The 72,089-nt window shown below is 35.3% G+C and overlaps 3 protein-coding genes and 1 long non-coding RNA gene across 4 annotated transcripts in view; all 4 read right to left on the bottom strand.

Moving 5' to 3' along the window:
* Window positions 1-35,709: 35,709 nt before the first annotated feature.
* Window positions 35,710-36,651, bottom strand: LOC110720551. The gene is made up of 2 exons (XM_021899588.1): window positions 36,637-36,651; window positions 35,710-36,555 (listed from the first exon to the last, which is right to left on the bottom strand). Exons 1-2 carry the CDS (start codon window positions 36,649-36,651, stop codon window positions 35,710-35,712), a joined length of 861 nt encoding a protein of 286 aa, XP_021755280.1.
* Window positions 36,652-53,052: 16,401 nt separating this feature from the next.
* LOC110720550 (probable LRR receptor-like serine/threonine-protein kinase At3g47570) lies at window positions 53,053-59,766 on the bottom strand. Its single transcript, XM_021899587.1, has 3 exons — window positions 59,574-59,766; window positions 53,564-56,206; window positions 53,053-53,465 (listed from the first exon to the last, which is right to left on the bottom strand). Exons 1-3 carry the CDS (start codon window positions 59,764-59,766, stop codon window positions 53,053-53,055), a joined length of 3,249 nt encoding a protein of 1,082 aa, XP_021755279.1.
* On the bottom strand, window positions 59,730-63,507 carry LOC110720582 (probable pectinesterase/pectinesterase inhibitor 51). Its single transcript, XM_021899624.1, has 3 exons — window positions 62,750-63,507; window positions 61,699-62,196; window positions 59,730-60,634 (listed from the first exon to the last, which is right to left on the bottom strand). The coding sequence occupies exons 1-3, from the start codon at window positions 63,318-63,320 to the stop codon at window positions 59,949-59,951; spliced, it is 1,755 nt and encodes a 584-aa protein (XP_021755316.1). The 5' UTR covers window positions 63,321-63,507; the 3' UTR covers window positions 59,730-59,948.
* An 8,393-nt stretch (window positions 63,508-71,900) lies between these two features.
* Window positions 71,901-72,089, bottom strand: part of LOC110720581 — a 3,519-nt gene continuing 3,330 nt past the window's right edge. Inside the window, exon 3 of the long non-coding RNA XR_002511341.1 lies at window positions 71,901-72,089. This exon is cut by the window's right edge and continues 222 nt beyond it. This is a non-coding gene — a long non-coding RNA (uncharacterized LOC110720581).

Raw genomic sequence — 72,089 nt, 5'->3', positions numbered from 1 at the left:
TATTAAACTGAGCCAAACCGAACCTAAGCCCACCTTACCGACGACCCAACGATCATGTGGAGGGTCCAAATTATTTAATCCAATTCCTAAACCAATTAGGATTAATTGGAAGCTTCTATAAGTTTCTAAAAGATCTTAATTATCCATTTTGAAAAGATAAGATTAAATAGTTTGAAATTGAATAAAACTCCTTTTTTGAAAATCCTATTTATATCCGAATTGAAAGACGTTCAAAGATAGAAAGATATTATTTTCTTGCATCATATTTTATATCTAAATTTTATATGGTTGGATATCCCTTGAAATTATCTTTCCAATGATATATTATAATAACAATTCCGAGCTATAACGGAAAAGATATGAATAAAATGTCAAACTCTATCCAAAACTTACACCGTCTCACTATTTCAGCCATATATTTTATTCTACAAAATATTTTAATATGATTCTAATTGGGTTAGAAATTAGACTTCAATAGCTTTCCAACTATATCTTATTCATCTTATTCCGATTTTTGGATCAAAAGATATGATAAAAACAAAAACTGCAAAAACTGCAGTCTGTCGAGTTTTATTCCGATTTAATTCGGATCTTATCTTAATTCTTCGACCCTTCTTTTTTTCTATATAATTAGAGGTCATATCACCCCTTTTCCAATCATCAAGAAGCTTGATCATAAAATAATTCTCTTCTCCCTCTTTAGCCTAAACACTAGCCTCCCTATTCTTTCACTATTTTTTCCTTTAAGCACTCCAAGGAGTCCATACAATACCTGAAGTTCTATACTTAAACCAAGTCGTGAAAGGTATAAACAACTGAGGGTTTGGACCAAATCAAATCTATATTTATTTAATTTAATGTTCATTTACTTTATATTTTTTATCGAAGTTACTAACAGTTTATTCATGATGTAGCAATTTAAAGGAACGCGCAGAATGTGAGTAATTAATTTATTTAATTACTCTTATTTTATTTTAATATTGCTAGTATCATGATTAGGGTTGTTATTATTATTATTTGATTTGGCTAACACTATTATTGTTAAATTGCTTCCAATATTAATGTTTATTCTATTATTGTTATGATCACCATATTGCATGTTTAAAGGGAATATGTAATTGAAAATCACGCCTAATAAGATAATTTGGACAACCGGCTTAGGTTCCTTTTTAATCTTATTGTTTAATCAAGTGGTCACAAATATTTTAGAATTATGTGTTGCATTAATATTAAACCAATTAGCTAAATAATAGTTTGGAGAAAATTGAATATTTTTTTTGTATGCCTTTGAGATCGCAGGAATCACTTTTCACTATAATAATCAAGTAGAGGCCAATACGGGCGAATGTGACTCCATGACTCACTTCGTACCATCATCCCCGATCCTCCTTTCGTGGTTCCGAACCATATGGATTTAGTAATCTCATGGATTATGAATGGGGTGTAACCTTCACGGGTCAATCGTTGTTGCCTTCGTTGTCCCTTAATCGTGGTTGCCTTAAATGATTCGTGAACGGTTTACAAGTTCCTTAAAAACTTGTTGGCGGCTCCCTACTTTCCTTGTCCCTAATCCTATATGTCAATTCCCACTTCCTATGAGTTCCAAGCTTATTCACCACATGCTTTTAACGTAGGCGCACTTCGAGCGACGCCTACAATTTTGCCGACTCCACTGGGGAGGATTCTTGGTTATTTATCGATTTGAGTGATCGGTATTTAATTGAGATGAGTGGATGAGACTTGAAAGATTCTTGAATTGTATTCCTGCGATTTAATTGGCATTGTCACATATGCATATGCTATTTAGGTTACCTATTTTTCCACAATAGTACGTGTTCTACGTATGTGGCTAGCCCGGGGGATTTAAGCTCTATCAACCCAAAAACGCTCATGGCAATAAGGGTTCATCCGAGTTTTTAAATCCACCCAAACCATGGAGTCGAGTTCGATTTCATCACGAACTAGCGGAGCCGCCCGTTGGCATACACCCTCAAGGGAGGCTGCCTTGCTAACGCGTCCAAACTCTTAACCATGGTACCCTTTGACACCCAAAAGCTTGACCATAGTGGAACTTAGATCTTGACTTTAGGTTGCGAACTTCATTGCATCATGCGTGACAATGTGCTTATATGTGCATTTTTTTTATTGATTTTTTTTATTATTTTTTTTATTAAACCTTTTTTTTTTTAGAGTCGAGTCATAGATTTTTTTTAAATTTGAGTCAACCCGGATTTTAATTCCCGTATCCTGCACAAGTGTCAACATATTTTGGTCATAGCCGGAGTTCTAGAAAGAGTTACGTGTTGTGCCACCTATGGATCTGTAGCCCTGAGTTTTATCTTTGATTTAGAGTTGGTTTCGTCCAAATAAGAGTCATAGATCAAAATTTATAACCGATATACTACAGCCTGTCCAGTTTAAGTGTCTTTTTAGCGTTACCTTTTTTATTTTATTTTTTAAAAAAAAAAATCGTGTCAAGCTAGTCTTAGCCAAGTCCTTTAATCTGTGTCAACTCATATAACATAGGATTATAGATTTTTATTTTTATTTAATTTTTTTTATATCCTTGAGTCCTAACTCTTCTGAATTCTAGTCCTCTTCCTAGTTTCTTGTGATCGATTTTTGTGCTAACCTTAACACGTGTTCTTTGTCTTTGATTGTGGTTGATCTTATTTATGACTAATGATTGCCAACGGACCATTTTCACCTAGTAAATAGCATTGGGTCCTTTGGTCATTGGGTCCTTTGTTTTTCACAACGTCCTCCGTTTTCACCTTAACACATTAAAATTGGACAAAATTAATCAAGTTAGTTTGTCTTTTAGTCTTCCGTGCTATTTGGTCATTGGGTCCTTTGTTTTTCACAACGTCCTCATGTCTAGTCATGTGATCATAACACGAGTCTTAATAAACTCACCTAATCACACATGTTGAGTGATTTCACACACTTTGTCTCCGAGTCATGCACTATATTGTTTATGATTGTATACTAGGACCATGCATGCATCGTTTTCTGTCGTAGTAAAAATGAGTGGAGATTTTTCTCACTTGTTTTCAAATGTCTATTTTTCCCTTCATTTCCTATCTTGATCAATGAGTCGAACAATTAAGTGAATTATTTTATTTCACAGTACTTGGTCAAGGAGCAGGGATAGATTAATACAGTTCGAGTCATTACCGCAACAATCTCTCAGATCTAATAGACGTTCAAAGAGAACTTTGCCATCTCCACATTACTTATCACCTTTCAATGGCCACTAAAGAAGATATTGAGAACATCAACAAATCCATCGAGGCACTGTCTTCCATGATGCAAACCCTTACCACTAGGGTCACTACCATGGAACAAAACAAGGTCATTGTTTCCACCCTTGACAATTTGAAGGAACAAATGAGTAAGATTTATGAGTATTTCACTTATGTGGGACATCCTCCTACTCCTTTGGATGTGAAAGACAGCCTCCCTATTTTTTCATTCCTTCCCTTAAGCACTCCAAGGAGTTCATACAATACCCAAAGTTTTATACTTAAAACCAAGGTGTGAAAATGTAGAATTAACTGAGGGTTTGGACCAAATCAAATCTTTTTATTTAATTTAATTTTCATTTGCTTTATATTTTTATTGAAGTTACTAACATTTTATTCATGATTTAGTAATTTAAAGGAAAGCGCGGAATGTGAGTAATTAATTAATTTAATTACTTATTTTATTTTTATATTGCTAGTATCATGATTAGATTTATTTATATTTGATTTGACTAACGCTATTATTATTGAATTGCTTCCAATATTAATGTTTATTTTATTATTTTTTATTGATCACCATATTGCATGTTTAGAGGGAATATGTAATTGAAAATCACGACTAATAAGATAATTTGGACAACCGGTTTAGGTTCCTTTTAATCTTGTTGCTCAATTCAAGTGATCACAATATTTTAGAATTATGTGTTGCATTAATATTTAACCAATTTAGCTTAATAATAATTTGGAGCAAATTAAATCTTTGTTTGTATGCCTTTGAGATTGTAGGAATAACTTTTCACTATAAGAATCGAGTAGAGGCCAATACGGGTGAATGTGACTCCATTACTCACTTCGTACCATCATCCCCGATCCTCCTTTTGAGGTTCCGAACCATATGGAGTTAGTAATCTCATGGATTATGAATGGGGTGTAACCTTCACGGGTCAATCGTTGTCCCTTTATCGTGGTTGCCTTTTATGATCCGTGAACGGTTTACAAGTTCCTTAAAAACTTGTTGGCGGCTCCCTACTTTCCTTGTCCCTAATAGTATATGTCAATTCCCACTTCCTAAGAGTGCCAAGCATATTCACACATGCTTTTACGTAGGCGCACTTTAAACGACGCCTACAATTTGGCAACTCCACTGGGGATATTCCAAAGTTCTCCACTGCTGATATTCCAAAGTTCAAGCCTATTGACAATCCAATATTCCATTTGAAGGCATTCTCTGCAACCATGGCTCTTAAGGGATTGGACGTAACACTCTTTCCTATGGTGTTCCCTCTCTCCTTAGAGCATGCTTGCCAACAATGGTTTCATTCTCTAGATGCCAAGCGTGTTGCGACTTGGCAAGATGTCACCGACAGTTTCATGAATCGTTACAAGTGTAACATTCAAACTAAAACTTCTGAACGTGAACTCTCCATTCTCAAACAGAAAGAGAATGAAGGCTTCACCGCTTATCTGAACAGGTGGAGGGAAACGACTTCACTCTTGGTAGATCCTCCTAAAGAAAGAGAGATGGTTCGCCTCTTTATTCAAAATCTGACTCACAAGTATAGGGAACAACTCAAATTTCTTCCACTGAACACTTTCGAAGCTGTATACGACATCGGCATCAATATCAAGGATGATCTTATAAATACTGCTGGTAGTAACAATAATAACACTTGGAAAAACAAGAAGAACGACCATCCTTCTTCTTCGTCTTCTAAGCACGAAAATACTACCAACAATATAAGCCAAATTGATCTCAATGAAGTGTTAGCTCTTGATGCTCCATTGCCCAAGAAGAAAAGAACTTACACTCCTTTAGGAATGACTTATGATGTGGCCTTTGATCGCCTCTACGGTCAAGGCTTGATCACACCTATTGGGCCATTTTCAGAGCCAAAACCTGAAGAAAGGAGCGCCAAATGGAATCCCAATGCCCATTGCAAGTACCATAAAGGAAGGGGCCACACTACTGAGCAATGTTAGAATTTGAAGGACGTCATTCAAGACTTGGTGGATGCAAACAAACTTCCTGTCCCTCCAGGCGGCAAGAAGTAATGAACACAAAGCGCACAACAGATCCTTTGTGCAAGATTTCATGATTTCTTTTTTGTCATTCATCTTCATTCCCCCATTCATGTCTAGCATAGGTTTTCCATTTCAAATTTTTATATGTCTCATGTATTTCGTTCACCTTTTCCATTAATAAAATGAGCAAATTTCCTTTACATCTCGATCATAGCATTTTTCATTCACTCATTCTCAAAAAAAAAAATTCACTAATTCTCAAAAAAAAAAAAAATCAATTACCGAACTAAACGCAAGGTACACCGATGACTTGAGGCACCTTTGCTACCCTGTCATTCCCCTTAAACCATTTTCAATCAAATATCCATTTCTTCATCAACCAATTTGAGCCTCGTCTAACGGTTGGCCTCATTTATTCAACCCACATTCATTTAACCCTGGGATTGGAAGATGTGTAATTGTATAACATTCAAAAGGCAAGTAAAAAAAAAAAGCAGAAAAGCAACAATAAAACAATGTCTAAGGGCAAGTGTTCCAATGTCTTTGATATGAACACGTCTCAAATTGCGTCTCTCATCGAGTGCTTGGTACCGTGCTTGAGAAACATGAATGCTAAGTGAGTGATGGACCGCATGATCTGAGATTGCCCACATTGATTCAAAAGAATGAAAAAAAAGCAAAAAAAAGAAGAAAAAATGAAAATAAACTTGCAAAATTCAAAACAAAAAAATAAATGAAAAATAAAACTTGCAAAGTCTAATACACAATTGCATATCTTAGGGGCTTCTCTCGGGTCTTGAGCCTTTTACCCCTTTCTTCCTTAAACCTTCAGCTTAACCACCTTACAACCCTTGAAAGACCTCTTTGAGGTGTACACACACTTGTGCAAAGTTCGGTTAGAGCTACGTTCGGCCTGATTCCTAACGGATACGTAGACAACCTCATATCAAGGTGCGGCCACATTCATATTCATATCCATGCATGATCGAGTCAAAGAATATCCAATGCTTACCCCAACCCATTTAGAGCTAGACTTAGGGGCTTGAACCCACATCATTTAGCCTACCCAGCCTAAAGAGTCATCATCTTTGACTCTTCTCACACATACATAGCCATATCATCTTTCCCTTAGGAACCCTTTATCATGAAATCTTGTTACACCACTGTGCATGCTTCATCATCTTTCAAGATAACATTCATTAGAAGAAACATTGTATACTTGCTTAGCTTCCTGACCTGAGCAATATTCATTGTTTCGTGCATTGCATAATGTGCTGAGAAACATTTATATATCAATGATTGTTAATCATACAAAGCATATCGTGCTTAGCTCCTTGACCTAAGCAACGTTCATTATGCAATAATCACTTCATCTGTATACGTGCTTAGCTTCCAAACCTAAGTGACGTTCAAGATCGGTTCTTTACACCATAAATGATTCTTAGCTCCATGACCTAAGTTCATTCATCTATCGTGTCACATGATGTAATTGTCCTTAGCCTCCTGGCCTAAGAACATGCATCATGCATACATTACTATCAAGAAAAGCAATTCAATCCATGCGATTCATTTTGTCCTACTCAACGAGGAAGTTCAAAACTTCTTTCCTTTTTTCGCGTCTTTTCTTTTGGGAAAGTTTTTTAAAAAAAAACTTTTTCAAAATTTTCTCATCGAGGGAAGTTCGAAAATAAAAGTCTAGTTTTCACATCTTTCTTTTTCGGGAGAAAGTCAGTACCCTCCACTCATGACAAAAATTGACGGAAAATTTTTGCTTTTGCATCTTCGTTTGCTTGTGTCTGCACACACACATATACACACACACACACTCACAAGTCATACACTTGTCATGTCACATCAAGTCAAACTTGGTCAAGTCAGTGGTCAAGTCAATCACAATATATACGAGTTCATTGGCAAATTTATTTTTGCAGGTCTCATCTACAGCCCACGTCCGGGGACAAGCGAACCAACTACAACCCACGTCCGGGGACAAGCTGACCATCTACAGCCCACGTTCGGGGACAAGCGGACCATCTACAACCCACGTCTGGGGACAAGCGGACCATCTACAGCCCACGTTCGGGGACAATCGAACCACCATCATTTCATGACGCAAGGTTCTCGATACACAGAGACTTGAAATCTCATCATCTGTCGACTTTCCTCAAGCATGGAAAGCATTATCGGTGGATTTCTTCAAGCATAGAAAAACGCCAAAATCATATGTCGACTTTTCTCAATCATGGAAAGTGTCATCCGGTAGGTTTCTTCAGGCTTAGAAAACTACCAAACTCATCTGTCGGCTTTCCTCAAGCATGGAAAGCGTTTCAACAAACGTCATCCGGTGGATTCCTTCAAGCATAGGAAGCTGCCAAATTCATTTGTCACCGATACACTGGTGCCAGATACGTATTCTATCCTTTTACTCTTTTATCTGTGGAATTAACATTTTTCTGCAGGTAGGCGTATACAGAGTGATTTAGGATTGCAGAACGTCTTAAATCATTCTCTCTCTATATCGAGTACTTTGACTATCGTTTTCGAAACTGACGTTTCTACAAACTCAGTCAAAGTGGGGGCTTCTGTAGACACCTAAAAATGTCTCCCCAAATCCAAACCCGATGATGAACAACCTTTCACCGCCATTATTGGTCGGGTTGAGTATTTAATCTTGGAGTTCTTAAATCCATATTTCCATTTCATAAACCAACCCAAATCCTAGTCCATTTCCCCAAACCATAATTTTTTTTTCCTTTTTTCGTGCCTTTAAACCCAAAATAATTCATTTCGTGTCCTTTAAAATCATTCATTTCGTATCCTTTTTATAAAAACGTTTAATGCAGTTTATTTTGGTCCATAATCTGGATCCAATGATTGAATATTTGGATGGGGATTGAAAAGATCTTTCCAACGATATATTATAATCCCAAATCCGAGTTATAACGAATAAGTTATGGCCAAAATATTAAACTGAGCCCAAACCGAACCTAAGCCCACCTTACCTACGACCCAATGATCATAAGGAGGGTCCAGATTTTTTAATCTAATTCCTAAACCAATTAGGATTAATTGGAAGCTTCTATAAGTTCCTAAAAGATCTTAATTATCCTTGTTGAAAAGATAAGATTAAATAGTTTGAAATTGAATAAAACTCCTTTTTTTTAAAATCTTATTTATATCCGAATTGAAAGACGTTCAAAGATAGACATATATTATTTTCGTTCATCATAGTTTTTATCTAAATTTTATATGGTTGGATATCCCTTGAAATTATCTTTCCAATGATATATTATTATATCAATTCCGAGCTATAACGGAAAAGATATGAATAATATGTCAAACTCTATCCAAAACTGACACCGTCTCACTATTTCACCTATATATTTTATTCTACAAAATATTTTAATCTTATTCTAATTGGATTAGAAATTAGACTTCAAGGTCTTTCCAACTATATCTTTTTCATCTTATTCCGATTTGTGGATCAAAAGATATGATAAAAATAAAAACTGCAGTCTATCGAGTTTTATTCCGATTTAATTCGGATCTTATCTTAATTCTTCGACCCTTCTTTTTTTCTCCATAAGTAGAGGTCATATCACCCCTTTTCCAATCATCAAGAATCTTGATCAAAAAATAATTCTCTTCTCCCTCTTTAGCCTAAACACTAGCCTCCCTATTCTTTCACTATTTCTTCCTTTAAGCACTCCAAGGAGTCCATACAATACCTGAAGTTCTATACTTAAACCAAGGCGTGAAAGGTATAAACAACTGAGGGTTTGGACCAAATCAAATCTATATTTATTTAATTTAATGTTCATTTACTTTATATTTTTTATTGAAGTTACTAACAGTTTATTCATGATGTAGCAATTTAAAGGAACGCGCAGAATGTGAGTAATTAATTAATTTAATTACTCTTATTTTATTTTAATATTGCTAGTATCATGAGTAGGGTTGTTATTATTATTATTTGATTTGGCTAACACTATTATTGTTAAATTGCTTCCAATATTAATGTTTATTCTATTATTGTTATGATCACCATATTGCATGTTTAAAGGGAATATGTAATTGAAAATCACGCCTAATAAGATAATTTGGACAACCGGCTTAGGTTCCTATTTAATCTTATTGTTTAATCAAGTGGTCACAAATATTTTAGAATTATGTGTTGCATTAATATTAAACCAATTTAGCTAAATAATAGTTTGGAGCAAATTGAATATTTTGTTTGTATGCCTTTGAGATCGCAGGAATCACTTTTTACTATAAGAATCAAGTAGAGGCCAATACGGGCGAATGCGACTCCATGACTCACTTCGTACCATCATCCCCGATCCTCCTTTTGTGGTTCCGAACCATATGGATTTAGTAATCTCATGGATTATGAATGGAAGGTAACATTCACGGGTCAATCGTTGTTTCCTTCGTTGTCCCTCAATCGTGGTTGCCTTAAATGATTCGTGAACGGTTTACAAGTTCCTTAAAAACTTGTTGGCGGCTCCCTACTTTCCTTGTCCCTAATCGTATATGTCAATTCCCACTTCCTATGAGTGCCAAGCATATTCACCACATGCTTTTAACGTAGACGCACTTCAAGCGACGCCTACACTATGGTACTGTTTTTTATGTTTAATAGGCGAAGGCTAAAGGAGGTGCCTTGCCACATGCGGGAGAACTTTTCTTGAGCACTCACTTCAAAGAAGTTCCTGGAAAAGAACAGTTCCTGCTAGTAAGAAGGCTTTGGAGATTACGGTAATTTCAAATTCTTTAATTTAAAAGTCATAAATTTTATTAATTAAGGTTTATGTGAAGTGTTAGAAAGTTGTAACAACATGTTTAAGACATGATTCAAATGTTTATTCAAGCATTTGCATTACTATGTAGATTATAGGAAAGCAAGTACCAAAATATGCCCATTTTAAACTATTTTCGTGCACATTGAACCTTAAAACTCTTAAATATGAAAAATAATGGTTATGTGAAGTGTTAGAAAGTTGTACCTACATGTTTAAGACATGATTCAAGTGTTTATTCAAGCATTTGCATGAGTATGTGGATTATAGGAAAGCAAGTACCAAAATATGCCCATTTTGAACTAGTTTTGTGCACATTGTACCTTAATACTCTTAAATATGCAAAATAATAGTTATATGAAGTGTTAGAAAGTTGTAACAACATGTTTAATACATGATTCAAGTGTTTATTCAAGCATTTGCATTAGTATGTGGATTATAGAAAAGCAAGTACCAAAATATGCCCATTTTGAACTATTTTCGTGCACATTGAACCTTAAAACTCTTAAATATGCAAAATAATGGTTATGTGAAGTGTTAGAAAGTTTTAACTACATGTTTAAGACATGATTCAAGTGTTTATTCAAGCATTTGCATGAGTATGTGGATTATAGGAAAGCAAGTACCAAAATATGCCCATTTTGAACTAGTTTTGTACACATTGTACCTTAAAACTCTTAAATATGAAAAATAATAGTTATATGAAGTGTTAGAAAGTTGTAACAACATGTTTAATACATGATTCAAGTGTTTATTCAAGCATTTGCATTAGTATGTGGATTATAGAAAAGCAAGTACCAAAATATGCCCATTTTGAACTATTTTCGTGCACATTGAACCTTAAAACTCTTAAATATGCAAAATAATGGTTATGTGAAGTGTTAGAAAGTTTTAACTACATTTTTAAGACATGATTCAAGTGTTTATTCAAGCATTTGCATGAGTATGTGGATTATAGGAAAGCAAGTACCAAAATATGCCCATTTTGAACTAGTTTTGTGCACATTGTACCTTAAAACTCTTAAATATGAAAAATAATAGTTATATGAAGTGTAAGGAAGTTGTAAAAACATGTTTAATACATGATTCAAGTGTTCATTCAAGCATTTGCATTAGTATGTGGATTATAAGAAAGCAAGTACCAAAATATGCCCATTTTGAACTATTTTCGTGCACATTGAACCTTAAAACTCTTAAATATGCAAAATAATGGTTATGTGAAGTGTTAGAAAGTTGTAACTACATGTTTAACTCATGATTTAAGTTTTTATTCAAGCATTTTCATTAGTATGAGGATTATAGGAAAGCAAGTACCAAAATATGCCCATTTTGAACTATTTTCGTTCAAATTGAACCTTAAAACTCTTATATATGAAAAATAATGGTTATGTGAAATGTTAGAAAGTTGTAACTACATGTTTAAGACATGATTCAAGTGTTTATTCTAGCATTTTCATTAGTATGTGGATTATAGGAAAACAAGTACCAAAATATGTCCATTTTGAACTATTTTCGTGCACATTGAACCTTAAAACTCTTAAATATGCAAAATAATGGTTATGTGAGGTGATAGAAAGTTGTAACTACATGTTTAATACATGATTCTAGTGTTTATTCAAGCATTTGCATTAGTATGTGGATTATAGGAAAGCAAGTACCAAAATATGCCCATTTTGAACTATTTTCGTGCACATTGAACCTTAAAACTCTTAAATATGAAAAATAATGGTTATGTGAAGTGTTATAAATTTGTAACTACATTTTTAAGACATGATTCAAATGTTTATTCAAGCATTTGCATTAGTATGTAGATTATAGGAAAGCAAGTACCAAAATATGCCCATTTTGAACTAGTTTTGTGCACATTGTACCTTAAAACTCTTAAATATGCAAAATAATGGTTATGTGAAGTGTTAGAAAGTTGTAACAACATGTTTAAGACATGATTCAAGTGTTTATTTAAGCATTTGCATTAGTATGTGGATTATAGGAAAGCAAGTACTAAAATATGCCATTTTGAACTATTTTCGTGCACATTGAACCTTAAAACTCTTAAATATGCAAAATAATGGTTATGTGAGGTGTTAGAAAGTTGTAACTACATGTTTAAGACATGATTCAAGTGTTTATTCAAGCATTTGCATGAATATGTGGATTATAGGAAAGCAAGTACCAAAATATGCCCATTTTGAACTAGTTTTGTGCACATTGTAGCTTAAAACTTTTAAATATGCAAAATAATGGTTATGTGAAGTGTTAGAAAGTTGTAACAACATGTTTAAGACATGATTCAAGTGTTTATTTAAGTATTTGCATTAGTATGTGGATTATACGAAAGAAAGTACCAAAATATGCCCATTTTGAACTATTTTCGTGCACATTGAACCTTAAAACTCTTAAATATGCAAAATAATGGTTATGTGAGGTGTTAGAAAATTGTAACTACATGTTTAAGACATGATTCAAGTGTTTATTCAAGCATTTGCATGAGTATGTGGATTATAGGAAAGCAAGTACCAAAATATGCCCATTTTGAACTAGTTTTGTGCACATTGTACCTTAAAACTCTTAAATATGAAAAATAATAGTTATATGAAGTGTAAGAAAGTTGTAAAAACATGTTTAATACATGATTCAAGTGTTTATTCAAGCATTTGCATTAGTATGTGGATTATAGGAAAGCAAGTACCAAAATATGCCCATTTTGAACTATTTTCGTGCACATTGAACCTTAAAACTCTTAAATATGCAAAATAATGGTTATGTGAAGTGTTAGAAAGTTGTAACTACATGTTTAAGTCATGAATTAAGTTTTTATTCAAGCATTTTCATTAGTATGAGGATTATAGGAAAGCAAGTACCAAAATATGCCCATTTTGAACTATTTTCGTTCAAATTGAACCTTAAAACTCTTATATATGAAAAATGATGGTTATGTGAAATGTTAGAAAGTTTTAACTACATGTTTAAGACATAATTCAAGTGTTTATTCTAGCATTTTCATTAGTATGTGGATTATAGGAAAGCAAGTACCAAAATATGCCCATTTTGAACTATTTTCGTGCACATTGAACCTTAAAACTCTTAAATATGCAAAATAATGGTTATGTGAGGTGATAGAAAGTTGTAACTACATGTTTAATACATGATTCTAGTGTTTATTCAAGCATTTGCATTAGTATGTGGATTATAGGAAAGCAAGTACCAAAATATGCCCATTTTGAACTATTTTCGTGCACATTGAACCTTAAAACTCTTAAATATGCAAAATAATGGTTATGTGAAGTGTTATAAATTTGTAACTACATTTTTAAGACATGATTCAAATGTTTATTCAAGCATTTGCATTAGTATGTAGATTATAGGAAAGCAAGTACCAAAATATGCCCATTTTGAACTAGTTTTGTGCACATTGTACCTTAAAACTCTTAAATATGCAAAATAATGGTTATGTGAAGTGTTAGAAAGTTGTAACAACATGTTTAAGACATGATTCAAGTGTTTATTTAAGCATTTGCATTAGTATGTGGATTATAGGAAAGCAAGTACTAAAATATGCCATTTTGAACTATTTTTGTGCACATTGAACCTTAAAACTCTTAAATATGCAAAATAATGGTTATGTGAGATTTTAGAAAGTTGTAACTACATGTTTAAGACATGATTCAAGTGTTTATTCAAGCATTTGCATGAGTATGTGGATTATAGGAAAGCAAGTACCAAAATATGCCCATTTTGAACTAGTTTTGTGCACATTGTAGCTTAAAACTTTTAAATATGCAAAATAATGGTTATGTGAAGTGTTATAAATTTGTAACAACATGTTTAAGACATGATTCAAGTGTTTATTTAAGTATTTGCATTAGTATGTGGATTATACGAAAGAAAGTACCAAAATATGCCCATTTTGAACTATTTTCGTGCACATTGAACCTTAAAACTCTTAAATATGCAAAATAATGGTTATGTGAGGTGTTAGAAAATTGTAACTACATGTTAAAGACATTATTCAAGTGTTTATTCAAGCATTTGCATGAGTATGTGGATTATAGGAAAGCAAGTACCAAAATATGCCCATTTTGAACTAGTTTTGTGCACATTGTAGCTTAAAACTTTTAAATATGTAAAATAATGGTTATGTGAAGTGTTATAAAGTTGTAACAACATGTTTATACCATGATTCAAGTGTTTATTTAAGTATTTGCATTAGTATGTGGATTATAGGAAAGAAAGTACCAAAATATGCCCATTTTGAACTATTTTCGTGCATATTGAACCTTAAAACTCTTAAATATGCAAAATAATGGTTATGTGAAGTTTTAGAAAGTTGTAATTACATGTTTAAGACATGATTCAAGTGTTTATTTAAGCATTTGTATGAGTATGTGAGTTATAGGAATGCAAGTACCAAAATATGCTCATTTTGAACTAGTTTTGTGCACATTGTACGTTAAAACTCTTAAATATGCAAAATAATGGTAATGTGAAGTGTTATAAAGTTTTAATTACATGATTAAGACTTGATTCAAGTGTTTGTTCAAGCATTTCCATGAATATGTGGATTACAGGAAAGCAAGTACTAAAATATGCCATTTTGAACTATTTTCGTGCACATTGAACCTTAAAACTCTTAAATATGCAAAATAATGGTTATGTGAGGTGTTAGAAAGTTGTAACTACATGTTTAAGACATGATTCAAGTGTTTATTCAAGCATTTGCATGAGTATGTGGATTATAGGAAAGCAAGTACCAAAATATGCCCATTTTGAACTAGTTTTGTGCACATTGTAGCTTAAAACTTTTAAATATGCAAAATAATGGTTATGTGAAGTGTTAGAAAGTTGTAACAACATGTTTAAGACATGATTCAAGTGTTTATTTAAGTATTTGCATTAGTATGTGGATTATAGGAAAGCAAGTACCAAAATATGCCCATTTTGAACTATTTTCGTGCACACTAAACCTTAAAACTCTTAAATATGCAAAATAATGGTTATGTGAGGTGATAGAAAGTTGTAACTACATGTTTAATACATGATTCTAGTGTTTATTCAAGCATTTTCATTAGTATGTGGATTATAGGAAAGCAAGTACCAAAATATGCCCATTTTGAACTATTTTCGTGCACATTGAACCTTAAAACTCTTAAATATGCAAAATAATGGTTATGTGAAGTGTTAGAAAGTTGTAACTACATGTTTAAGTCATGAATTAAGTTTTTATTCAAGCATTTTCATTAGTATGAGGATTATAGGAAAGCAAGTACCAAAATATGCCCATTTTGAACTATTTTCGTTCAAATTGAACCTTAAAACTCTTATATATGAAAAATAATGGTTATGTGAAATGTTAGAAAGTTTTAACTACATGTTTAAGACATGATTCAAGTGTTTATTCTAGCATTTTCATTAGTATGTGGATTATAGGAAAGCAAGTACCAAAATATGCCCATTTTGAACTATTTTCGTGCACATTGAACCTTAAAACTCTTAAATATGCAAAATAATGGTTATGTGAGGTGATAGAAAGTTGTAACTACATGTTTAATACATGATTCTAGTGTTTATTCAAGCATTTGCATTAGTATGTGGATTATAGGAAAGCAAGTACCAAAATATGCCCATTTTGAACTATTTTCGTGCACATTGAACCTTAAAACTCTTAAATATGCAAAATAATGGTTATGTGAAGTGTTATAAATTTGTAACTACATTTTTAAGATATGATTCAAATGTTTATTCAAGCATTTGCATTAGTATGTAGATTATAGGAAAGCAAGTACCAAAATATGCCCATTTTGAACTAGTTTTGTGCACATTGTACCTTAAAACTCTTAAATATGCAAAATAATGGTTATGTGAAGTGTTAGAAAGTTGTAACAACATGTTTAAGACATGATTCAAGTGTTTATTTAAGCATTTGCATTAGTATGTGGATTATAGGAAAGCAAGTACTAAAATATGCCATTTTGAACTATTTTCGTGCACATTGAACCTTAAAACTCTTAAATATGCAAAATAATGGTTATGTGAGGTGTTAGAAAGTTGTAACTACATGTTTAAGACATGATTCAAGTGTTTATTCTAGCATTTGCATTAGTATGTGGATTATAGTAAACCAAGTACCAAAATATGCCCATTTTGAACTATTTTCGTGCACATTGAACCTTAAAACTCTTAAATATGCAAAATAATGGTTATGTGAAGTTTTAGAAAGTTGTAATTACATGTTTAAGACATGATTCAAGTGTTTATTTAAGCATTTGTATGAGTATGTGAGTTATAGGAATGCAAGTACCAAAATATGCTCATTTTGAACTAGTTTTGTGCACATTGTACGTTAAAACTCTTAAATATGCAAAATAATGGTAATGTGAAGTGTTATAAAGTTTTAATTACATGAAAAAGACTTGATTCAAGTGTTTGTTCAAGCATTTCCATGAATATGTGGATTATAGGAAAGCAAGTACCAAAATATGCCCATTTTGAACTAGTTTTGTGCACATTGTACCTTAAAACTCTTAAATATGCAAAATAGTGGTAATGTGAAGTGTTATAAAGTTTTAATTACATGATTAAGACTTGATTCAAGTGTTTGTTCAAGCATTTTCATGAATATGTGGATTATAGGAAAGCAAGTACCAAAATATGCCCATTTTGAATTAGTTTTGTGCACATTGTACCTTAAAACTTTTAAATATGAAAAATAATAGTTATATGAAGTGTTAGAAAGTTGTAACAACATGTTTAATACATGATTCAAGTGTTTATTCAAATATTTGCATTAGTATGTGGATTACAAGAAAGCAAGTACCAAAATATGCCCATTTTGAACTATTTTCGTGCACATTGAACCTTAAAACTCTTAAATATGCAAAATAATGGTTATGTGAAGTTTTAGAAAGTTGTAATAACATGTTTAAGACATGATTCAAGTGTTTATTTAAGCATTTGTATGAGTATGTGAGTTATAGGAAAGCAAGTACCAAAATATGCTCATTTTGAACTAGTTTTTTGCACATTGTACGTTAAAACTCTTAAATATGCAAAATAATGGTAATGTGAAGTGTTATAAAGTTTTAATTACATGAAAAAGACTTGATTCAAGTGTTTGTTCAAGCATTTCCATGAATATGTGGATTATAGGAAAGCAAGTACCAAAATATGCCCATTTTGAACTAGTTTTGTGCACATTGTACCTTAAAAACTCTTAAATATGCAAAATAGTGGTAATGTGAAGTGTTATAAAGTTTTAATTACATGATTAAGACTTGATTCAAGTGTTTGTTCAAGCATTTTCATGAGTATGTGGATTATAGGAAAGCAAGTACCAAAATATGCCCATTTTGAATTAGTTTTGTGCACATTGTACCTTAAAACTTTTAAATATGAAAAATAATAGTTATATGAAGTGTTAGAAAGTTGTAACAACATGTTTAATACATGATTCAAGTGTTTATTCAAACATTTGCATTAGTATGTGGATTACAGTAAAGCAAGTACCAAAATATGCCCATTTTGAACTATTTTCGTGCACATTGAACCTTAAAACTCTTAAATATGCAAAATAATGGTTATGTGAGGTGTTAAAAAATTGTAACTACATGTTTAAGACATGATTCAAGTGTTTATTCAAGCATTTGCATGAGTATGTGGATTATAGGAAAGCAAGTACCAAAATATGCCCATTTTGAACTATTTTCGTGCACATTGAACCTTAAAACTCTTAAATATGCAAAATAATGGTTATGTAAAGTTTTAGAAAGTTGTAATTACATGTTTAAGACATGATTCAAGTGTTTATTTAAGCATTTGTATGAGTATGTGAGTTATAGGAAAGCAAGTACCAAAATATGCTCATTTTGAACTAGTTTTGTGCACATTGTACGTTAAAACTCTTAAATATGCAAAATAATGGTAATGTGAAGTGTTATAAAGTTTTAATTACATGAAAAAGACTTGATTCAAGTGTTTGTTCAAGCATTTCCATGAATATGTGGATTATAGGAAAGCAAGTACCAAAATATGCCCATTTTGAACTAGTTTTGTGCACATTGTACCTTAAAACTCTTAAATATGCAAAATAGTGGTAATGTGAAGTGTTATAAAGTTTTAATTACATGATTAAGACTTGATTCAAGTGTTTGTTCAAGCATTTTCATGAGTATGTGGATTATAGGAAAGCAAGTACCAAAATATGTCCATTTTGAATTAGTTTTGTGCACATTGTACCTTAAAACTTTTAAATATGAAAAATAATAGTTATATGAAGTGTTAGAAAGTTGTAACAACATGTTTAATACATGATTCAAGTGTTTATTCAAACATTTGCATTAGTATGTGGATTACAGGAAAGCAAGTACCAAAATATGCCCATTTTGAACTATTTTCGTGCACATTGAACCTTAAAACTCTTAAATATGCAAAATAATGGTTATGTGAGGTGTTAGAAAATTGTAACTACATGTTTAAGACATGATTCAAGTGTTTATTCAAGCATTTGCATGAGTATGTGGATTATAGGAAAGCAAGTACCAAAATATGCCCATTTTGAATTAGTTTTGTGCACATTGTACCTTAAAACTTTTAAATATGAATAATAATAGTTATATGAAGTGTTAGAAAGTTGTAACAACATGTTTAATACATGATTCAAGTGTTTATTCAAACATTTGCATTAGTATGTGGATTACAGGAAAGCAAGTACCAAAATATGCCCATTTTGAACTATTTTCGTGCACATTGAACCTTAAAACTCTTAAATATGCAAAATAATGGTTATGTGAAGTGTTAGAAAGTTGTAACTACATGTTTAAGTCATGATTTACGTTTTTATTCAAGCATTTTCATTAGTATGAGGATTATAGGAAAGCAAGTACCAAAATATGTCCATTTTGAACTATTTTCGTTCACATTGAACCTTTAAACTCTTAAATATGCAAAATATTGGTTTTGTGAAGTGTTAGAAAGTTGTAACAACATTTTTAAGACATGATTCAAGTGTTTATTCAAGCATTTTCATAAGTATGTGGATTATAGGAAAGAAAGTACCAAAATATGCCCATTTTGAACTATTTTCGTGCATATTGAACCTTAAAACTCTTAAATATGCAAAATAATGGTTATGTGAAGTGTTAGAAAGTTGTAACTACATGTTTAAGACATGATTCAAATGTTTATTCAAGCATTTGCATTACTATGTAGATTATAGGAAAGCAAGTACCAAAATATGCCCATTTTGAACTATTTTCGTGCACATTGAACCTTAAAACTCTTAAATACAAAAAAAATAATGGTTATGTGAAGTGTTAGAAAGTTGTAACTACATGTTTAAGACATCATTCAAGTGTTTATTCAAGCATTTGCATGAGTATGTGGATTATAGGAAAGCAAGTACCAAAATATGTTCATTTTGAACTAGTTTTGTGCACATTGTACGTTAAAACTCTTAAATATGCAAAATAATGGTAATGTGAAGTGTTATAAAGTTTTAATTACATGAAAAAGACTTGATTCAAGTGTTTGTTCAAGCATTTCCATGAATATGTGGATTATAGGAAAGCAAGTACCAAAATATGCCCATTTTGAACTAGTTTTGTGCACATTGTACCTTAAAACTCTTAAATATGCAAAATAGTGGTAATGTGAAGTGTTATAAAGTTTTAATTACATGATTAATACTTGATTCAAGTGTTTGTTCAAGCATTTTCATGAATATGTGGATTATAGGAAAGCAAGTACCAAAATATGCCCATTTTGAATTAGTTTTGTGCACATTGTACCTTAAAACTTTTAAATATGAAAAATAATAGTTATATGAAGTGTTAGAAAGTTGTAACAACATGTTTAATACATGATTCAAGTGTTTATTCAAACATTTGCATTAGTATGTGGATTACAGGAAAGCAAGTACCAAAATATTCCCATTTTGAACTATTTTCGTGCACATTGAACCTTAAAACTCTTAAATATGCAAAATAATGGTTATGTGAAGTGTTAGAAAGTTTTAACTACATGTTTAAGTCATGATTTAAGTTTTTATTCAAGCATTTTCATTAGTATGAGGATTATAGGAAAGCAAGTACCAAAATATGTCAATTTTGAACTATTTTCGTTCACATTGAACCTTTAAACTCTTATATATGAAAATAATGGTTATGTGAAATGTTAGAAAGTTGTAACTACATGTTTAAGACATGATTCAAGTGTTTATTCTAGCATTTTCATTAGTATGTGGATTATAGGAAAGCAAGTACCAAAATATGCCCATTTAGAACTATTTTCGTGCACATTGAACCTTAAAACTCTTAAATATGCAAAATAATGGTTATGTGAAGTGTAAGAAAGTTGTAACTACATGTTTAAGTCATGATTTAAGTTTTTATTCAAGCATTTTCATTAGTATGAGGATTATAGGAAAGCAAGTACCAAAATATGCCCATTTTGAACTATTTTCGTTCAAATTGAACCTTAAAACTCTTATATATGAAAAATAATGGTTATGTGAAATGTTAAAAAGTTGTAACTACATGTTTAAGACATGATTCAAGTGTTTATTCTAGCATTTTTATTAGTATGTGGATTATAGGAAAGCAAGTACCAAAATATGCCCATTTAGAACTATTTTCGTGCACATTGAACCTTAAAACTCTTAAATATGCAAAATAATGGTTATGTGAGGTGATAGAAAGTTGTAACTACATGTTTAATACATGATTCAAGTGTTTATTCAAACATTTGCATTAGTACGTGGATTACAGGAAAGCAAGTACTAAAATATGCCCATTTTGAACTATTTTCGTGCACATTGAACCTTTAAACTCTTAAATATGCAAAATAATGGTTATGTGAAGTGTTAGACAGTTGTAACTACATGTTTAAGTCATGATTTAAGTTTTTATTCAAGAATTTTCATTAGTATGAGGATTATAGGAAAGCAAGTACCAAAATATGCCCATTTTGAACTATTTTCGTTCACATTGAACCTTAAAACTCTTATATATGAAAAATAATGGTTATGTGAAATGTTAGAAAGTTGTAACTACATGTTTAAGACATGATTCAAGTGTTTATTCTAGCATTTTCATTAGTATGTGGATTATAGGAAAGCAAGTACCAAAATATGCCCATTTAGAACTATTTTCGTGCACATTGAACCTTAAAACTCTTCAATATGCAAAATAATGGTTATGTGAGGTGATAGAAAGTTGTAACTACATGTTTAATACATGATTCTAGTGTTTATTCAAGCATTTGCATTAGTATGTGGATTATAGGAAAGCAAGTACCAAAATATGCCCATTTTGAACTATTTTCGTGCACATTGAACCTTAAAACTCTTAAATATGCAAAATAATGGTTATGTGAAGTGTTATAAATTTGTAACTACATTTTTAAGACATGATTCAAATGTTTATTCAAGAATTTGCAATAGTATGTAGATTATAGGAAAGCAAGTACCAAACTATGCCCATTTTGAACTATTTTCGTGCACATTGAACTTTAAAACTCTTAAATACGCAAAATAATGGTTATGTGAAGTATTAGAAAGTTGTAACTACATGTTTAAGACATGATTCGAGTGTTTATTCAAGCATTTGCATGAGTATGTGGATTATAGGAAAGCAAGTACCAAAATATGCCCATTTTGAACTAGTTTTGTGCACATTGTACCTTAAATTTCTTAAATATGCAAAATAATGGTTATGTGAAGTGTTAGAAAGTTGTAACAACATGTTTAAGACATGATTCAAGTGTTTATTTTAGCATTTGCATTAGTATGTGGATTATAGGAAAGCAAGTACTAAAATATGCCCATTTCGAACTATTTACGTGCACATTGAACCTTAAAACTCTTAAATATGCAAAATAATGGTTATGTGAGGTGTTAGAAAGTTGTAACTACATGTTTAAGACATGATTCAAGTGTTTATTCAAGCATTTGCATGAGTATGTGGATTATAAGAAAGCAAGTACCAAAATATGCCCATTTTGAACTAGTTTTGTGCACATTGTAGCTTAAAACTTTTAAATATGCAAAATAATGGTTATGTGAAGTGTTAGAAAGTTGTAACAACATGTTTAAGAAATGATTCAAGTGTTTATTCAAGCATTTGCATGAGTATGTGGATTATAGGAAAGCAAGTACAAAATATGCCCATTTTGAACTATTTTCGTGCACATTGAACCTTAAAACTCTTAAATATGCAAAATAATGGTTATGTGAAGTGTTAGAAAGTTGTAACTACATTTTTAAGACATGATTCAAGTGTTTATTCAAGCATTTGCATGAGTATGTGGATTATAGGAAAGCAAGTACCAAAATATGCCCATTTTGAACTAGTTTTGTGCACATTGTACCTTAAAACTCTTAAATATGCAAAATATTGGTTACCTGAAGTGTTAGAAAGTTGTAACTACATGTTTAAAACATGATTTAAGTGTTTATTCAAGAATTTTCAAGGATATGTGGATTATAGGAAAGCAAGTACCAAAATATGTCCATTTTGAACTAGTTTTGTGCACATTGTACCTTAAAACTCTTAAATATGCAAAATAATGGTAATGTGAAGTGTTATAAAGTTTTAATTACATGATTAAGACTTGATTCAAGTGTTTATTCAAGCATTTCCATGAATATGTGGATTATAGGAAAGCAAGTACCAAAATATGCCCATTTTGAACTAGTTTTGTGCACATTGTACCTTAAAACTCTTAAATATGCAAAATAATGGTTATGTGAAGTGTTAGAAAGTTGTTACTAGTGTGAATTATATGAATTTTTAAAATTAGATATTTAGTATAACATGTTATTTCGATCCCTTAATATAAGCAAACATGTTAATTTCAGGAACGTTTCAAGAAAAGAATGGGTGAATCAAGTAGTGAGGGTGTGGCTTGTGATCCCAACCGAGCGTACTTTGAGGCAGTTGGGGGCCAAAACAGGGGTTATGTGAAAGGACTAGGTCAGAGTGATCACTTGTACTATGGCAATCCAGCACGACATGGTGCTTCCCAATCATACACACCGTCCATTGTGTCTCAGTTACAGACACAATTTGAAGAGAGGGTGCAAGCAATGCAAACTCAATTCCAAGCCGAGTTTCGGACACAAGGGCAGAATGAGGTGGAGGCACGAGTACAGGAACAAGTTCGGGCACAAGTGGAGAAAGCTTTGGCCGCCGAACGAGCACAAATGGAGAAGAAACAAGAGTTTTTACTTGAGGAAATTAGAAGAGGGATGTTGCAATATGGGTCCCACAACTTTGATACCCCCCCCATTTCCTAGGCAACGTCGCGATGATGAACCAGATGCGGGTGGTAGTTCAGGGGCAGCATGTGTATAGGGTTTCGTATCTAGATTAGCTTGACCTTTTGACTTAGATTAGCATGACCTTTTGACTTAGTATGGTAGTAAGAACTCGGTTGTTATATATATTTAGTGTATTATGAACTTAGTGTGTATGCATTAACTAAGATATATGTTTCCAAGCACTCTTTGGGTGTACAACTTTGTAGTTTTATATGCATGATCAGGTTTCATTAAAATGCAGGTTCTGAATATGGTACATAACAGGTTTGATAATATCGCCAATAATCAGTAGTACCTATTTTTTATTTTTTTTAAAAAAAAACCAAAAACAATTACCGATGGCTTTTTATTTTTACCGATGGCTTATAGCCATCGGAAAAATTTGTATATATATAAATACAATTTTTTTACCGATGGATAACACCATCGGAAATTTTCAGATTTATAATTAGTTATAGTGCCATCGGTAATTTTTGGAAATTTTCCGATGGTTAAAAACCACCGGTGATTTAATAAAACCGATGGCAAAAAACCATCGGAAAATTAAAAACTACGTTGGGTTTTAGCCATCGGAAATTATTACCGATGGAATAAACCATCGGCAAATATAATTTTCCACGATGTGTTTCCCCATTGGTAATTTTTTCCGATGGCTTGTCCATCGGTAAAGTCTGGATTACCGATGTATGGGCTTCCAACGGACAATTACCGATGGCTGCCATCGGTAATTTGTTTCCGACGGTTTTTGTTATTTTTTCTGATGGATTTTGTCCATCGGAATAGAGCTTCATTCTTGTAGTGTGATGGGAAATACTCCACTCATTCCTATTGCGACGGAAAACAACGCATGCATGGTCCTAATATACGATCATAAAAAATATAGTGCATTACTCGAAGACAAAGTGTGTGCAATGACTCAACATGTGTGATTAGGTGAGTTTATTAAGACTCGTGGTATGATCGCATGGCTAGACATGAAGACGTTGTGAAAAACAAAGGACCCAATGACCAAATAGCACGGAAGACTAAAAGACAAACTAACTTGATTAATTTTGTCCAATTTTAATGTTTATGGTATTTACTAGGTGAAAACGGTCCATTGGCAATCGTTAGTCATAAATCAAATCAAAAAACATATGTTAAGGTTAGCACAAAAAATCACAAGAAACTAATAGGAAGAGGACTAGAATTCTAGAAGAATTAGGACTCATGGATATAAAAAATAAATAAAAATAAAAAATCTATAATCCTATGTTATAAGATTTTACACGGATTAAAGGACTTGACTAAGACTAGCTTGACAAGAAAAGATATAATTTTTTTTTTTTTAAAAAATTAAAAAAAAAAAAAAAAAAGAAAGTCGAAGCTAAAAAGACACCTAAACTGGACAGGCTGTAGTATATCAGTTAAACCTTTTGATCTGTGACTCTGATTGAGACGAAACTAACTTCAAATGAGAGATAAAACTCAGGACTACAGATCCATAGGTGGCACGACACGTAACTCTTTCTAGAACTCCGGCTATGATCAAAACAAGTTGACTCTTGTGCAGTATACGGGAATAAAAATCCGAGTGACTCAAAAATTAAAAAAAAAAATCTATGACTCGACTCTAAAAAATATAAAAATAAAAAGGGTTTAATAAAAAAATATAATTAAAAAAATCAATAAAAAAAAATGCGCATATAAGCACATCGTCACGAAAGATGCAATGAAGTTCGCAACCTAAAGTCAAGATCTAAGTTCCACTATGGTCAGGCTTTTGGGTGTCAAAGGGTACCATGGTTAAGAGTTTGGACGCGTTAGCAAGGCAGCCTCCCTTGAGGGTGTATGCCAACGGGCGACTCCGCGAGTTCGTGATAAAATCGAACTCGACTCCATGGTTTGGGTAGATTTAAAAACTCGGATGAACCCTTATTGCCATGAGCGTTTTTGGGTTGATAGAGCTTAAATCCCCCGGGCTAGCCACATACGTAGAACACATACTATTGTGGCAAAAAAAAAAGGTAACCTAAAAATCATATGCATATGTGACAATGCCAATTAAATTGTAGGAATAAAATTCAAGAATCTTTCAAATCTCATCCACTCATCTTAATTAAATAACGATCACTCAAATCGATAAATAACCAAGAATCCTCCTCAGTGGAGTCGCCAAATTGTACGCGTCGTTTGAAGTGCGCCTACGTAAAAGCATGTTGTGAATATGCTTGGCACTCACAGGAAGTGGGAATTGACACAATACGATTAGGGACAAATAAAGTAGGGAGCCGCCAACAAGTTTTTAAGGAACTTGTAAACCGTTCATGGATCATAAAAAGGCAACCACGATAAGGGACAACGATAGGCAACAACGACTGACCCGTGAAGGTTACACCCCATTCATAATCCATGAGATTACTAACTCCATATGGTTCGGAACCACGAAAGGAGGATCGGGGATGATGGTACGAAGTGAGTCATGGAGTCATATTCGCCCGTATTGGCCTCTACTCGATTCTTATAGTGAAAAGTGATTCCTGCGACCTCAAAGGCATACAAACAAAGATTCAATTTGCTCCAAACTATTATTAAGCTAAATTGGTTGAATATTAATGCAACACATAATTCTAAAATATTTGTGATCACTTGAATTAATAACAAGATTAAAAAGGATCCTAAACCGGTTGTCCAAATTATCTTATTAGGCGTGATTTTCATTTACATATTCCCTTTAACATGCAATATGGTGATCAATAAATAATAGAATAAACATTAATGTAGGAAGCAATTCAACAATAATAGCGTTAGTGAAATCAAATATAAAATAACCTAATCATGATACTAGCAATATAAAATAAAATAAGAGTAATTAATTTAATTAATTACTTACATTTTGCGCGTTCCTTTAAATTGCTACATCATGAATAAATTGTTAGTAACTTCAATAAAAAAATAAATCAAATGGAAATTAAATTAAATAAATATAGATTTGATTTGGTCCAAACCCTCAGTCAATTATACCTTTCACGCCTTGGTTTAAGTATAGAACTTTGGGTATTGTATGGACTTCTTGGAGTGCTTAAGGAAGAAATGATAGAATAGGGAGGCTAGTGTTTAGGATAAAGAGGGAGAAAAGAATTATTTGATGATCAAAATTGTTGATCCTTGAAAAAGGGGAGATATAACCTCTATTTATAGGGAAAAAAGAGGGTCGAAGAATCAAGAAAAGATCGAGTTCGAATCGGATTAAAACTCTTACGATAGACAGCAGTTTTAGCGGGTTTTGTTTTTATCATATCTTTTGATCCAGAAATCGGAATAAGATAAATAAGATATCGTTGGAAAGATCTTGAAGTCTAATTTCTAACCCAATTAGAATCAGATTAAAATATTTTATATAATAAAATATATGGCCGAAATAGTGAGACGGTGTCAGGTTTGGATAGAGTTTGACATTTTATTCATATCTTTTCCGTTATAGCTCGGAATTGATATTATAATATATCATTGGAAATATAATTTCAAGGGCTATCCAACCATATAAAATTTGGATAAAAACTATGAGGCACGAAAATAATATCTGTCTATCTTTGAACGTCTTTCAATTTGAATAGAATTAGGACTTTAAAAAAAAGGAGTTTTATTCAATTTCAAACTATTTAATCTTATCTTTTCAAAAAGGATAACTAGGATCTTTTAGAAACTTATAAAAGCTTCCAATTAATCCTAATTGGTTTAGGAATGGGATTAAATAATTTGGACCCTCCACATGATCATTGGGTCGTAGATAAGGTGGGCTTAGGTTCGGTTTGGGCTCGGTTTAATATTTTGGCCATAACTTATTCGTTATAACTCGGATTTGGGCTTATAATATATCGTTGGAAAGATCTTTTCAATCCCCATCCAATTATTTAATCATTGGACCCATATATTGGACTAAAATAAACTGGATCAAACGTTTTTATAAAAAGGACACGAAATGAATGATTTTAAAGGACACAAAATGAATTATTTTGGGTTTAAAGGCACGAAAAGAGGAAAATAAGTTATGGTTTGGGGAAATGGGCTAGGAATTGGGTTGGTTTATGAAATGGAAATATGGATTTAAGCACTCCAAAAATTAAATACTCAACCCGACCAATAATGGCGGTGAAAGGTTGTTCATCATCGAGTTTGGTTTTGGAGAGACATTTTTAGGTGTCTACATACCCCGACGAGCATAATCATCATACATAGGGTAGAGAGCTCGAACTTGGTTCCTCTCAAGGTACCCTAACCTATGGTCAATGGAGCCTACCATCCTCCTAAGGTCAGTGTCAGAATGCTCGATACGGCCTAAATCCTGACCTATACTCTGAAGGTCCCAAACTGGGTCAGAGTCAACATGGGGGACGGAGTGAGATATACGAGGTGGAGAAAACGCTACCTCGGGCTTAGGCTGGGGTGGTGGAACTGGTGGTGGTACTGGTGGTGCTTGCCCCCTAGCGTTGGCAACTAAAAGGTCGTACGTGTAGGACGCTTGCCCTGGGGGAAAGACGATCAAATTAGGACTAGGTAGGGAAAAGATGGGCAAAGGCTGCTCGGTCCCAGTCCTAATACACCAGTGGGGTGTCTGCTCACTATCTAGTCATACCCAACCCAACTCCTCTAGGTACCTAGCGGTCATGTAGGAATCCGGCCCACAGTTAGTCATATGGTGGGGTCCACTCTCAACAAAACCGCCTTTTTAACCGCTATTCTTTTGATAAGGCCTCTTATATGAATAGGGGTACGAGAATGAGTACTGGCTGTAGCATGTCTACTCAGGTGGTGGATGATGTATCTACCTATGTTCAGTTTCCCAAACCCATACACATAATGTCCTATAACAACTAGTTCGTTGGTTTGGGCGTTATGAGGCTCGTTCCTACCGAGAAAACACAATCCCGCAAATCTTTGTCAGATTTTTGGGATAGGGTGATGGATAGGTTTTGTACTAGCATGTTGGGGGTCGGGGGTAGGCAAACCAGTTAAAGCATGATAAATGTCACCCATTTTGTAATCAACATGCCATTGGAATGGTAATTCAGAATTCAATTCAAATGATTTACAAAATTCAACATATGTTAAATTAATATTCCTATTGTTCAACCTAAAAATTAAGTTCGGTCCATTTCTACTATTTACAACTTTCAAAGAAGACAAGAATTCACATGATAATTCACGGTATGTAGGATAATGCATGTCAACGAATTTTCTCATGCCTATGTCATTTAAAAATCGTTTAACAAAATCATACAAGCCATACGATTCAAGAGTAGGGCGGTGTAACCACCGTGAAGGAATTACCTCGCGCCCGGCAAGGTGTTCAAGCCGTTCCTTTTTCTCCTGGATAGCAATACGGATCGTTGGCCAGTAGGAGAGTTGTAAATCTGGGTCGTACTCCTCCCTCGAGCTAGAAATCCTACCGAAAATTGATCGAGCCCTCTTTGAAGCCATAGTATAAAAATGGGTATGAAAAATATTTGAATGAAATTTGAAAATTTTTATCTAGGATTGTAGAGGATGAAGAGAGGATTAATAATATGTAAAAATTATTGGATTTGGTTGAGAGATGAAGAGAAACTCTTAGAGAGAAGGTAGAGGTTTTAAGGTTTTAGAGAGATTAAGTTATGGAGGAAAAGAGAATTGAAGGAAGAAAGAAGAAGGAGGAAGAAGAAAAAGTGGGACGGTTGGCTCGCGCCCGGTCAGGCGGCCTGTCGCCCGATCGGGCAATTTAATTTTTTTCATGTGCAGCTCTCACGCCCAGTCGGGCGGTTTATCACCCGATCGGGCGATCTAATTCCCTTTTTTCGTCTCCTCTCGCGCCCGGTCGGGCGCCTTTCGCCCGATCAGGCGATCTAACGCCCAGAAATTATTCTTCTCTCGCGCCCAGCCGGGCGATCTAATATGTTCGTATACGTCAAATTTCGTGCCCGGTCGGGCGGCATTCGCCCGACGGGCGAAAATACCCGATTTTCTAACCTCGCTCTCGTGCCCGATCGGGCGAGTTTCGCCCGATCTGGCCCGAGGAAAATTGAACGATTTCTTTGTTTTCTTCCTTTCTTTAATTTTTGCTAACTCTTTTCCATCAAATCTTTACAAACTCTCATAAAACTCATCAAAATTCCCTCCTATCTCCTCGCATAAGAAAAAGAAAGAAAAACTAGTCTAAAAAGCATTAAGATGCGGGTTGCCTCCCGCAAAGCGCTGGTTTATCTAGGTCCCGCACTACCTTCTTACCAAGTACAAGAACTAGGACCCTTGGCCTAACGCTTGGTCGGGTGGTTTCTCACCCGGTCGAGCGGTGTTCAGGCCACGACGTGGTTTCCTGACATATCCTGTAGGACGCCAAGTCACTTCATCCGGTGGATCTTCCTTGACTTGGAATGTGATGAAGCAATTTACAGCTTCTACTTTGGGGACTACGGACACCTGTCAGTTCAAGGGCCCTACTTAACATACGAGGACACGTGTTTGACTGTTACTGGAGGTATAGGAGTTTTTGAAGGAGTTTATGGGACAGTTAAATTACAACAGTTAATTTTCCCATTTAAATTGTTTTACACATTTAGTTTAAAAGGGATTAAGGATTTACCTAAAGAGTTGGTGACAAAAGCTGTGACTCCTTCTCCTGCTGTTGAGCCTTCTCCCGCTGCTAAAGCTTGTGAGGCACATGCTGTTGTCCCTAATTACACTAATTAAGGGCTTAATTAGAGTGATTAGTGTTAGATGGTCAATAAAAGACAAAGTGAATGAGCTGTGTTTTTTCAAATAAAAACTTTGTAATGAGATTAATGAGGTACTAATCATGTGGTTTATTTTAATGGTATTGTAAGGGTTTTGTTATTTATTAGGGAAAATTTTGATTCTAAAAAATCCCATTTTTTGCCAATTCGCCGTTAAAAATCAAACTTTTAGTTTAGGGGGATTTTTCTACGTGGTTGGCCACACCGTATGGCCGGGGTTATTGGAGTTACTCGAGTTACTTTTGACCGAATAACCCCTCAAGAAACCCTTAACCGAGTAACATCAGTAAATTCACTCTAAGCGAGTAACCCCTGACCGAATAACCCCTTGAGTAACTCGAATAACCCCGACCACGTCTTCAATGCTACGCACTAAAGATCTCTCTTTGATCGAGGGTTGCTTCAAATTCTCACTACATTTAGCACTTGCAACTCGATCTGGTGGAACACTCACCGTAGGCTCAATTTCCACAACTTGCTTGTTTGATTCCACCTTTTCATCCTCAAAGCCCAGACCGACAGTGTAGAGGGCTCTTTCTATTGCATCAACTTCCATCTGCCATTTGTCTATCTCATCTTGAAGGGATGCAACACAAGATAACGCCTCCAAGGGATCTTTTACAAGAGCTTGGGGCTTGTTAGAATAACTTTGAACCACATTAACACTAAAGCACTTCTCCTCTATCATGGGGATTTTAGGGGTATTATTAAGATTAAAAATAATTTTATCGTCCCCTACTGATAGTGTTAATTTGCCACTTCTCACATCTATAATGCTCCTGCAGTGTTAAGGAATGGTCTACCCAAAATAATTGGAGTTTGCATATCCTCAGCCATATCAAAAACAACAAAATCAACAAGTATGTAAAATTTACCTACTCTAACAGAAACGTCCTCTAAAACACCTAAGGGGTATTTAAAAGAACGGTCGGCCATTTGTAGAGTAATATTGGTAGCTTTTAATTTACCCATATTTAACTTGGAACACACAGATAATGACATAACACTAACGCTAGCACCCAAATCACACAATGCATTATCAATCATTAGATTGCCAATATGAAAAGGGATAGAAAAACTACCCGGATCTTTTAATTTAGGTGGAGATTTATTTTGAAGTACGGCACTACACTCTGCAGTGAAAGTTACTATCTCTACCTCACTAATAGACCTTTTTCTTGTCAATATTTCCTTCATGAATTTTGCATATGCAGGAATTTGTGTAATTAATTCAGTGAAGGGAACTATTACCTTCAAATCTTTTACCATTTCCAGAAACTTACCAAACTGCTTATCCAAATTTGATTTCAAGTGAAGATTGGGGAATGGAATTTTGATAACTGGCTTTGGAGCATTATTTCTCTTATCTGGAGTGGCCACCTTCCCTAGGGTCATACCCTGCAATGTAAAATCAGATATATTAGTATTATTCTTTAGCCCTGCAGGGCTATTTGCTACATTGTCAGGTTTAACGGAATCAAGATTAGCATTATTTATTAAAATAGGTTCATCATCTCTGGGCATAGGGGGCCCTTCATAGTTTGAACCACTCCTTAGATTAATTGCATAGGCTTGATCCGTAGGCCTAGTCGGCTGTGCTGGAAGGGTTCCCTGTTGACGGGCTTGTAGAGTAGCGGAAATTTGCGCAATTTGATTATCTACAATTTTATTGTGTGCTAGGATCGAATCAATTTGGGCATCTCTACACTCCATGTGCTTCTGCATATTAACTAGCATCGCTCTAATTTCTACCAAAGCAGGGTTGGAAGATGAGGAGGATTGTTGTGGTTGGTTCTTCTGGCCAGCATTGGGGTGGTAATATTTCTGCTGTTGTTATTGTGGCACATGTGGTTCTTGTGGTGGTGGTGGATTTTGAACATTGGTACTCCGGTAGGAAAGGTACGGATGATTCCGGTACCCAGGATTGTAGGTGTTGGAGTATGGGTTATTCTGCCTATAAACTTGAAAGCCATTGACTTGCTCCACGGAACTTCTGCAATCTTGTTCCCAATGACCTAAAATTCCACAAATTTCACAGAAAGCCTCATTAGCATTATTATTAATTGCAGAAACATTAGCTATATTTGCAGTACTAAGATTATCTAATTTCTGGCAGATAGAGGTTAATTGAGCTTGCAAAAATGATACAGAGTCAACACTATGCTTCGCCTTGTTAGCAAAGCCTCTAGGATTCCCATATTGGGAATTATTTATCTCATATCTTCGATAACTTGACCTGCATCATCAACATTAAGGTTCATAAACCTCCCACTAGCGGCAGAATTCAAGATTATTCTAGATGAATTTCCAATGCCATTGTAAAAGGCTTGGATTAACTGCCATTGTGCCAAATTATGGTGGGGGCATTCTCTTTGTAGGTCCTTAAACCTTTCCCAAGCCTCATATAAAGTTTCATCGGCCTCTTGGGCAAATTTTTGAATTGCACTCCGTAGAACAGCTGTTCTCTCTACAGGATAATATTTGTTATAAAAATTCAAAACAAGAGTTTCCCAGTCAGTTATACCAAGTGCAGTTCTATTTAATCCATTAAACCATAATTTGGCTTTTCTAGTTAAAGAAAAAGGAAAGAGAATCTCCCTGATTTGGTCTTGTGTGACCCCTGTTTGCCTGATGGTGTTACAGTACTAACAATAGTCTGCAATATGAAGATTTGGGTCTTCACCCTTAGCTCCACTAAATTGCTTCCTTTCTATCATCGTTATAAATTGGGGTTTAATCTCAAAGTGTACCCCATCAAGAGCCGGAGTGGGAGTGAGGTGTGGAAAATCTGTAAGCTTTGGTTGTGAGTAATCACTAAGCTAATGCACGTGTCACCATGTATCTCCCAAATTCTTCCTTTCGAATATATCTCCTTTATTTTTCCTTCTAATTTTGGTGCTTATTGACATGCTAAAGTCGTATCACCTAATCAAAAGTAATTCCTAAATCCTCTAACTAATGTAGATAGGGAAGTAGGGTCGAATCCACAGAGAAACGAGTCTTTCTATTCCTAATTAATTAAAGTAATCTAGATTATAAAGTAACCAATATATTATAATTAACGGAGACTAAAGTACGAAGACTAAGAATAAGGAGAAAACAATGAATAAAATATCTAGGGCATAGGTTCACCAATAAATAATATTCCAGGGTAAAACATAATAATCAATCATCAATGCATACATTAATCAGATCATAAAGGGCTTTCGCTACGTATTACAATCACACAATTAATTTACCGGTATTAAATCTCATCTCTCGAATCTTGACTTAACCATTTATAAATTAACATGCCTATTGAAACTAGACCTAAACATTAATTCTCATCTCTCGAATCTCAAATCAATATTGTCAAACTCATGCATAAAAGATCTGCGCAAATCTAGTCACAGAGCATTAAATCAATCAATAGGAAATTAATCTAGCATTGACAATTAACAACAATAAATTACCCCTTCATATTATTTATGGATCCCCATAAACCCTAGAAATAAAACTACTCACACATAATTAAAACTAAACTAATCAAAGCGATAAAATAAGACATGATCAAAGGAATATAATATAGTAAATAACTAAGATTAAGAGAAGAGAAATCGTTACCTAAGAAATATGGAATTAAGAATAAAGTCAAGAACAAAGTATATGAGGGAGAGAAACTAATCTAAAAGCTAAGTAGAGAGAGAAAATCTAAGAAGGAATTAAGAAAGTGCAAAAGAAGATACTAAACTCGCTTAACGGAAAAGTATTTATATTAAGCAATAATCCTAAACTAAAACAAACTTAAACGACGATAATCGTCTCCTAATTATAACACGCGCCCGATCGGGCGAGGTACTGCCCAATCGGGCGCGCCTTTTTCCATCAGGTACAAATCTCGCGCCCGGTCGGGCGCGAGTTCTGGCGTCGAGTTACTTCCCTCGCCCGGCCGGGCGCACCTTCGGGCGCTAGCTTCTTTGGCCGGGCGGCACTCTTGGGCCACTATTTGGACTTCGATTGGGCTTCAATTCTTCGGGCCAATCCGGGTTTCCTCTTCGGGTCTTGAATACTCGGTCCAAATGCTCCGGTATCACATATACCGAGCCCTTAATCACCGGTTTGATTACTCTAACCAGCCCTGGGCTATAGAAAATGGTCGTGCTTCTCCAATGCTTGTAATTGCTCCATAATATCTCGGGAAAATGCTTCAAAAGTGCAAATCCCTACAAAAGTCATTCAAATCTACGAAAACACTAGAAAACACCAATTAGTAATAAAAGTGGCTCTAAAGAGCCAAAAACACTACTAATTATGACCAAGGGATGGGGGTAAAATACTATATAAAATAGACATATCACTTATGTCACCAAATATTCCTACTAATGCACTTGTCATTAGATAAAAGGAATAATGTCCTTCGAACAAGTGTATTATTCTGATAGTGGGTTCAAAATTATTAGAAAGCTAAGGTATTCAGTATGGTCAAGTGAACGGAATGCCTAGGTGGAGGCCGCTTTCGATCAGTAATATTAATGCAGCTTAATCTTGACTGAACCCGTCGGGTCACACCCAAGCAGTCAACGAGACGGATCGACGTATTAATTCGGAAGGAATTAATGAGTCGACCGAGTAATTTATATTTAGACATCAGAAATTCGAGCTTGGAGCGTCGAAATCGAGCGTCGGAGAATCTCAAATGTCGATCCAAAATTTAGGAATTGGCGAGATGGGAAAATGCTTTACGTAACAAGAAAAAACCCTAGCCACGCAAAAACAAGGGAAGCGCGCCAAATAGGAGCGTGCCACGTGGCAGCACGCCATGTGGAAGCACACGTGGCAGCCACGTTGGCAGCGCACTAAGTGGCAGCGCGCCATGGTGGTAGCACATGTGGCAAGCGGGTCGTGGACCCGGGTGACGGGTCATGGACACGGGCCAAAAAAAAGTGACCCAACCGAACCCAACTTGGGGCTCAAGGTTGGGTGACACATGGTTAGCTCACAATGCATGTGAGTTGCCTTGGGGACCAAGTGGGAAAGTGGTCCTCACCTAACCATGTGACACTTGTTACTTGTTCTTTGGTTTATTTAACTAAGGGTTGAATTCATCAATAAGGATATTTTTGTGAAAAAGTCTCACATTGAAAGATGAGTGGAATTCACAAGGTAGCTTTCCTTATAAATAGCCAAAGCATGGCTTAGGATTCTTTGCTTGAGTAAGAGTTGAAAAGGGCATCACTAGTAAGTGAAAACCCTTGAACTCAAGGGTTGAAAAAGGTATCACATTTAGTGAAAGCCTTTGAACTCAATTACTTGGGTTTTATTGGTCGGGTCTTGCTAACCCCAAGACATTGGACCTTGTCAGTAATCGTTGGTGCGGGTGGATCAATGTTGGAGGCTTCGTGTTTTTGGAGCTAGCTTTCAAGTTAGAGCCCATTCAGTCAGGCGAAGCACGCTCCAAAAAGGTAATCGTTTTATCTTGATCTTGTGATTAATTTAATTATTTTTATGATTTTATTTATTATGAGTGCAGTTTGTTTTTGGATTTATTTCCGCGGTGAGTCAAACTGACCAAACCCCAACATTAGAACCCTCTTATTTTCACTTCAAAACAAACTTTCTTCAGTATCATCCTTGCCAAAATTGGCAATTTCCACATCAGCTTTCTTGAACCTGCAATTCTTTCTAACATGGCCAAATTTTTTGCATATCCAACATTGTGCTTTCCCTTTGAAGTAGCAATCTGCACTATCATAGTTAGTCCTCTTACAAATTTTACAAAATAATTTATTTTCCGTACCTTTGTACTTAGGTGAATCTTCTTCATCTTTACCCTCGGCCTTCTTCATGGACCCATTTCTCTTGATTTCTTCTTGAATAAGTGAAAATTTTGCTGCTATTAGCGTGGTCTCCATCACATATTCATCATTACTTTGACGATTTTTTCTTTGTTCATGGGACTCTAAAGATCCCATAAGTTGTTCAATAGTTAAGTTGGATAAATCTTTTGTTTCTTCAATTATTGTAACTATATCATAAAAGTTGTCATTTAATGATACTAAAATTTTCTGCACAATTTTTTCATTCGAAATTTCTTCTCCATATGATTTCATTTGATTAACAATCTTAATAATTTTTGAAAAATAATCTTTAACCAACTCATTATCTTTCATCTTTAAATTTTCGAAATCTCTTCTTAAAGATTGAAATTTAATACTTCTCACCTTGCTATCTCTGTGGAACTCTTGTTGCATAATCTCCCATGCCTCTTTTGCTGTATTAGCCCTCATAATTCTAAGAAAAATTGTATCCTTCACCGCATATTGTATGAGATATAATGCCTTTGCATTCTTCATCCTTTCTTCCACAAGTATCTTCCTTTGAGCATCACTTAGGCTGATTTTATATTCAGGTACGTTATATCCTTTGTCGACATAACTCCATAGTCCATACTATCATGCATAGCATTGTCTTCATTTTGATTTTACAAAAATCATAATTTTCTCCCCCAAAAATTGAAATGGAAAACTTACAATGTTATTAGCCATTATATTATGTTATGTTTGGGCTAATATTTGTATGATATTATATGAAGGCTTTAAGAATTTGTGGCTCTGATACCACATGTTAGAAATTAAGTGTGCAGAAGTATTTTGGGTTTTGTTGATTATTAGGGTTTAGACTTGAGAGACAAAAAAGATAATGTGATGATTTTATTGGATGATAAAATGGTTTTACTAATGCATGAGAGTGAGTTTATTTCCTAGTGTTCTACCATTGCAAATACATGCATGGTATATTTATATTAGGCTTGTAGTATATGTCGGTTAATAACCTTAGGTGAAATTTCTACACTGCTCTAGATTGTTCTAATATCTTATGATAGATTATTAATCTAGACTTTTCTAGAATATTTTACCCTTAGATTTTTTTTTACAGCATTTACTTGATTTTTCTAGATTAATCTTTTTAACAGATACGAGGCACACGTAACAAATATAAGTGACGGTACATCAACCTCAGGTATTTCATATAATGTCTTTGAGAAAAAGATCTTTCGCCCTCTTTTTCCTAATGCAGTTAGCTATAAATAATAATGATGCTTGTTAAAGAATATTGAGACTCTCATCACTCAATTGTATTGATCTTGATCCTACTCACTCCTTCATCCCTCTTGCTTATTATGGCTCCTGTTTGATTGATTTTCAATGCTAGTATAGTGCGACTAGTATATAAAATTAACATTTATACACTTAATAAACTAGGAATTTACACATGTTTTGTTTTCAAGCAGTTTCGGTTGATTGCGTGGTGTTTATTTAGACTATAAAAAAAATCCTTCGCAAATTATTTTTATAAAATGTACTACCTCCGGGTCATATTATATACAACTTTGGGGTATTGTTTGTGAGATATAAAAAATTCCAAAGTTACATATAATACGATCCAAAGATAGTAATTCATATGCGTTGAGTAATTAGGTTTTGATGATTACATACTAATGATGATTATCTATCTAACATGTTTGTTAAGATGTGCATAGAAAGAACAAGTCATGCTTGGAACAAGATACAAGGAACCAGAGTATTGACAAGTATATATATATAAGGAACTTGAGCAATATAGGATAAGCAATAGAGGAACAAGCACAATAATGAGTGTTATGGTTGATAATCATGATGATGGCGAAGGAACCTTGAAGGTAACTATATATGTAAGTAGGTGTTTGCATATGTTAGCTTCATGAGGTAAGTACTCCATGCATATATGAGTTGTATATGTGTAGGAGTATGAATATTACTTTATGTTTAACTAGTTCTCTCACTTGAAGTTTGCTTATGACAAACAAACTTCAATCTAATGTTCTCTTAAGTGTCTATATGAAGACAGGAACTGACTTAGGTGAAGTTAATGGGTTGGAACATAGAAGAATTGAAGAGGAGAGAATGAATGAAGCTAAAGCAGGTTCTCACACGAGAACCAAACCACGAAGGAACATGAAGATATTCTCCAATGAGATGTAGCAGAAGGAACCTTCGGCAGGCTTTCCCACGAGAGCCGGAGCATGTTGCCTAATAGTTACATGAGGTGTTCCCTAACAGGAACACACAAGGAGCGAGCTTTCAAACAGAAGCATGACATCAAGCTAAAAAGTGAAGCTTGGACTCCGAAGATGACAACAAGTTCCAGAAAGGAACCTGGTTTCCGATTAGGAACCTGAGTTCCAATAAGGAATGAACAATAGTGACATCAAGTTCCATTAAGGAACTTGGACTGCGGTTCTAGATGTGGAATATTGCCCCGAGATCTATAATACATCAATAATACAAGATTCCATAACAAGAGTTTCAAAAAAAAAAACATGAAGACGGAGAAATCGAAGTATATCACTCTAGGATTCATGTTAGTATGTTGAACATAAAGTCAGTCTGAAACAAGTCTATAAAACTAGGTGAACTCCTAACAGTCAATGCAATTAGAGTTACTAACTTGTCAAGAACTTAGAGACTGTCAGAGTACCGAAACCTAATAGGAACTTAAGTCTGCACGACTTTAAAGGTCGGTTTAATGATATAAATATTTACCTAATACGTGCATAACTTGTAGGGATTTGGTTTTATAGAATAAAGATATTTATTTTCTAATAAATCTCTTTTGGAAAAGATAAGTTATTTTTGGAAAGTATTTTAAGCAAAAATAAGTTTAGAATAAAATCTGATTTTATGATAAGTATATCTTTGAAAAAGATAAGCTAGTATATTTGGAAAATATAAGTTTGGAATAAAATCTGATTTTATGATAAGTATATCTTTTGAAAAAGATAATCTAGTATATTTGGAAAGTATAAGTTTGAAATAAAATCTGATTTTATAGTAAATATCTTATTATTATTGGTAGAATATATTCTTAACAAAAAGATATATTTTTGGAAAACATATTTTTGGAATATATCTTTTAAACATATCTTTTGATAAAACTTATCTTTTACGAAAAGAATGATTCATTCAAAGTCGAGGTTTGACAAAGTGCAATAGTCATGCTTAATGGTTTAATCCTTCACCACGAAGCTAATTCAAACCTCATAGTCAAAGTTCCAGTCAGGGTTTGGTTTCAATTTGTCTAGTAAGTTCCAGATAGATCTTGAGTGTCCAACATATAAGTTTTATCTCTTTATGTATTTAGAGTTGTTCTTTATTCTTGTAATTGAGAAAGAGAGTTTTGAGTGTTTTATGTATTGGGGTGTGAGAGTTTGTGAGAAGTCTCGTTATCATAATTGTATGAGTGCAAAGTGTGAGCTTCCAGGGTGAAGCCGAGTGAATACTACTCTCAGAGAGTATTGAGTTGAATCTAAGTCCGGGACTTAGGTTAGGTAGGATAGGGCTCTATCGTGTAGCAAGTTCAGTCGTAAACTTGTGAGAAATGTCTTATTGTAATAGGTTTTAACTAGGAGTGTTTGACCTATTATAATGGATTGGTTTGGCTTGAAATCCCTTGGAGGGTCGAGGTTTTACTTCTAATTAGGCCCTGGATGGTTTCCTCATAAAATTCGCTTTGCATTGTCTAAGTTCCTAACAACAATCAGTTTTATATTCCCTGAAGAGTAGGCATTAAGAACATACTACAATTCACCCCCACTCTTGTAGTATATCATCCAAATAACAATCTAATATATATATATATAAAGGGGAGTTTTTCCCCGAGTTTTTAGAGAGCCACGTAGGATTTAATTTTTTCAAAGCGCCACGTAGGATAATAAATTTTAGTGGTAGCCAATTAAATACGAGATTATTACTTTCTTTTAGAATTAAATAATTTAACTGACACATAAGCAAAATTGATGAATGAGATTTTAAAGTTTAAATTAATTAAATATAAAATATTATCTTTTGATATCAGGAATTTTATCTAAATATATAACAAATTTTAGCACATAAATATATATATATATATATAAATTATTTTAAAAAATTCAAACAAACCGTGCATCGCACAGGGTTCATCTAGTAACTTGTCTGAAAGAGAATTCTTAGACATAGGTATGAAAATACTTGTATAACGAGAAATACCACCGTAAAATACTTGGATAATAGGCCACGAGACACATATGACACAAGTCACACAACACATATTAGTAGCTCTGCTGTGAAGATGGTTATATAAAATAAAAATACATGCTTAATGACTGATATCCTTGCTATATATTAACATCCTTTTTCTTCACGTAAATCCACAGCACTATAGCAGATTCTCACGTATACGAGTTAAGCAGTTTCATTATCCTGCAAATATCATGAGATACTGAAGTAAAAAAAAATGTGCATTAAAATAAAGTGACGACTAATTTTTTTTTCCTCATATCTGATGAACGCACTAGTAGAATAAATATGATGGGAAGCCATAATAGGCAAGCGGTTTACAAAATCCGCTTCCCATTTAAGTAAAAAAAAAAAGAAAAAAGAGAGAAGTGAATTGGCAAGCGGTTTTGGCGCGAACCGCTTGCCTTTTAACTAATGGCCAGTGGTTTGGCCTTGAACCGCTTACCATTAGTTAAATTGGAAAGCAGTTCAAGGCCAAACCGTTTACCATTTAAAAAAAAAAAGCGGGATACGACCCTCTTCTCCTCCCTGAAATTTCACCACTTCACTTCTTCGTTCTCACTTCACTCCTCATCTCTGTCTCCCGCCTTCACTCCTCCTCTATGTCTCCCTCGTCCTCACCTCTCTTCTCACTTCTTCAGATTCCGGCCACCACCACCACCACTCCATTCATATACTTTATTATTATTTTTTATTTGGCTATTTAATTGCGAATTGAAGTTGCGTTGTGGGTCGTGGGTGGAGGCTGCTCGAGGCGCTGCTGGTGGTTGGTCGAGGTTGCTGGTGGTTGGTCGAGGTTGCTGGTGGTTGCTCGAGGCTGCCAGTGTTTGCTAGTGGTGTTCGTGGGTGCACTTGGTGGTGGTGTTCGAGGGTGTTGTCTCTCTCTCTCCCTCCAATTGTCATCCTCAATCTTTGTCTTTCTCACTCTCAAATTAGGGTGAGTTCTTGCTAAATTTTAGTTTCATATGTATTAATTAGTAATAATTGTTTGTTATTCCAAAATTTCAAGTTAGGGTTTCAAGTAGTTAACCCAAGTTTCATATGTATATATATATTGTTTGAATTTGAGTAGCTTTAAATGAAATTTATTAATAGAATATATATTAGTTAACATTTTAGTTTGTTAAATGTGGTTAGTAAATTGCAATGTATGATTATAATGGATTGCTATATATATATATATATATATATATATATATATATATATATATATATATATATATATATATATATATATATATATATATATATATATATATATATATAAAGTAAACTTAGTTTGATTGTATGTACGTTAATTTAATTATTAGCCTTATTAAATGAATGAACTTGTTTATTGTTGAATGTCAAATAAATGCAAATAATAATGGAAAAATGTAAACTAATAATCCCACCTTTAGTCGGTCTTCCATAAACAATCCCACCTTTTGAAATTCCAGAAACAATCCCACCTTAAACCCCCATCTTCCATTAACAATCCTTTACCGGTTGTATTGTTTTGATAACCGGTTTTCACAGGTTATAAGACACGTGTCAGGTTTTAATAGGTTTAACTTTTTTTTTTTAAAAAAAAAACAAACTAATAAAAAAAATAATAAAAAAAAAACAAAACCAAAACCCCCAGCCTAGCCACCGTATCCCTTCCCCATCCTGCCACCGCATCCCCTCCCCATCCCTACCCTTGCTTTTCCCAGCAACCCAACCTACCCCTTCAAGGCGCCGGAACCCAACCCCTGAAGCCCGAAATCAGCACCTGCAGCCACCTAGCTTCCCCAAAAACCCAACCCAATCCGCAGCCCAGAACCCCTCTTTCTCCTTCTCTTTCTCTCTTCTCTTTGGTATGTTTCACTCTCCTCTGAATTCATCAATTCATTCCCTTTCAATTCGATTTTTCAGATGATTGAAATAATAATTTGCATTTAATTTCAAACCAAAAATTGAATTGGAGACGATGGGTGACGTTTTTCAGGGCCAGAGTAGACTATTTCGTGGCTGGGGTGAAGTATTTCGTGGCTGAGGATTGAGTTTCAGCCTTTTAGGGGGCTAGTGTGGGGATTTTGTGGCAGTGGGTGGAGTTTTCGTGGTGGGGGTTGGGTTTCCGGGGTGGTTATTGGATTTTCCGGCGTGGTTGGTGAGTTTCGTGGTGGCTTGGTTGTGGGGGTGGTGGTAAGGAGTGAGTGTTGGGTGGTGGTTGGACTAGTGGCTTGAGAAGGAGTATAGTTAAAATAAATAAATAAATAAATAAAATAACCTGCTTAACAAGTTGTAGGTTAATGGGATCGTTAGTGGAAGATGAGGCTCAAAAGTGGGATTGTTTCTGGAATTTCAAAAGGTGGGATTGTTTATGGAAGACCGACTAAAGGTGGGATTATTAGATTACAATTTTCCTACAATAATAATTGAATGCTTGCATCATCATTTGCCTAGATACCCATTCGAGTCTTTCTCAATAGGAGAAAGTCTTGAATAGTCCCCAGTTGGGACTGGTCTTGGACGTTTAATCTCACTTAGGTAGTGAATGTATGTCTCTTTTTTGATTTTAAGGAATATCCGGGCTTCTCATTTTCTCACCATGTTCTCTGGGTACATATGTAGGTAAGTTATTACCTACATCGTGTACTTGGAGAACTGGGGGGAAATGATGCCGGATTTTCCTTAAAATTGAAAAGTTAACATACATTCACTAGTGAGATTAGACATTCAAGGATGGGTTAGGTTGGAGTGATAAGGACCTTTTGGGAGCATTCATTTTTACGATATATGCATGATATATATGCTATGTACTTTGGTTACATAGTATATGTTACATTTATCATTGTTTGAAATGTGTTGGTATGTTTAAAGGCAATTTAAAGCGTCAATGGATCGCGGTTGGATGTATGGTAGACGTGATACATTGGAATTTTTTAATGGGGTTCAAGAGTTTTGCAAGAGTGCTTCACAGTATCAGCTTAGAACGGGTGTCAATTACCTTTATTGTCCTTGTGTCAATTGTAATAATGTCATAAGGGTCAATAGTGTGGATACCATCATGGCTCATGTACAATGTCATGGGTTTAGGCCTCAATATCATGTTTAGGTTTGGCATGGTGAGAAGGGATCGTATAGGGAGAATGTTGTTGGCAATGAGACACATGTTGAAAGTGCCGAGATTCATGTTGAAGAAGAAAATGGGAGTGAAAATGGGAGTGGTGATGGTGGTGAAGGGGATGACACCGAGGATGGTGGTGGTGATGATCACTTGGATGAGATGATGCGTGATGTTGAAGGTGAATTTGGTGACCGACCTAATGTATTTGAGTCATTATCAGAGGCTGCCAAAAAGCCTTTGTATCCCGGGTCCAAAAAATACACAAAACTCTCACCCGTGCTTACACTATTTAACATTAAGTCTAAGCATAACTGGAGTGACACTAGTTTCACTTCTTTGTTGACTGCGTTATGTGATATGTTGCCAGATGGGAATGAACTTCCTAATTCCTATTATTATGCAAAGAAACTAATGTGTCCATTTGGTTTGGAGTATAAAAAGATACATGCATGTCCTAATGACTGTGTTCTGTATCGAAATGAATATGAAGAGTTGGAGGAGTGTCCACGTTGCGGTAAGTCGTGTTACAAGCGATCAAGCTGCAATGCTGGTAGTAAAGGACCTCCTGCCAAGGTGTTGTGGTATCTTCCTATTATTCCAAGGTTAAAAACGTCTATTTTCAATACCAAAAGACGCCAAGAACCTGAGATGGCATGCTGAGGGAAGAAAGAAAAATGGTTTGTTGAAGCATCCTGCTGACTCTCCACAATGGAAGAACATCGATATGAAGTTTAGGGCATTTGGTGGTGAAGCCAGAAATTTAAGGCTTGGGTTGTGCACGGACGGTATGAATCCATTTGGCACTCTTAGTACTAAACATAGCACATGGCCGGTACTTTTAGTGATTTACAACTTGCCTCCGTGGTTGTGTATGAAACGGAAATATATAATGCTTTCACTTTTGATAACGGGGCCAAGGTAACCTGGAAACGACATTGATGTTTACCTTGAGCCCCTTATTGATGATTTGAGAAAGATGTGAGACGAAGGTGTTACCGTTTATGATGCCCATAAGAACGAGATGTTTCTTTTGCAAGCTGCCCTTATGTGGACCATCAATGATTTTCCTGCATATGGAAATCTGTCCGGGTACAAGAACAAAGGGCATAAAGCATGTCCCATTTGTATTGATGACACACCGAACGTGTACCTTGACCACTATGGCAAAGATGTGTACATGAGGACCCGAAGATTTCTTAGGCGCGATCACCCGTATCGTAAGCAGAAAAAGGCCTTCGATGAGAAAGTTGAGGAGGGGATTGCGCCTAGGCCATTGAGTGGAAAGGAGGTTTAAGAGAGAGTGAAGGGTATTCCATGTGTTTTTGGTAAAACAACGAAACCAATTGACCCACACGCTCTCTTTAAAAAGGAATCAATCTTTTGGAAGCTTGAGTACTGGAAAGAACATGACGTTAGACATTGTCTCGATGTGATGCATATAGAGAAGAATGTTTGTGATGCAATTCTAGGGACAATTATGAACATTCCTGGAAAAAGAAGGATGTAAAGAGTGCGTTGTTAGATTTGCAAGAGTGGGGTGTTCGTCCGGAGTTGTGGGTTCAAGCTAAGGTAGGGATGGCGAAGGTTAAGGAAAAGGGAAACGAAGATGGTGGTAAAAACCGTAAGGGGAAGCCAAGGAAAAGGCCACGGGTATCGCAAAGAAGAAAGGTGATGGAAAAGGAAAGAACCAAAAGGTGTATTTACCTCCAGCTTGCTACACATTATCAAAGGAAGAAAAACGGAGGTTTTGTGCTTGTTTGTATGACATTAAGCTTCCATCTGGGTTCTCGTCAAACTTGAAAAGGTTTGTTTCCTTAAATGGAGAATTGAAGTTGACAAGTATGAAATCCCATGATTGTCACATAATGATGCAAGTTTTCCTACCGATTGCACTTCGTGGTATTTTACTAAAGCACGTGAGAGAAGTTATAACAAGCCTCTGTGGGTTTTTCAATACTATCTGCAGCAAAGTTCTTGATCCCTTTACACTTGATGCTCTCCAGGCGACTGTTGTGGTAACTTTGTGCAAATTTGAGATGTTTTTCCGACCTTCACTTTTTGACATAATGGTGCATTTGATTCTGCATTTGGTTCGTGAGATTAATTTGTGCGGTCCAGTATTTATGAGGTGGTGCTACCCTTTTGAACGACACATGGGTTCACTGCAAGATAAAGTAAGAAATCCAGCCCATCCGGAAGGCAGTATGATACAAGGAATTGTGTCCGAGGAGATTGGGAATTTCGTGGCAGAGTATGTCGCCGTTGCCGAACCTATTGGGCTTCCCACTTCTCTACATGAAGGGAGACTTGATGGTCATGGAACAATCGGGTCAAAAAGGATCTGGGCTGCTCGAGATCAAATCATGCAAGCTCACCTATTTGTGCTTCATCATATTGCGGAGGTTCACCCATATTTAGAAGAGCACATGGATAGTTTGCGTGTTGAATATACATCAAAAGGGGAAAGAGCACTAATGCAGTTGCATAATAAGATGTTTGTGAAGTTGTTCACTGATCGTGTGATGCGTCAATTGGATGAGACTGTGTCTGATACAATAAAGTGGCTAGCTTATGATCCAAAGGAAGATGTTCATTCATTCGAGGGATATGATATAAATGGGTACACATTTTGGACTGAAAGTCGGGATCAGAAATCCTCATCGACTCAAAATAGTGGTGTCACTCTTGTGCCTTCATCAAGAGAGTTTGCAAGTGCAAAGGATACATCACCAGTTGACGCACTATTATCATACTATGGACGAATTCAGGAAATATGGGAACTAGATTACCGTGACTTCAAGGTTGGTCTATTCAAGTGTAAATGGGTCGATAATAATAGGCGCAACGTGAGAAGTGATGACTTCACTCTTGTAGATCTTGGCCACTTGCGGGATAGTCTTGAACCATTCATTCTTGCATCTCAGGCTAAGCAAGTGTTCTATGTAACTGACCCGTCCGATCCAAGATGGTCCATCGTCCTGGCTGGCAAAAGCAGAATTTTAGGGGTTGGAGAGGTTGAGGACGAGGAAGAATATGATGCATTTGATTATTCTCCCCCTTTCACTGCTCTTACACTTGATGTAGCAACTGATGTAGATGATGATGCTACTTATATTCGATCTGACCACAATGAGGGAATACACGAATGAGGTACTTTTATTAATGCATGCTTTATTTACTAAATATCTTATGCTCCAACAACCTTGTTTATTTCGGGAAGTGTTTTATATTTTTGCATTTTCAACGTATAAGCATGTAATATGAACTAAATATATGAATTGTTTAGAGGATTATATTTGAATTTGTTATGAAACCAAAGAAGTTGGGTAAGTGTTTGTCTTTCTTCGTGCCTCAGATTTGATTGCCATTACTGATGACTAACAACATGCTTTGCTTGTTTACTGTAGGTGTGCACATATTATGGATCCTGATGAGAACCTTCATTCTGATGAGGATATGGATGATGATGATGGTGACGAGTTGTATGATGTTAATAAGGAGACGGATATGGGGGAACCGGAAGACCAAGATTATGACGAGTTTCAACATAAGCTTGATGAATTTGAGCGTATAGCTGAAACTGCCCCACCTATTAATGATAATGTGGTTGCCGAAGTTGTAGGTGATTCACATTGTGAAACTCAAATGCAAATCCAAGTGAAAACAACCGGTGGTGGAAGAGGGGTAAAGCCACCGGTGAACAGAAGGAGTAGGGGTGCAACTAAAGCTTTAAAGAAACCCGGCGTTCCTATGGTGCTTGAGTTTGATGAGTTAGGTCAACCTACTGGCCAATGGCGCGACAAATTTTCTAGTCAAGTTGGCATTTTAACTCGTAAAATACCAATCACACTTGAGTTTGCCGATATACCTCACGGGTTGCTTCAAACATTTTGGGACGATACTATGGTAAGTATTTCTTTCAATCACACTTTTATTTTAAATTCATATATATGTTGGCAAAAAAAAATATAAAAAAAAAATTGCAAAAACAACCCCCAAGCCTAACCCGAGGGCTGCAGCCGGCCGCTGCCCGAGGCTTCTACCTGGGTGTTGCAGCTGCCTGGCAGTAGCCTGGGTGCTGCAGCTGCCTGAGCTGATGTCTGGGTGCTGCAGCTGCCTGGGCAGTAGCCTGGCTGCTGCCTGGGTGCTACAGCTGCCTGGGCTGCTGCCTGGGTGTTGCAGCTGCCTGGGGTGTTGCAGTTGCCTGGCTGCTGCAGCTGCCTGGGCTGCTGCTGCTACCTGGGTTGCTGCAGCTGCCTAGGCAGTAGCCTGGGCTGATGCAGCTGTCTCGGCTGCTGCCTGCCTCGATTCCCGGGTTTTTTTTTCCCTTTTTTTTATTTTTTTTTCTCTTGCCTAACGTGGATGTTTGCGCCAATTACAGAGTATGTTCCATATTCCTGATGAGCCGGCCAAGAGAAAAGTCTTTGAAGCTTTTGTACAAGAGAGATTCAAAAACTTCAAGAGTTACTTGAGGACGAGATGGATCCATAAGAGAAGAAAGAGAAGACCAAAGAAAAATGTGCCTGCAGATGGAGAAGAAGAGAAACCTGATAAGAAACCGTGGGATTTATATCCACAAATAACGGTGGAGGATTGGGAGAAGTTTGTGGAAAAATCTTCCACTAGGACCGCACTTGTATGTTTTTATTTATCAATAGAGTCGGCTACTCATATTTAGTTTCTTACAATGACTGATGCTAACATATATTTCTGAATGTGTAGGAAAAAAGCGAACAAGCTAGAATCAATGCCGGAAAGAAATTGTATAGCCATCATTTGGGTTGTAAGACCTTTGCGGAGTCAAGACCAAAGTGGGTCAAAGCGGGTCTATACCCCAAATCCATAATGTCATCAACTGATAAACCACTTTCTTCCACGGTCAGAACTTTGGTTAATCGTGCAATTGGCTGGTGGTGTGCTATGCATGGGATGGACAAGAAAACCGGCAAGTATGTCATGCAACCAAATAAGAAAGTAGTAGCAGATGCACTTGTAAGCAAATTTTTCTACTTATTAATTATATTTCCTTGTCAAGTACATTGTACTTAGATCTGATAAATGTTTGTGTTGTTAAAGCTCGAGCATACTTCGGAAGTGATTGAAGGCAAGCTGACTCCAAGCATCGAACATGATCCTTTCACCTTAGCTTTGGGAAAACCATACCACCCTGGGCGAGTAATTGGTTTTGGCGGGAAACAACTAGGGTGGGAGAAGGTGATGGGTTCAGAATACACCAAATCAGCAAAAAGCATATCAAGTGTTAATTCGCCACATCGGATTGATGGGAAGGAAAAGGAATCAATTAAGGCGGAGATACGCGCGGAGCTGCAAGAACAGATGCAAAGTCAATTCAATGCCATTCTGAAGCACATGAACTTGACGCCTTTGCCATTTCCCTCGAGTACCCCAGTAAACTCATGTAGTCACCCAAGAGGCCCCGAGAACGATCCAGTAGTTGAGAGAGAGGTAATTTTAGTACAAGGACGAATTACGTCATATGAAGTTCGTCTAATGAGGTCGTTTGCATGTTTAATTATTTTACTTTTGCAGGATCTTAGTCCTATGGATGCAGAGTCACTGAAGAGAGAAAATCCGATGCCTGAACCTTTCCCAGATGTTAAGGTGAACTTCACTACGTAATCAGCTTTTCTTATGTTAGGCTTTCGTTTGTTATTTCATAACTTATGTCCTAACTCCTAATCAAATATGTAGGAAGAGACGCCTTGTGAGCTTCTTCACCCCGGGGAAAACACCGGTGGACAGTTGCAGTTGGTGGGATATGGTAGTGCACAACCTTTCGAAAATGTCCATTTTAAGTCTAATACTAGCACCCATTACATCTCGGTCGGGATCGATTCTATAGTTGCTGGGTTTGAGGACTTACCACTACCGGTGCCTAGAGAGGAATATGATTTTTTTAAGCTGTGTGACGCGACCGGGAGCTTTGTGCAATGGCCACGTGATCGGTTGAGGTTGGTAGGAGGGGTAAGTAAACACTACTTGTATGTAACTACTTGTATGTAACTAGATTAACATGTGCTTTGTGCAATGACCATGTTCTTTTATGCTACTAGATTAATATGGAAATTCAGTCTACTAAAAGGAAGAAGGTGGAGAAGCCAAAATCCAAGGAAGAAGGTCCTCCGAAGATGGAACAAGGACAAGTGTCGAAGAAGAGTTCGAGAGCTTCATGTACTCCACTGGTAGAAGCCAATGTCCTTAGGTCGCTTTCGAAAGCATGTACTTTTCTTCACAACCGTGTTAGTGAGTTGCCTACGGGTACACATATTCAAGTGAACTTGCCTAAGGCATTGTTCCACTATGATGAGGATGGGATCGCATACATTTCTAGAGAGGATGTGACGGAATTTCTAACCGGTTTCATGCTTAACATTTTCATCATTCAAACTTTCATGAGGTAAATTAACGAGACTATTTCTAAACATATTGTATTTTTGATATTTTTGTACCAAAACAATGCAACTAGTAATTACTTGCACACATTACTTTCTTTAAGGTCACTACAGGAGCTCCTTGCTAGTAAACCCGATGGTGAAGCAGCAGTTGGGTGGTTATGCCCCGAGCAGACCTCCGTAACCAAATGCTTTCATAACCCTCGTGATGTGATAGATTACCTTGAGCGGGGTATTAGAGAATCAATGCATGCGGGAAACAAGTTCATATTAGCCCCTTGCTTTGAGGAGTAAGTTTAAATATGTCACTCTTAATTTGTTTGTTAAGCATAGATGTTGACGCATAACAATTGATGGATTGATATTTGCTTTAATATATATGTAGTCTACATTGGAGCCTTATGGTGATTTGTGTTTCCAATAACACAATCTACTACTTTGACTCGGCTCGTATATGGCCACCAAGGAAGTTGCTAGTGAATAACCTATTGAATAGGTACATACCGCTTCCTATATATTGTTTTGTATCATCACCTAAGTGATTGAGTGGCTATGTTCCTAAATTGTTTGTTTTTTATTTTTTTGAAGTGTTATGAAGAAGTTGAATTGTCGTTCGGTTGCGGGTCCCACGTGGAAATATTCGAAGGTAAAGCCTTGATATATTGATTTATTTAATAAATTGCCTTGAGTTATGGCAATGCATGACTATTTTAACTTTGTGTCATGTTAGTGTGCGCAACAAGACAACAGCATTGACTGTGCCCTGTACGTGATGAGATTTATGCATGACATAGTCAATAGGTGCACTGAAGCCCAACACATTGAGGAGGTACTTGTTTTTACTTTTTTTCAGTTCGATTTCGGGTAAAAGTCGTCCTAAAACTAAGTAGAATGATAATTTGCTATGATTCCAAACATTAGACGCCTAAGACTAGTTGTAATTGACATGTTATGATAAAGAAATAGATCATTAGATAAGAAATGTAGAAATCGGGCAAAGTAGTAGTAAAATAGGCGATTTTGGGTAAAAGTCGTCCTAAAACTTAGTAGAATGCTAATTTGCTATGATTTCAAACATTAGACACCTAAGACTAGTTATAATTGACATGTTATGATAAAGAAATAGCTCATTAGATAAGAAATGTAGAAATCGGGCAAAGTAGTAGTGAAATAGGCGATTTTGGGTAAAAGCCGTCCTAAAACTTAGTAGAATGCTAATTTGCTATGATTTCAAACATTAGACACCAATTGACATGTTATGATAAAGAAATAGCTCATTAGATAAGAAATGTAGAAATCGGGCAAAGTAGTAGTGAAATAGGCGATTTCGGGTAAAAGCCGTCCTAAAACTTAGTAGAATGCTAATTTGCTATGATTTCAAACATTAGACACCTAAGACTAGTTGTAATTGAGATGTTATGATAGAGAAATAGCTCATTAGATAATAAATGTAGAAATCGGGCAAAGTAGAAGTCCAATAGGCGATTTTGGGTATAAGTCGTCCAAATACTTAGTAAAACCTTCTTCTGATGCGATTACAGACCTTAGACACCCAAGACTAGTTAATATGGGTCTGCTCTAAGGACAAATTAGGTCATTTGATACAAAATGCAGAAAATGGGAAAGTGAGCACCCGAGGCAACTACAGCACCCGAGGCAACAGCCTCGGGTTATGCCAGGCAGCTGCAAGCAGCCACCAGGAAACTGCAGCAGCCTAGGCAGCAGCAGCAGCAACCTAGGCAGCTGCACAGGCCGCTGCAGCAGCCACCAGGCAGCTGCCTTGCAGCAGTCGTTCAAGAAACCGAGCCGCTCCAAAAGCCAGCAGCCCGGGGAGTAATTTATTGGCCTATTCATGGCACCTCATGTTATTTTGTGTAATTTTTGCGTACTTGTTAGTGTATAAGCTAAATAAGTCACTTACGTCGATTTTTGTTAAAAATCGTACTAAAACTTAGTTGGGTGCTCATTTGATGTGATATCATAAATTACATGCCTAATACTAGGTATTATGGGCATGGTTTGAGAAAAAAAATTTCAAACGGAAAAAAATGTAAAAAATGGGCAAGTAGAAGTGGAATAGGCGATTTTGGGTAAAAGCCGTCCTAAAACTGAGTAAAATGATCTTTTGCTATGATTTAAAACAAAAGAAACCTAAGACTAGTTATAATTGACATGTTATGATAAAGAAATAGTTCATTAGATAAGAAATGTAGAAATCGGGCAAGTTAGAAGTCAAATAGGCGATTTTTGGTAAAAGCCGTCCTAAAACTTAGTAGAATGCTAACTTGCTATGATTTCAAACATTAGACACCTAACACTAGTTATAATTGACATGTTATGATAAAGAAATAGCTCATTAGATAAGAAATGTAGAAATCGGGCAAAGTAGTAGTGAAATAGGCGATTTTGGGTAAAAGTCGTCCTAAAACTTAGTAGAATGCTAAATCGGGCAAGTTAGAATGATGTTTGAAATATTTAACATATATACATTATTATTTTTTAATTATTAGTTTGAATTTTATGTAATATATGAATGATGTTAATGTTTGGTATTTTTTTCTTTCCAAAGGTTTATAAGATTCAAAGGGAAGGCCCTTTGACAAAGGAAGAAGTTGATGAAATTCGCGACATGTGGGCTTTTTTGTGACATTTGATGGCATCTAGGTAGAATATATAATATATATGTGTTAGTTAGATAATGAATGAGATTGAGTTTTTTTTTTTTATGAACAATTAATATTTAGTTACTATATCTTTTTTATTTTTATTAAATCCATATGTACATTATATTACTTATTTGTAATTAGTACTATATATTATTTATGAGTTTTATATATGTTATTATTATTATGCATTTTATTGTTATTGAATTATTATTATTCCAAAATTTGTAATATTTTTAATTAATTATTAATTACTAATATTAATTAATAATAATATTAATAATAATAATAATTTTTAAAATTACAGATTAATGTGCATATCAAAACAGGTCACTAATAATATTATTATTATTAATTGTTATATATATAAAAATAAAAAAAAATAAATAAAAAAAAATTACAAATGGCAAGCGGTTTTGGCGCCAAACCGCTTGCCTTCCCCCCAAATGGGAAGCGGTTCTGAACCGCTTGCCATTTACATGGCAATTGGCAAGCCCCTTAAACCCATGCGGTTCAGAACCGCTTCCCATTAGGGGGTTTGAACCGCTTCCCATAATGTTTTTTCTACTAGTGACGGTTTGGTACTTTACCAAAACAAGACAAGGATGTACTTCATATATATACTTGTATTGGTTTAAAATTCGTAAAATCTAGTAATCATAGCTGAGATGCTCAAGTAAGTACCTCAAAGTATAAGCTGGCATCTATGCCGCCTCCCACAGAGGAGTATGTGGTCTCTTTGAGAATGCAGCTGACCGATAACATCTTTAATGTCCATTCGATCTTGTGGCAATTCAGAGGAACATTTCACCCCAATCATGATCATTGTTGCTATGCAGTCGAAAACACATTTAGTAATGCCGCCTGGCCTTCTATCATACAAGTCCATGTTTCTTTCTTCAACATCATCAAACTTAAGCTTAGGATCTATGATCTCCAACAAATGATCAGCCAAACCTAACTCTGCAAACTTGTGCAGGCTCATATCTCCTTCGAATATCAAATCAGTGGGCTTCTTTCCGGTCATCATCTCTAGCAAAATGATTCCGTAACTGTACAGATCACCTGCTGCAGACACTGAAGATCCAAGGCCGTACTCTAATACCACATATCATCAATCATTACAAAGTTATCACTATTAGATGCAGAATAAACTTTTTTAAATATTAATTTGAGATAAGGTGGTGCAAATTTACCTGGAGCAGTATAGCCAACAGTTCCTCTAACTCCTACAGAGCTACTATTATAGAGTTGCTCAGATATTTCTGGAATAAGCTTTACCAACCCAAAATCTCCAACATGGGAAGTCATGTCATCGTCAAGCAAAATATTGGAGGGCTTCAGATCGCAATGGATGATAGAAGTACCAATGCCGTTGTGGATGTAGTCTAGGGCATGTGCTAAATCTATGGCAATATTTAACCTTTGTTGAAGGGTCAGATTCTGATACTGAACATCTTCTTCTGGATTTGAGTGTAACCATCTCTCAAGGCTCCCGTTTGACATAAGTTCGTAGACCAAAGCTTTGAAGACATTTCCCTGAAAGCCAATGCTAGAGCACGCAGTGATGACTCCCACAAGATTCCTATGGCGGATAATTCTCAAGGCCTCACATTCTGCTACAAAGCTCTTACAGGCTCCTCGACGCTGATTGTTAATCACTTTGATAGCAACAACCTTTTTTACTCCCTCAAGAAGGGTTCCTTTGTAAACAGCACCAAAACTACCTGAACCAATCATGTTCTCAGTAGAAAAACCATCAGTGGCTTTGAGAAGCATGTCATATGACACTTTTATGAATGGTTCCTTGAACAAGAGCCCTGAAACTGAAGCTTTGCTTCGACGTTTTGTACAAATCAGATAAAGCGATGTCACAATAGCTACCCCTACAAACACACATGCTACAATGGAGACTGCAACGATGACAACTGCAGGAGGCTTCCTTTTTCCCTTCAATGTAGGGCAGCTTGGTAATTTGAGCTGTGGAATCCCTCCACAAAGCTTTGGATTACCAACAATTGATATTGCACTAAGATTAGCAAAAACTCCTTTGGTTGGAACTCCGCCCTCAAGGTTATTGAAAGACAAATTCAGCAAAACCATGGAGGAGAAATTGAAGAAGTATTCTGGCACTTGTCCAGCCAACTTGTTAGATGAGAGATCGACAATATGAAGACCTTCCAAATGGCTAAAAGATGGAGGGATGAATCCTGAAAATGAGTTACCTTTCAAAGACAAATTTGTAAGAGCAACACATTCAGAAAGACTAGTTGGAATAGTACCGGAAAAATTGTTATTCGACAAATTCACAGTTACTAGATTCTTTAAGCCACCAATCTCTGAAGGCAGAGAGCCTTGCAGGTGATTATGGTCAAGAAAGAGGTGAAGTAACTCTGAAGCTTGGAAAAGCTGGTAAGGTACATTTCCAACTAGATTATTATGGCTGAGATAGAGGTATAGTAAACTGTTGCAATTACCAAGAGTAGCAGGTACCGTCCCTTGAAATTTGTTGTTCGACAAATCCAATTTACTCAACAAGGATAAATTTCCTAGGGACAAGGGAATACTACCAAAGAGCTGATTGTTTGAGAAAATTGTTTCTTGCAACCTAGTCATCTTACCAATGTCAGCCGGAATAGTTCCAGTGAATCGATTATCATTTAGATGAAGGTATTGTAGGTTCAAAAGACTACTCATCCCCAAAGGAATGTTTCCTGACAACTGATTGCTACTAAGATCTAGCCATCGGAGTTTGGTAGATTGATTGGCTACAGACAGAGGAAGCATCCCGCCAAAGTAATTTCCTGAAGACAACAAGATTTCAAACCGACTACAGTTCACTAGATTGTCTATGAAACTGAGATCGTCAGCTTCTCCTCTTCCATGGATGGCATCATATAGAAGTACCTGTGACAGGTTCTTCATATTTCTTTCATCCAGCATGAATTTTCCAGTAAAATCATTACAAACAAGACTAAGATATTCGAGGTTGGAAAGGTTAGACAATGAGATAGGAATAGCTCCTGAGAGTTGGTTATCTCCGATTTGAAACCATCGAAGTTGTGGGAAGTAGAAGCCAAGATTAGATGGAAGACTCCCAGTTAATTGATTAAAATTTAAAGAGAGTTTTTGGATCTTTGAGAGATCGTATAAAGAAGGAGGAATCTCACCAGAAAAGCTGTTACCTCCAAGTGCAAGAACTTGGAGGTCTTTGAACTTTCCTATAAAATTTGGGATTCTTCCTCGAAAACCAGAAGGTCCCTCTGTATCTGATCGTCCAGACAGGTACAATGCTGTTAACGAAGTTAAATTTGATAAAGGAGAAAGGTTATCACCTGTTAAGTTGTTGCAGTCAAGTCCGAGGACTTCTAGTTTGGACAACAAGGAAAGTTGGGAAGGAATATCTCCAGTGAGTTTGTTGTAACCCAACTCAAGATTTTTAAGCTGCATGCAACGAGAGATGTTTGCTGGGATTTTTTGTTCGAATGAATTGTGATACAGGTTAAGAGTTTGCAGCCTAGAAAGACGACCAACTTCAGGAGGAATATGGCCGCTGAAAGTGTTGTTTGTCAGTATAAGAGCATGTAGAAAACTCAGGTTTCCTACAAAAGGCGATAGACTCCCTACCAATTCTTTCTCAGTTAGATTCAGTACTGTCACTCTTTTGTGGCGACGGCCACATGTGACACCTTCCCACAGGCAAAAATTGGTAGACTCATTCCAAGAACTCAGCACTCTATGAGGATCTGAGGTTATCTTAGCTTTGATGGCTAACAATGCAACATGATCGGTCTCATTCCCTTTAGTGAAGGAATCAGAGATCGGAGTTGTTGGGATACCTAAGACAATTGTGTTTAGAACATACAACAAGCGAAAGATGGTGAAGAGAGGCATTATTTTTGACATTGGTTTATAGTCGTAAATGTCTAATAACTAATGAATATTATTGCTACTTGCTACTCCGTATGAGTATATGACTCTGATGAGCTATTTATAGGCATGTGTACACGGTGCACACGTTAGAATTTTAGAGTATTTACACGGTATGATCTATAAGTTATGATGTATGAATTTAATCGTTAATAAAGGAAGATTAAGCTATTATTTGTGTCTCTTGAGACTTATTGTTTTTAACAACTACAACTAGATATTAATTTCCAATTAGTATGCCTCTATGACATATCAATGGGGTTTTGGTTAATGATAAAGACTAAGAATGGAGGTCAATGTATGATAGGTTGTAGGTTCGAATCCACCTCCCTTATTTGTATGTACATTTTACAACAACAATTACAAAAGAAAATCTTATAAGCCATTAGTTCAGATATTGCTTCAGTCAAGTGTGAATTCATGCCTAGAATATTATATCACCAAGTCCACATTATTATTAATCTGTTCTTCATAAGTATCTTTGATATTTGCTATTGTAATCAATAAATCACAATATGATTTGTGTACATCATGACGGGATATTTTAATACAGTATTTGGTTTCAAAAAATTTAATACAGTATTTGACAAAATTATTATTTTGTTTTAATACAGTAGCAATAAGTAAATCTTTAAGAATCTATGATAAGATAATTTGAAAGAGGGGATGTGGAAAATCTGAAAGTCATAGCAGGCTTATATTAAATAACTTGGTACAGAACGTTGAATAAAGGTTATAGTAAATGAATTGTTCTGAGTCCAAGTCTTTGTACATGATTATCACTATAAAATTCTACTGTAATAATTTATAGTTTAACTGGACAAAGCAAAGATCACAATAGAGAAAATGAAGATCACATTGAAGAAAGTAAAGATTACAAAAGAAAAAGTGAAGATTACGATGGAAAAATGAAGATTATTTACTGAGAGTAAAAATCACGAAGGAGAAAATGAAGATCGCGATAGAACGAAGAAATAATCCCAAGTCTTTTTTTTTCAATAATATAAATACTTTCTTAGTTGTTTCCTAAACAAGTTTAATTTATGATTTTATAATTTAGTATTGGAAGTTATTATCAACTTTATACCTATGTAAAGAAATGTTAGATTTAGGGTATGTTCACATTTACTTAATTTCAGTTCGGTTCAGTTCACTTCAGCTCCAATCAGATCACTTCAGCTCCTATTTTCCCTTTCTCATAAAATATTCATTTTAGCTCAGCTAGTTCAGTTTAGTTCAGCTCAGTAAATGTGAACAGACCCTTATTAGGAATTATTGTTTATGAATTTTGATTGATTAAGGAGGATAAGATAAATTTATTTCTCATGTTTTTGTGAATCCATGATTTTGTATTTCTTCTATTTTCAATTTTTTTGCTCTTTCATTTACTCACTTTACTTACTCTTTTTCCAAACTCTTATAGGGGGCGTTTGGTCCACGGAATATAGGTATGATGTATGGATTTAGAATGACTAAAACCCATAACATATGTTTGGTTGTCAAATGTAAGATTTTTAAACCCGTACCTCAAATCCATGACTCCATGAAGTATGGGATTTAGAAACCTTAGGGAGGAGAGTTTAGCCTATTCCATTCCCTTAGGTATTAAATAATTAGAGGAAATAGTGGGAGATTTCATTCCAAAATTGAACCAAATACATGTTATTAACTATTAAGTATTAAGTTTCCAACTCAATACCCCCTTAATCTCATTCCTAATTCCAAACCCATAGTTGTTTGCGAACCAAAAGTTCCCTTAAATAATGGTTTTGTTATGTCCATTTCTTTAAATCGTATAATTCTTTACGACGATTTAGGTTAGCCGGCCTCAAATCATTTTAGGACTAAGGCTTTGTTGTTGTTATCGTCAACCAAACAACCATTCCATTTGCAAATTCCCATGGATTTCTAAAGATTAGCCAAACAAACTATAATTAAAAAGATTCTCTCTTCTTTGAAGTAATTGTTGCTATATTACATAGGCTGTGTCCTTTCTCTCCTCCCTTCTGATCCCCTCTCATCTCTCCCTCCTCTATTCCTCTAAGGTCTTAAAATCTTTTGGTCATTTAGGCCAAAAACGGTCTAATATATTGTCTTTTCCTTTGTTTTTGCTTTAAATTATATGGAGTACATATTTCCATTCCTTAGACATCTCTTTGAGCTAAGAAGATCAGCGAGCTATAAGCATTAAAGCTCAACCAGAAAGTAGTAGCAGTGCTAACAGAGTGAACAATCGATTCGCCCCAATCATGATACTCCCTTCCTTCATCATATTAAAATTTCAAAATGCGAAAAATTGCCTGCTACCATTTTTATTTGCGAGAGATCTTGAATCTCTCTCTATAAGAAGCTATTGTGACTATGCAAATCATAAATATTTGCTTCATTAAATCATTATGTATGAAAGAGGCAGACTCATAGTCAGCACCTAGTCTGATATAGTATAACATATAATTGTGTGTTACAAACTTTGACAGCTATAGTACAACAATCAAATAGGTCGTAACTGACCTAAATGACTAAAAAAATCACTCTAGTGAATTCCTCACAAATCAATAGCACATCAGTAACAATCACAGTTTTTCACGTTCATTTAGCCGTGTCACCTTGATCACCATTCGTGTGTAAAGGTGTCAATTGTGGTCATACTGAAGCTTGTAACATAGGTTCAAACTTCTCAACAAATTGTGGAATTGAAAGAACAAACTTATAACTCTAATTTGTATAAATAAGGGCACGTTTTAAGCACTTAGACTTTTATCTAGCCAGCTTACATCATTTGCTTTTCAATTCTCAACTTTAGATAGCAGTGCAAGGTGAAGCAAGGACATGAATGACATAAAAACAATTTGTTGAGTAGGCAGTACCAAAAAGTCATTGGACTCATAATGAAGCAAAACCTGCATTTCACTAATTTCACTTTGAATTCCTACTAGTATCCTACTTCCTCCGTTCTTTATTACTTGACCCGCTTTGACTTTTACACTATTCACCACCCCTCCTTTGATCGTCTTTTGTGAATAATATGCAAGGAAAAATATATTCACGTATGATCTTTTTGGATTCGTCTCAATAAGTACTATCATAATATATAACTTTTATAATTTTTACTTATGGGGAGTTTAAGTTATTGATCGTTAAAGTTTTGCATTGGTAAGCGTGATAAAAAAAACAAGTCAAGTAAAAAAGAACAGAGGAAGTAGATAATATCTCACTTTTCAAAAACCAAAAAGAAAAAAACATATACGGAATAACTAGAAAGAACAGTTGCCATACCTTCACCAGTATCCTTTACCATACGATAAATATAGAAGTTCTGCAGCCGGAAAAAATCCATACACAGTGCAGTTCTAGAATAGCCCAAAACCACCAAGCATATCAGATCTTTTATATTTCTGCCATCAATATCTTTGAGATGATCTACAACTGACTGAGGTGGTATAAATTTTTTTCTTATTTCTTTTCCCATTGTAAAATATATGTACACAGGCAGAGATACTTAGACTCTAGAGTAATGCCGCAAGCTAAAGGACTAGTCTAACCAAAATCTGTGATATTTTCATCCTTCAAACAATGAGGGTAAGATGAAATTACATTCTCTATTCTACAACAAATATATTCCAATAATAACAATTTTAAAGCACCCCAAAATCAAGAAGCTGTTGTGATCCATTCATCACCTTGTAGAAAATTCTGTACAGAAAAGGTGAAGATGTGTTCGGCAGGAATTTGTCTACTCCAAGGAACTCTGTTAGACAAACCAGCACCGGGACCGGTATTTCCAACCTCCCCATAGTAGAGAGTAGACAATGCAAAATCTCCAGACCATGGAAGCCAGCCAGCAGGGGTGATGAGAGCTTCCATGTTGCTGTTGATGTAAACTGTCCGAGAATACATCTTCCATGGCCTCCCTAAGTAATTCTTGTGCTTGCTAGGCTTACTGTTGTAAAGTTTCATGTACTCCTCTGTTCCATTAATGTGGCAACCCTGAAAGGCAAACCCTGTGGTTTGGGCTGGGTCTGTTCTTCCATGGGCAGATATAGCATTGGTCTCACCACTCGCAGGTTTAAGTTGGCGAGGACGGACTAGAATGGTGCAGTCCTGGAAGATGGCAGCTGCATTGCCAAAGATAAAGTCGACATTTCCTTCAATTCGACATGATTTGAAGAGCTGTCGGAGGGAATGGACATAGATGGTGTCCTGGTTACCAAGGAATTCACAGTTTTCAACGTAAGAGAAGTCACTGTCTGAACGGAAGGCTACAGCTTGGTGAGCATCTGGTCCTGCCGTATTTTGAATAGTAAGACCACTGGCCATGAATCCATCACCAAGAACACCTGCAATAAGAACACATCAGTTCATGCTCCCATTTGAAAAAGGCTGCAAAAACACATCATATTACTCTTGCAGCTTCACAGACACAAAAGCATAATAAGTACACATAATTACATATGAGTAAATGAGTAGGAAAACACAATAGTCAGATTTCCAATATAACTCACATCACATATCTCCTTTAATATGTACCAAGGATCTGTAATAATCATCAGGCAGATACAAGACAAACCACTAACTCTAGATCATTGATGCTTCAGAAAAAAGCATTTGCAAACAAACAACCCATGCATGGACCTACAATGTTGTAAATGAGTATATATGAATGCTTCTGCAATGATCATTAACATTAATTGCCTAGCCACATACTCTAGTTAAGCCCAGCTACCCATTACTCGGGTTAGATATTTAAGGAGACAGGGCATGTGAAGTTTTCTTGCTACTACACACTAGTACTGAGTATCATGAATTGGGCCAGTGACTATTTATCACATTCCACATCAGGATGGCGACACTAACAGCGTCAATATTTGGTACCACTTCCCAATCTAAGGTAGTATAACTTAATCAAGTGAAACTTACCAAACAATTGCATAACAGATTCCTAAATCTAAATTAGTATATAACTTAAATAGCCATGATTATCTTTCAATGAATGCCCATAACTTCCAGATAGGAGACTAAATTCAAATTAATACTCAGTTTATTCAGCCCAATTCAAATAATTACTAAGTCACCATCTATGTTTACTTCGACTCAGCTAAAAGTGTTGGACAAGGGTACATGTCCAAGTGTTATGCTGTGCCAATATCCGAGTGTCATAAATCCAATACATATATTTTAGGTTAAACGAAGAGTCATTACATAATTCAACATCAACAGATTCAAAACTACTATACATAATAAAAATTAGATGCAATTTCTCACACAAACAAATAAAGAAGACAAGAAGTCAAGAACTCTAAAAAGTCTAGAACACCTTTTAACCTAACACCAACATCAATGCATGCATAATTAGAAAATCATCAACTTAAGCCCCATAATAATACTAGAATAATCAACTCACCGACAGTAGCAGTATTATAGGTGGTGATCCCCTGTATCCCAGTGCTCAAAGAACCAGTAATGACAGTTTTACCCATGCCATCCCCCAAAAACACCAAATTCTTTTTATTAAAAGGCACCCTCACTATCTCATCATAAACACCTTCCTTTATCTTGATCACATACTTCTTCCCTCCATCCAAATTCTCCGGCGCCCCATCCACCGCGTCCTGCAACTTCTCGTACTTACACCCTCCTCCAGCACACACCGTTGCATCCGCCTCCTTAAAAGAACTCGACAACGACCCAAACTTCAGAGTTACTGACTCCGACCCCGACACAACAGGCTCCCAGAACCCGTCCCGCTCAGTACGAGGTGGGGTCCATGAGGCCAGATCAGGCCCTAGCGCGTCCAGCGCACGCAGCATGCTGAGCGCGTTGCTGGTTGATGTGATCAAGACGGTATCGAAAAACGACATCGTCCCGTTCACTGCGGCTGAATCATTGACGTACTTCAGACCTGTAAAACATCATGTGTTACAGAGATGTTACATAAACATCAACTATAATTTCTTACGCATAAAACACCTTATTGAAAACAGCTAACTACTTCGTATTACATATCTATCACCCAACCATCCAATCGTAAATCATCCACAATATTTTATTAACGTTAAAAACTTTCTTCATTTGTTGCGACATTTATAAATCTGTACTGTCCAAGTCGTTTTCATTTGACCACCTCGTTGATACTCTGTATTTAAATACTTAGCAAAATACAGGCAATGCTGTTAAATTTGCCTCAATTTATACTTCACAATACCAAATTTTTATTATGTAAAATACAGAGTAAAAATCTGAGAAAAATACAATTTTATCATCTTCATAAACAACCTATTTGACAAACTGGTTCTCCGTAAACAAAAAGCAAAAAATGTGCACTATTCATGATAAAACCACTAACTACTGAAACCGCTAATAACCATTAAACGAGTACCTCGGAAAAAATCTAACAATTTAGAATTAAACAAATTTAATAGAGTTAAATGTATAATGAGACGTAATTGAATTACCTGACCAACAGTCATACTGATAAGAAAGCGCAGCGCTACCCAATGCACGTGCGTCCTTAAGCTTCCCACGTGCCAAAGCATCCTCCGCGGCAGAACTCCGAGCCTGAGAATTCCCCAAAACCTCAAGACACGTTTGGGCGGCACGTGAGCGGTTAGGATTATGAGCCGAAGCGTCTAGAATCTCCTGGACCATAGCCTGACCCGTTTTAAGATTCTGGGTCGAGACCTGAAACGCCAACTGAATTATCCCAGCCGGGGTCGGATCCTTCGAAGCCCGACCCGCTAACATGGATTGACACGCATCAGGAAAACGGGTCGCCCGGCAAGCCTGGCGGATTGAAGGTTGAATGTCGGAGAATTGAACACGGGGATTCTTGGGGTGGCGGTGGGCGGAGGAGAGGGAGGAGAGAGAAAGAAAGAGGAGGAAGAAAAGAGAGAAAGCCATTGAAAGAAGGAGAAAGAGTATTTTCTTGTAATTATTGTTGTTGTTAATTTGGTGGGGTTTAAAATGGGGGTAAGAATTGAGAAATGGGTTGGCATTTATAGGATTTCTGGTAAAAGGAGTTGTCATTTATGAATAAAATTAAATGAGGAAATAAGCCAGATTTGGAAGGGTGTGATATTGGAATATGAATAGGAAAATAAAAAATGGGTTGATTAGATTAGATATAATATGATTTAGATTTAATTAAGGAGGTATTGATTTTTGAATGTGGCTGGTAATTAAAGGTGGATTTGAGTGGGGATTAATGGGGAGTGAGTGTGAACAAGTATGGGGGAGTTTGTGGAAGACAGAGTGTTTGAAAATTGTTAGGGGGGTTATTTTTTTAACTGTTAAGAGTCACGGGATGAGAGAAAAGGAGAATGGGGAATTCGGGAATGACGTAAGCGATCACGGGAGTGGGAAGAGATGGAATAATGGGAGTACTGGTAGGAGTATTAATTTTTGTATTTGTGATGCTAGTGTTTGGAGGAACTAGAAATGGAGGAAAGTTATGCATTTACTAATTCATAACATTCATTAAAATATTATAAAAATACATGGTAGAGAGAGATATGAAGAGAGAGGCATGTAAGTGGACCACACCTATTTTTTGGTCGGATTGTATCACGTGATGGGGGACCACATGCTTATTGTTCCACTGAAAGTTTATATAGTACCATTGAATCCTTAGTAGTACTATTTACGCATAAATTTAGTACAACTGAATGCATATATAATCCCATTATGTGCACATATAGTCTCACTATATATTCAATAGTACCATTTGATCATCCAATGATATCAGAATATTTATTCGTTTGTACATATGCATAATTACATGAATACCCTTTGTTATGCATTTCTAAATGCCTAACATTCCTCCCTTTAAAATTCCTCCTAGTGTTTGTTTGTTGTTTGTCGTTTGATTATGGTATTGGTAGATTCAATATATGGGGGGCCATCATATGTAATCGGGGTGCGCCTTCTCTGCATAAGCATAACTGCATTTAGGCTTAGATGAGTTAGATCCGTCTTGCAGAGTTGCAGCTTCTTTTGCCTATTAAAAAATTGATTTACATCACCTTTTTGGCTATCCTACATCCCAATTTGGCTATTTTTCCGATTTTATAAAAATAATTGTAACTGTTTGATTTTGCAATTTTTAAGTTAAAATGAACTACTATCTCTGTTTTCGACACATTTGAATTATAAGTGAAATGCTAAATACCGCCCTCCATAATTATCACCACCGCCATCATATCAAGCAAACGGACAATTTTACCCTTACTTACATTTTTTCTTATTTTCTTTCTCTAACAATAATTCACAACCATTACAACCACTACCTTCGACACCGGATAGACACGACGAGGGCGAATGTCAAGGAAAAATGGATGGTGATAATGGTGGCTCGACGGAAAATGAACCGGGGACACCAACTTCCGATGGTTGAAATTTGAAATGTTGATTGGAGAAACTGGCTGATGACGGTCAACCAGAGTTAAAAACTAATTGTACGGTGACCGATTTTGGCCTCCGGCTACCGTGGACGATAACCAGATTTGGCCTCCGGTTACTGTGGACGGTAACCGATTGTGGCCTCCTGTTACCATACAATCAAATAAAAATTTAAAAAAAAAAACGAAAAAAATGGTGGCTTGTAGGCGTCGTTCGAAGTGCGCCTACGTTAAAGCATGTGTGAATATGCTTGGCACTCATAGGAAGTGGGAATTGACATTACGATTAGGGACAAGGAAAGTAGGGAGCCGCCAACAAGTTTTTAAGGAACTTGTAAACCGTTCACGGATCATTTAAGGCAACCACGAATAAAGGGACAACGATAGGCAACAACGATTGACCCGTGAAAGTTACACCCCATTCATAATCCATGAGACTACTAACTCCATATGGTTCGGAACCACGAAAAGAGGATCGGGGATGATGGTACGAAGTGAGTCATGGAGTCACATTCGCCCGTATTGTCCTCTACTCGATTCTTATAGTGAAAAGTGATTCTTGCGATCTCAAAGGCATACAAACAAAATATTCAATTTGCTCCAAACTATTATTAAGCTAAATTGGTTGAATATTAATGCAACATATAATTCTAAAATATTTATGATCACTTGATTAAACAACAAGATTAAAAAGGAATCTAAACCGATTGTCCAAATTATCTTATTAGGCGTGATTTTCAATTACATATTCCCTTTAAACATGCAATATGCATGGTGATCATAATAATAGAAGAATAAACATTAATATTGGAAGCAATTTAACAATAATATCTTGAGTCAAATCAAGTAATAATAATAATAACCATAATCATGATATTAGCAATATTAAAATAAAATAAGAGTAATTAAGTGAATCAATTACTCACTTTTCGCACTTCTTTATATTGCTACATCATGAATAAATTGTTAGTAACTTCAATAAAAAAAATATAAAGTAAATGAAAATTAAATTAAATTAAATAAAAAGTAGAGTTGATTTGGTCCAAACCCTCAGTTATTTGTATCTTTCACGCCTTGGTTTAAGGACGGAACCTCGGGTTAAGTATAGACTCCTTGGAGCGCTTAGGGGAATTATTATGGAAGAATAAGGAGGCTAGAAATTAGGTTAAAAAGGGAGAATAGAATGATTTTTGGTGTAAGGTGAGAGAAGATGATTATTGGTGCCCCTAACTGCAGAAAGGGGGGTCCTATTTATAGGGAAAATGAGCAGAGGGAACACGCGGAATCCTAAAAAGATAAAAACCCTAAAAATAACACCGTTTCACGGCAAAGAGCACCGTGACACGGTGCCAGGCACCGCCAGACGGGGGAAGGTCCCGTGACACGAGGGAAAACTGAGTGACGCGGGAAATAATTAAGTTACGGGAAGTGAAAACGCGTTTAGGGATTACGCGGAGAAAACACGGAGCAATCCCGTGTCACGGGATGTGCACCGTGACACGGGAAGAAATGTCGTGAAACGGCATTTTCCATCGTGGCACAGTGCAGTATGTCGTGTCACGGTGTAAAAAGTACGCGGAAATTACACGGAATATCCCCGTGTCACGGAACGGGCACCGTGACACGGTGCAAAATCCCGTGACACGGTGGATTAAATGCGCAGAATTACACAAAAAGGGCACCGTGTCACGGGAATAAGCCCCGTGACACGTCAGCATTTGCCGCGTCGCGGCATTTTAGCTGCTGCGTGGTAATTTCAGTTTTTTTACCCATTTTTAAAATAATCATAACTTTTGATCTGTAACTCGGAATAAGGCATATAATATATCATTGGAAAGCTTATCAAGTCCAATTTCCAACCAAATTATAATCAAGTCAAAATAATTTGTAGATTTTAAGATATGGCTATTTTAGTGGAAGGATTTCGATTTTAGGCCGAGTTTAATTAGTGTTTTGCTCATATCTTTTTCGTTATAGCTCGGAATTGGGCTTATGATATATGGTTGGAAATCTTATTTAAAGGCCTATCCAAAAAAAATAATAATTTTATCAAAATTTTATATCCATAAGATCAGTTTCTCTCAGTTTTGCGATGTGGACACGAAAAGTGGAAAACGGGTTATGGTTTAGGGAAATGAGCTAGAAATTGGATTGATTCATGAAATATATTGGATAGAACATGGATTTAAGCACTCCAAAGATTAAATAATCAACTCTACCAATAATGGCGGTGAAAGGTATTCGTCAAGGGGTTTGGTTTTGGGGAGACATTTTTAGGTGTCTACATGGCTGGTAATCGGAGGTGAAAACCGGTTACCGGCTGCGGTCAACCGGATGTGGTCGCCTGTTACCATTTACTGGCAACCGATTTTCATCTCCTACACCAGCCAACAGAGTTTTTAAAAAAAAATGAAAAATCGCAAAACATACCTTTTTCCACCCATTATGTCGCTGCTGCTGCCTAAGGACACGTCGCCGCCGCCGTCGTGCCACCTCTTTTTCCTGAGGTCGTCGCGCCGCCTCTGCTGCCTGAGTTTGCACGCGCCGAGAGCTTCCCGGTAAACCAAAAAAAGGTTGTGTGGAAAAAGATGGGTGGTGGGGTGTTTCTGGAGAGGAAAAAATGGAGGAAAATGGGTTAGGATTTAGTAAGGACAGGATTGGCATTTTACTTCAAATGATGGCGATTTTGATAAATTTGGAGGGCGGTATTTAACACCCCCCAATATAATTGTAATAGTATATCTTTATGTGTGTTAAGTTTGACCTTGTTAATTATCTTGAAACAAATAAACTAGTTCATTAATGCAGGAGCAAAGTGTTCCAAAATGTGCATATAAGAAAATTTTTGACGGATAATGATTAAGCCACACTTGTTCTACATCAAAAGACACTAACTTAGGCCTTGTTTAGTTCGCCTTTTATTTACTTATCTGATCTTAATTATCTGCTCTGATCTGATCTGTTCTAGTAAGATCTGATCTGAATGTCATATTTGACCAAACTTTAACTTTAAATGTACTATAACCTGTACGGAAAAAATATATCAAGTGGGGTTTTGTTAAAATCGTCTAATGTGTATTTTATTAATATATGTGATTTTCAGAATTGTTTTCATCATGAAATTAGAGATATTTAGCGATAAAAAACTACACATAAAACTCTGATCTAATCTGAACTTATTTTTTGATCTGATCTGAACTTATTTTTTCTGATCTGATATGATCTAAACTTTTTTTTTTCAAATAAGTAAAAATAAGGTGAACTAAACAAGGCCTTAGTGAGGTGATGTACAACTATGTTACCCTCCCTTTCAACATGAGATCAAGGAAGCGAATTAAAATTACAATTAATGTACATAATATTTTCTATGACACTATCAAATTATGAAAAACTGATGATAGTCCTTTGCATTATTTATGCAATCCACTTACTTTCAATTAAATACTTCACAACTAGTGTGTGGTCCGGGCAATATCTCGCGTTGTTACTTTGAATAATTGTAATTAAATAGAAATGTTCATGCATTATTATTGATTCATTTATAAAAAAAAATTCATAAAACATTTGAATAAATTATTTATGGAACAGTTATTGACTAATTTTATAATCCTTCAAATATAATTTATAATATAATGAAAATAAATACATAATTATTATTAAAATGATCAGATAACAAACTAATATTAATTTATAACCATAGTTAATAATTTTTCTTGTATGCATTCTCGACGAGCATTATTAGCAAATAATAGAATCGATTTTTGTAAGAATTGCAATTATATATATATATATATATGAGCCAAGTATAAACTTATGATTAATCGAGATGAGATGATAAGACTTCGAATGCATATTTTTTTGCTTGTGAGCTCAAATCTCATGATAGACATTTTTCATTAGAAATATGCATATAGTTGAAAAAAGACATGGCGAGGGTGCCATGTGAATAATTATAGATTAAGGAAAGTACAGTCAAATGGGGTCTTATTAGATTCGTTTCAATTTATAGGGTTGCCCAAAATGATTATCCAATGTGTTTCAATCCGGAAAATTAAATAAAATTTCTATCTGAATTCAAAACGAAAATCTCATCCTATTCGATCTTTATAAACTGTATTGGATATTTTTTAAAAAGATATTTTGGATATCCGATTTTTTTTAAAAAAATAGATGGTTATCCAATATTTTAATTTTAAAAAATTAAAATTAGATTTTTGAAAATTTTCAATTTGAATCAAATCAAATTTTTGAAAAAATTCAATTTAAATAGATCCAAATCTGATTCAACCCCCCCCCCCCCCAAAAAGATTGGATATTCGAAATTTCAAAATATATTAATCAAATCATGAATTAGGGTAATCGATTTGGATCTGTAATGCCCCGTATTTTTGAAACGTATTTCTAATTAATTAATTTATTAGTATTCTCTTAAAAGGGTATTTTACTAATTTATTTTACTATTTGGATTTTGGAGCCAAAATTATAATTGAATTTTGGCGCAAAAAGTATTTTAAAACTCAATTATTATTTTTGGATTTTGGATAAGATTTATAATCCATTTATTTATTTTAAAAACCAGATTATTTATATATATTTTGGATATTTTAATTAAAAAAAATTACATTTTCTTATTTAATTTAAAAGGGCTGAATTTCCCTAATTAATTAGCTAAGATATTCGGATTTTCTAAGTAGAAAATCTTATTTTTCTTAGTTAAATTAATTAGTGAATAATTGGTATTTTCCTAATTAATTATTTTATACAAAATATATTATTTACACAATAATTTTTAAGCCTAAAATCTAGCAAAATAATTTCCAAAATACTAATATGGTCCAAAAATTTGGAGCTATGGAAGCTCAAAATTTTCGTCCACTTTGGTTGGATTTTGGGTGATTTACTTTGATAAATTGTATTTTTAATTTTCTCCTTAAAATCTCTTATTTTCCTTAATTTTATTTTTCATCTCACAAAGATTTAATCATCTTATTTTCCTACCTTATTTCATCTTTAAGTAAAAATGACAGAACAAAAAGCTGAAGCAAATCAAAACAATGAAATCTTCAAGTCTAACTACAATGGACACTTACAATTACATGGCTACAGAGGCTGGAGGAGAACATAATGTAGGTCATAGTGTTGTAGATCACCTGAATTTCTGCTCAAGGTTAAGAATGGAACAAATTGAGGCTGAAGATGCTCAAACTTTAGTGAACATTTTAAATCAGGAACAATCAGAGAATCCAAACTTTTTTTTAGAGTGAAGTTTAACAAGGAAGAATTTCCAATATCTTTTGGAGAGATTCAATGATGCTAGAAGACTATAGGATATATGGAGATGTGCTTGTCTTTGATACAACATACAGAACCAACAGATATAATCTTATATGTGCTCCATTTGTTGGAATAAATAATCACTAGCATAATTGTATGTTTGCATGTGCTTTTATTGGGGATGAAAAAACAGATTCATTTGTGTGGCTACTAGAAACCTTCTTGAAAGCTATGGAGAATAGAACACCAACTTCAATATTCACTGATCAGGACCAAGCAATGGCAAATGCAATTGAGCAGGTAAAAGATTTATATTGACATTTTATAGATTTTAAACTCTGACAATAATGTTTTCCTTTTTCCCATAAAGTTACCCTTTTAACTGCATAAAGTTACCCTTTTAACAGCATAAAGTGACCCTTTTAATAGCATAAAGTGACCCCTTTATTTTCAATGTAGGTGCTTCCTAATACAAGGTATAGACTTTGTATCTGGAATTTGGAACAAAATGTCATAATTAGATTTAGAGCTCTTAAAAAAGACAAAGAATTCAAGTATGCATTCAACCAGTGCTTAAAGATGTGTGTGACAGAACAAGAATTTGAAGCAAAATAGCAGGCAATGATGCAGAAATATGAGTTGACAGCACACTCTTGGTACCAAAGAGTGTACGAGTTGAAAGAGAAATGGTGTCCTGCCCTTAGTAAAGATTTCTTTTCAGCAGGAATCTTATCGTCACAAAGGAGTGAAAGCACTAATCATGCAATAGGATTCAGAGCAAGTAAAGCAACTACCTTGACATAATTTTATACCATATTTAAAAAGACAACCAATCGTTGGTGAAGCACAGAGAAATATGATGAGTTTACCTGTAGCAAGTCAATAGCATTCACTTCATTGCCACTGTTTGGAATGCTAAAGCATGCTGCACAGGTAAAAAGTTAACTGATAAGTACATAAATTACACATAAATTATAGCAGTTTAAATGTAGCTAAATGATTTTGGTGAACATGTTTTCACTTTGTCACTCTTTAGAGATTTTGAAGAGGAGTTTGGATACTCTATGGAAACAACTGTTCAAATGATAGGAAGAAATGAAGAATGTCTACTTTATCAGGTAGCCTTGGAAGACAAGCCATGGTTTGCACATCAAGTAAACTATATACATGAGAGCCAGAGTGTATGGTGTACTTGCAAAATTTTTGAAGCATCTGGATGGTTATGTTATCATTGCATCAGAATTCTACACTTGCATTCAGTAACAAGAATACCAGACAAGTATGTTTCAAAAAGATGGACTAAGTTTGCAAAAACAGAGGCATGGGATAGGTTGAAGAATCAGGATCCTACACAGAAATATATTCCATGGAGACAATCACTAGTGGAAAAAAGGTTATTCGTAACGGGCAAAAACAGTCTATCCGTAACGGGCGGCGGCCGTTACGTATGCTGCCGTTACGGATAGGCAATGTTATTTGTAACGGGCAGGTGAAATGTCAGTTGCCCGTTACAAATAAGTAGATATTCGTAACGGGCAGGTGAAATGTCCGTTACGAATAACCACTTATTTGTAACGGACAATTACAATGCCCGTTACAAATAACCCCTTATTTGTAACGGACAATTACAATGCCCGTTACAAATAACCCCTTATTTGTAACGGACAATTACAATGCCCGTTACAAATAAGGGGTTATTTGTAACGGACAATTACAATGTCCGTTACAAATAACCCCTTATTTGTAACGGACAAGTACAATGTTCGTTACGAATAACTAGTTATTTGTAACGGGCATTTATGTTGCCCGTTACAAATAATGTCTAAAAAAGGCAAAATTTTAGGGGTATTTGTAACAGGCACATTAAAGGTGCCAGTTACAAATACCCCTATTTTTATCCATTCACCATCTATAAATTAACTATAATAACATATACCAAATCCAATCTTTACATATTACCAAAGACCAAATCCAATTTTACATATTATCAAGCACTAAATACAATTTTACATCTCAATAATATTGTAAAAAAAAAAAGTAAATAAAGAGAAACATCAGCATCCAAGAGAAGGGAGTAATCGCAGCTCCAACTGCAGCAACAACCATAACCATTGAAGCAACGATA

This window comes from Chenopodium quinoa, unplaced genomic scaffold (genome assembly GCF_001683475.1).
Source record: "Chenopodium quinoa cultivar QQ74 unplaced genomic scaffold, ASM168347v1, whole genome shotgun sequence".
In the NCBI taxonomy this organism is placed as follows: domain Eukaryota; kingdom Viridiplantae; phylum Streptophyta; class Magnoliopsida; order Caryophyllales; family Amaranthaceae; genus Chenopodium; species Chenopodium quinoa.
This window is presented reverse-complemented; position numbering and strand designations above follow the sequence as displayed.

Bases quoted from the DNA above. Each gene is read 5' to 3' on its own strand.
- LOC110720550 (XM_021899587.1), bottom strand. From the start codon at position 59,766: ATGGGAAAAGAAATAAGAAAAAAATTTATACCACCTCAGTCAGTTGTA. The intron at 56,207-59,573 runs GTATGGCAACTG...CAATTGTCTTAG, and splicing joins GGTAAAGGATACTGGTGAAG to GTATCCCAACAACTCCGATC. The intron at 53,466-53,563 runs GTAAATTTGCAC...ATGTGGTATTAG, and splicing joins TGTTGGCTATACTGCTCCAG to AGTACGGCCTTGGATCTTCA.
- LOC110720582 (XM_021899624.1), bottom strand. From the start codon at position 63,320: ATGACAACTCCTTTTACCAGAAATCCTATAAATGCCAACCCATTTCTC. The intron at 62,197-62,749 runs GTAATTCAATTA...GATGTTTTACAG, and splicing joins TCAGTATGACTGTTGGTCAG to GTCTGAAGTACGTCAATGAT. The intron at 60,635-61,698 runs GTGAGTTGATTA...TTCTTATTGCAG, and splicing joins CTATAATACTGCTACTGTCG to GTGTTCTTGGTGATGGATTC.